Consider the following 72,089-nt stretch of genomic DNA (forward strand, 5'->3'; position numbering starts at 1 on the left):
TTTTATTGACTGAGCTACAGGTGCTTCCTGCTTTAGTTTTTGCTTGTAAGCAGAAATCAGGAGGATAGAATTATGGACAGATTTGCCAAATGGAAGGTGAGGGAGAGCATTTTACGCGTCTCTGTGTGTGGAGTAAAGGTGGTCTAGAGTTTTTTTCCCTCTGGTTGCACATTTAACATGCTGGTAGAAATGAGGTCAAATGTATTTAAGTTTCCCTTCATTAAGGCCCCGGCCACTAGGAGCGTCACCTCTGGATGAGAGTTTTCCTGTTTGCTTATGGCTGTATACAGCTCATTGAGTTTGTTCTTAGTGCCAGCATCGGTTTGTGGTGGTAAATAGAAAGCTACGAAGAATATAGATGAAAACTCTCTTGGTAAATAGTGTGCTCCACAACTTATCATGAGATACTCTACCTCAGGCGAGCAAAACCTTGAGAATTCATTAGATTTCGTGCACCAGCTGTTGTTTACAAAAATACATAGACGACCACCCCTTGTCTTACCAGAGGCGGCTGTTCTATCCTGCCGATACAGCTGTATGTTATTCATGTCGTCGTTCAGCCACGACTCGGTGAAACATAAAATATTACAGTTTGTAATGTCCTGTGTTTTTGTTTGACTCGGATGTGACCAAAGACATGACTGAAACAGGAACAACTTTGCCACTGTTCAGGCTACAGTGGATATATACAAATGAATGTGATATTTGAGGCTGTCTCTCTCATGAATTGATTTTACAAGGTATACACACATATACGGTATTTATGTTTGTGAGTTTTTGATATGGTGGTCGGAGACATGTTTATTTACACAAACTTTTATAAACCATGGCAACACCACGTTAGTGTCTGACTTTCGGCTGTCACAATTGCACCTCCCCTGACTTCACTCCTCGACTTTGGGCTACAGTTGATTGCTTTAGCCTAACCACTCATACACGACCAATGTCTATGGTGTGTGCTCAGTGGGACGAGACACTTTGGTCTCATTCATGTCACCTTTACAATAGCGGTGTGTTTGGCACAATAGCAAAGAAAACAGAAACACAAAGCGAGTGACACCTTCGTGTAATGTGGGGAATTATAACATTTGAGGAGGTGCACAAAGCAAATATAAAAGGATGAGGAAAATGAAAGGAATTAACACATTATTGGTTGGCTTGAATAGTTAGTATTGTACAAAATTATATTTAAATAAACGCAAAAGCTTTTACTGAAGTGTATCTTTGTCAGTCTAAAATGTCCCTTTCAGTAAAGCCTCTGGTAGACAGTAGGCCTAAATATAGGACAATTACGAATAGCTGGAATAAAAGCCCTAATCTGATGTTTGTCAATATGAAGGAAAAAAGTTTTGGCATTTTTACATTACTAACGACTGAAAAAAAATCTATAGGCCTTATATTGTTTCTAAATTCTAAATTAGAAAACTCCATAACATTCATTGCTTTTTAAGGCCTGTTGCTATGGCTCTCATTCATTGTATGATGATCTATTCAATATCATATGCATCAGCAATATAAATCTATTTGCATGTTGCACTTTTTGGTAGCAGCCAATAGGCCCTATCTGAAATTAGCTTTTGCTGTAAACAAATGGTCCTATTCTATGCCACAGCAGCATTGTTAAATTGTCTAGATTTAATTTCCAAAACATCTTGTTACTGGAAATTATAGTGGAAAACGAAATGGAAACAGCACCTGCTCTAACCAAGTGTCACACTTAAAACATCTCATTAGATCATCTTTTCTTGTTCGGTTCATTTCAAATAGCAGACAATAGTGAAATGATATAGTTTCTTCGGGGGTGTGCCTTTCAGAACGCAAAGAGCAGTGTCCCCTAGAGTCATAAAGTAGAACTGCATATTATGTTACAATGTAAAGGCTACATTAATGCTACAGTAATAGGCTCTTGACTTGTAAGGCCAACAATAAGTGGCACAGAGCCAAATTCAGCCCATGCCATTTTTTTTGATTGGCTCATATCCAATATCCAATGTTAATTGATCGTTTCAAATGAATAGAACATCAGCAAATATGGGGAACCCCCACTGCTGATTAATTGTAGACAGTGGTATATGTTGTTTCTGTGCAATTGTGATTTCGAGAAACTTAACTCGTTTTCTCATAAATATAAATTAAATAAATATGATTTATATCCAAACAGCTCTAGTTTATTATGTCTACGAAGCAAAAAATAGAAATATTTTCTCTAAACTAAGCAATTCTAATCAATAGGCTGCTGTAACTCGGATGGACTGATGCACATAGACATTATTTTTCCAAAACAGATTTACGCTCGTGAAGGGAAGCATCATGAATTCATTTTTCACGTACGACATGTCTTCATTTTCTTGCCCACGAGATCTATTCTGACTCGTCATTTCTGGCTCATATTCTGCATTTCTTCCCATATCCAAATCAAATCTCTTTCGTGTTATGGTTTGTCAAGCCTCACATTTATTGAACTAAAACAAGGAGGTCAGCGCGCGCCTGGAGGGCTGAAGGGGCAGCTGCTCTCGCGCTGACCAGCTTCCCGTCACACCTCGCGCTATTTCCAAGGGCATTCTTTAGTGAGTAATTAATAGGAAATAATGGCGTTGCCAGAGGTGTCACACCACTTTCCAGAATGCCACGGTGTAAGGAATGACAACTCTATCTTCACTACATTATTATTTGTTTGTTATTGTAAATGGCACATTAGCTGCTGAAACGTGCTATTGGAATTGACATCAGCCACGCTTGCCTGGTTCATAGCAGTCAGTTTGCAGAACATATTTCACCGAGGGAAGAGGACGATTTTGTCAACACCACACTATATTATCTGGCGTGTAAATTTGCCTTTCTTATAATGCAACTAACAATATTGCACTTACTCAACCTTTTCATTCAATATTCGGTGAAGTTTCTCTCTGGATAATAGCCTAAACAAAGATATACTGTTGAAGTATCCACCTAACATAATGTATAAGGCAGTGTCGGCCTATAAAAGGCTATCTAAATAGCTCAGGAAAATCACTGATGTTTGAAAATATCACATTTATATAATTAAGAACAAATGTATAATTCTTGCATAGTCCTATAATTGCACCATAACGCACTTGTCCGCCCAATTAGCAGAAACAATTATTATAACTCTGGCCCTAATTATGTCTCAATTTAACGCTGGTGAGCTCGAGCTAGTCTATAATTCAGTAATTAAAATGCTCCATGGCCCTGTGCCTTTAGGGCAGCGCGTGATTAGGACCTGTCAGCCGCTGAACTGAACGGAACCAGTGGAGCGTGTTCAGCAACATGACCCGCTATTGTTAAACCTTGTCAACATATTAACCTGACTATTCCCTACAGTCATCATGCACTGAATTGGTATATTAGATAAAGATGGATGGAGAGAAAAAGGGAAGAGAAAAGAGGATGTTCTAATTGAAAAAGAGTTGGCATTTTATTATCCAAGAATAGAGCGTTAATGAGGGAGTCTTTTTTTTTACCGGATGTCAGTTGACGTCCCAAGTCCCGCGTTCACATCTCCAGATTAAAACTGTCCAGTTTAAAGTCATTTACTGTAAAATAATAACAATAATTCCTCGTTAACCTTCATTGATGTGTCAAATATACAAATAATAGTTACTTTATTTTAATAAATCGATATTTCCTACACCAAACTACAAGGGAATTTAAACAACTATCACATGTAATTCATGATGGCACATAGGCTATATGTACTTTTATCATACAATTGAATTTGAGAGAATTGAAGCCTGGTTCTATTTTGTATGTGTACATGATAGGGCATTGCAAAACAGCATGGTCCATTGAATATTGTCTTCATTTAATCTTTGTCAGCAGGGAAGACATAATGGCATTTGACAAAAGATCAAGCATATTTTTGGAGGACCAAAATGGTGCAAACAAAGCAGTTTTTATCCTTGTCAAAATGTATTGATTTCTGTGCTTTTGTATGGTGGTTGATGTCTTCCTTAGGCCTTAGCTGGTCAGTGGGAGAAGCTGACCATTCACATAACAAATGTGTGTGTGGGGGGGGGGGGGGTCCACCCGTTATACACCAATGACTGGTCCCATGGGTCACATTGAAAACACTGTATTTTCGAAGTGTTTTAATTTAGTTCTAGGTCAATTATACACTGTGGTATGTTCAGCTATAGTCTCAATAAAACATACAATTCTACTCCTAACTATTATTGAAATGTATATCAGCACTTAGTCTATTAAATAATTAATAGTATAGGCTACTAATGCCTTTGCAACACTTCATGTGTGTTCTCAATACCACCAGGCCTGTCCTCAATACTAAAACGTTCCCATAATTTGTATATTTTCATAAATAATAATAAGAACCATTCAAATATATTTAAAAAAACGAATTTCCTATACTATTTAACCCACTGGTGTATGCTGACCATTCCAGCGGTAAATGTAGCTTTAGTAAAGTGTCAGGACAAGCCAGGGGTATAGAGAGGAGCTGAGGTGTTTCTATGATTTGAAGACATTGGGGACTTAGCCAAAAGCTAGGGGGGGGGGGGGGGGGGGGCATCTTCCCCCAGCAATAAATAAATAAAAACTCAACATCTAAATGATTGAATTTGGTGCACTTTGAGATTAACATTGAGAGATTAGAACATGCGAGATTAAATATTTTTCAGATAACTTGCACCTTCCCACCTGCCACAGCAGACACTGTCAGTACTCAATTACATGCAACTCACATGCACATACTGTAGAGTAGTTGGAATCCATTGAGATATAGTCTACTGTGTGCTCACCCCTCCTCTGCCTCTCCATCGCTTTCTATGTGTCTCTTTTGTCTGCCCTCTTCTGTTTCTGTCTCTTAGTCTATGTTGCTGTTTCTTTTGTCTACCCTCATCTCTTATCCTGTCCTGGTTGGAAAAAGTGTAAAGTTAAGCAATTGTTTAATAGTAATTTCATAGGCCTTTTCACATCACCTGCAAATTCTTTGTAAACCATGTTTTACTTTTTCACTGTGTTTGACCTGTTATAATTTGTGCAAATACATACAGCTAATTATAATCTATAGAGCAGCTTGAAGTGACAAAGTCTACTGTGTGCTCAACCCACCTCTGTTTTTCTCCATCTGGCCTCTTCTGTCACTTTCTCTATGTTTTGTCTGTTGCTGTCTGACTTGTCTGTTGCAGTCTCGGGTTTTTGATTGTTAGTGTCTCCTTTGTCTATCCCCTCTGTTATGGTCTGTACTGTTGTTCTTGTGTCTCTCTCCATCATATCCTATTTTTTATGTTGCTCTCTCTTGTCTGCAGTGGTGTGTGTTCATGGATGCCAAGGGAAGCCAGGCTTCCCCAAATATTTGACCAATAAAAACATTTCAATTATGAAATAATTTATCTTTCGTCTCTCTGTGTTTTCATAATATCAGTCAATTTGCAAATGGCTGAATCTCACCAGAGAAATCATCCGAGCGAGGGAAACAGCACCCCTCTGACTCTGTATGTGTAGCCCATGTATCTGATGCTGTCTGGAACAAAAGAGTATGACATGTTGCTGTCACAAGTGTAGAGAGGAGTAGGCAGGAGGCAGTCGCAGGTTTAGAACCTCTGAGTTTATTAAAGCACTATATATATATATAAAAGCGGGACAAAACCCAAAGTGGAAAATAATAAAGAACTCAGGAAATAGTAGGACAAATTCCTCTCAGGAAAACAAACAACATTTACAATGACCGACAAAGACAAATGACAGAGGGAGTATATATACAGTGATTGAGTGGGGATTGGAACCAGGCTTGTATAATGATGATGAAAGTAGTCCGGGGTTGATGAGTGAAGGGCATTTGCCAGAAGCAGGTTGGGCACCAGCTAGAAGGCCGGTGATGCTGAACGCCTGAGCTGGACAGGAAGTTGCCACCGTAGCATTTGATTGATTGATGCCAGCAAGCATTTGCGCTCAACTGTGGGTTGTCCTGGTGCTGAAAAACACCCCCAAAGGGAGGCCAGTTTGGATTTGGCTTCACACCAATCAAATCCCATCCTAAGCTAAACGAATCGTCATTGTCAGCAAAACGTGTCTGTTTCTGGTCTGCTTGTGTTGATGTCCTGCAGTAGCTAGCTTGTTAAGCCACGGATGGAGATGTCGATATGGACTTGTGGTTTTGACTTAATTCTCTGTACAAACCAATGATTATGATGGCAATTCTGATCTACCCATAAATGCATATATTGTGCCACTGGCCCGAGATGATTAAAGTTCAATATGTAGCATAGATGTAGCCTAGTAGGCTCACGTTAACTAGCTAGCTAACTTAGCTGGTTCATTGTTGCCCATGCAAGACCAGCTTTGATGCACCTGTACTAACCTCGCCTTCTGGATGGTAGTGGGGTGAACAGACAGGTGGTTGTTGTCCTTGATAATCTTTCTGGCCTTCCTGTGACATCGGGTGCTGTAGGTGTCCTGGAGGGCAAGTAGTTTGCCCCCGGTGTTGCATTGTGGAGACCGCACCACCCTGTGGAGAGCCCTGCGGTTGTGGGCTGTGCAGTTGTCGTACCAGGCGGTGATACAGCCCGACAGGATGCTCTCAATTGTGCATCTGTAAAAGTTCTGTAAGGGTTTTAGGTGACAAGGCAAATTTCTTCAGCCTCCTGAGGTTGAAGAGGCGCTATTACACCTTCTCCACCACACTGTCTGTGTGGGTGGACCCTTTCAGTTTGTCCGTGATGTGTATGCCGAGGAACTAAAAAATGTCCACCTTCTCCACTGCTGTCCTGTCGATGTGGATAGGGGGGTGCTCCTTCTGCTGTTTCCTGAAGACCACGATCATCTCCTTTGTTTTGTTGACGTTGAGTGAAAGGTTATTTTCCTGACATCACACTCCGAGAACCCTTGCCTCCTCCCTGTAGGTTGTCTTGTCGTTGTTGGTAATCAAGCCTACTACTGTTGTGTCGTCTACAAACTTGATGATTGAGTTGGAGGAGTGCAAGACCACGCAGTCATGGGTGAACAGGGAGAACAGAAAGGGGCTGAGCACACACCCTTGTGGGGCCCCAGTGTTGAGGATCAGTGAAGTGGAGATGTTGTTTCCTACCTTCACCACCTGGGGGCGGCCCGTCAAAGTCCAGGACCCAATTGCACAGGGTTGGGTTGAGACCCAGGGCCTCAAGCTTAAGATGAGCTAGGAGGGTACTATGGTGTTCTTACATAGGTATTCCTCTTGTTCAGATGGGATAGGACAGTTTGATGGCAATTGCATCGTCTGTGGACCTATTGGGGTGGTAAGAAAATTGAAGTAGGTCTAGTAAACAAAAAAGTGTTAAACAAATCAAAATATATTTTATATTTGAGATTCTTCAAAGTAGCCACCCTTTGCTTTGATGACAGCTTTGCACACTCTTGCCTCTCAACCAGCTTCATGAGGTAGTCACCTGCAATGCATTTCAATTAACAGGTGTGCCTTCTTAAAAGTGCATTTGTGGAATGTATTTCTTTCTTAATGAGTTTGAGCCAATCAGTTGTGTTGAGACAAGGTAGGGGTGGTATAAAGACAATAGCCGTATTTGGTAAAAGACCAAGTCCATATTATGGCAAGAATAGCTCAAATAAGCAAAGAGAAATGACAGTCCATCATTACTTTAAGATATGAAGGTTAATCAATCCGGAAAATTTCAAGAACTTTGAAAGTTTCTTCCAAGTGCAGTCGCAAAAACCATCAAGCGCTATGATGAAAATGGCTCTCATGAGGACCGCCACATGAAAGGAAGACCCAGAGTTACCTCTGCTGCAGAGGATACGTTCATTAGAGTTACCAGCCTCAGAAATTGCAACCCAAATAAATTCTTCACATATTTCAAATAACAGACACATCTCAACATCAACTGTTCAGAGGACACCTTCATGGTCGAATTGCTGCAAAGAAACCACTACTAAAGGACACCAATAATAAGAAGAGACTTGCTTGGGCCAAGAAACACGAACAATGGATATTCGACCAGTGGAAATCTGTTCTTTGGTCAGATGAGTCCAAATTTGAGATTTTTGGTTCCAGAATGCTGTGGCCAGGCCAGGCCAACCCACTGGGGAGCCAGGCCCAGCCAATTAGAATGAATTTTTCAACACAAAAGAGCTTTATCATGCTGTTTAATTAGCTTATTGATATGTCACACCTGTCAGGTGGATGAATTATCTTGGCAAAGTTTTAGAACACCTACTCATTCAAGGGTTTTTCTTTCTTTAGACTATTTTCTACATTTTAGAATAATAGTGAAGACATCAAAACATTTCATAGTTTTGATGTCTTCACTATTATTCTAAAATGTAGAAAAAAGTCTAAATAAATAAAAACCCTTGAATGCGTAGGTGTTCTAAAACTTTTGACCGGTAGTGTATATATTATTATTGTAATTATTATTAATAATTTATTTTTCCATCAAAAGGTTTGGGGCTGGACCAAAAACATCCGTGGCTGAAGCTCTGGAAGCCCAGGCCTATTGACGCCACTGAGGACACCAGGGTCAATGGAGTTGATGCATTTCCTTCAGCCACAATCAGTGCACCTGGGTTTCCTTTCCTTTGGTGTATCCAGAAGTAAATTATTAAAGGGAGGATAAAAGCGTGAGTGGTGTGGAAACGAGACAGTCAGACACAGACAAACAGACAGATGACAGTGGTTGAGGCAGACAGGCTGGGAATCCAACCCCTCCCACCCTCACTGCCCATCCTGTCCCTCCTCCCTCCCTGACTACCCCCCATCACCCCTCCATCCTCACTCACTTCCCCCTTCACTGCCCCTCTCCCCATCAGCTTGCCCCCTTGCCCGTGTGGTGGGCTCTCACTCCAGGCCTTCTCGGACGACCGCTTGAAGTGCAAATCTGTTTTCACAGAACTTCCAACTTATTCCTCTTGTCAGCGGAGCAGGAAATGGGAAGCCTCCCAAATGGCACCCTATTCCCTATATAGTGCACTACTTTTGGACCATAGGAATTTGGAATAGCGTGCCATTTGGGACAGACATGGAGTGGGGGCCCCTCGCCCAGCCGCCTCACCCCTGTACCGCCCCAGTAACGGGATCATTGACAGGCCAGTGACACTGCCCAAACAGATAATGGAAAGCTATTGATTTTTACTCCTTTTTTTGTATACAGGAAGCGTCGGACAGCGGTCCCCGGGTTGGCACTTCAGAATAACCAGCCAGAACAGAAAGAGAAAGAAGGACGTGATCAATGGATTTGAACTCTGGATCTCCGCTGCTGCCACAGACGATAAGGTGGGGGGAAAAAGCCAGGCCGACAGATAAGTGCCATCAGTCAATCACCCAGTTTCTCATGGTGCAGTGATAGGCTGCTTCTCAAATGACACCCTATTCCCTCCACCCCTAGGGCTCCGGCTCTGGTCAGAGTTAGTGCACTATATAGGTAATAGGGTCCCACTGGGCACACACTGGTTGAATCAACATTGTTTCCATGTCATTTAAATGAAATTACATTGAACCAACGTGGAATAGATGTTGAATTGACATCTGTGCTCAGTGGAGTGCCAGTTGCGACGTAGACATAGTCTACTGGTCCACCTGAAACACCTTAACACACACTATTTTTTATTTAACCGTTATTTAACTAATAGGAACTAACCTTCTTAGAGTGGCTGGGAGCTTCCCTTTAGTCTCCCCTACTGCAGTATCACACAGTAACACAGACACTCCTAATGTGCCAGTGTTTTAAAAATGACCTCCTAAGGCTCTCCTATTAAAATTAAACAACTTGTCTCGTTGCTTATACTTTCTGGAGAGACTAAAATGAACAAATAAAATACTGTGATGATTCAAGGCAAATGCTGTTGCTATTCTCTCATTTTACCACGCTAACTCATTACTATTCACTGGTTCTGGTTAAATGCAGCTAGCCCCTCTCTCTCTACTCCATGTGGTACAGGTGAATCAGACGTTTATATACAGTTTTAATAGAGAAGTAATCTCCAGAGAGGGGTGTCTTTGATTCTCAGGCCCTAATAATAACCATGCTTTGGTCTACTACTAGCTACCACTGGACCACTACTGCAGATGGCCAATGTGGCTCCTACCATGTAACACATTTCTTTATGTCTCTCTCTCGCTCTCTCTCCAGGCTGCCAGTGAAATAATAAAACCCCCACTCCTGGTCATGGCTGGCTCAATCTCATTATAATCTCTCTTTGGTTTTTATTCATGGTGCCCTTTGGGACGGTGTCTGCCCCGTGACGTGGCTCCCAACCTCCGCAGAGAACATCTTTTGAAACAGCCAGGAGACCTAATGAAGTCACAGAGTAGCACAATTATTTCCCTGAGAAGGAGCATTAATGTACTTGAGAATCCCCTCCGGAGGAACATGATGACAATTGGTTTGTACAGCTTTGATCATCCTGTTTTAAATACGGACCAGGATAAACTGCAGGGTCGGCCCCCTGTGCCACGGGTTGGGTTTCTAGCAGACGTCGGGTGTGTCAAATGGCACCTTATTCCCTATATAGTGCACTACTTTTTCATTGGTGAAATTTAATAGGAACTCTATCGTCCCACCATCCAAACATACTTACAAAAGCTAAAAACAAAAGGCGAGAATGGCGGGTTATATAAAATCAGTGTATATATATTTTGTACAAACACAATGTTATAGACCGAGTTACCAGGACTTGTAGGGGGTGAGAAACGAATAATTGTAAAAAAAGTAAAAAGGCCATGAAGGCCATTTCATTTCAGTATTTTATTTCAGAAAGTTCTTGATATATTTACCACAGAAAGCTGAACGAATACATGGTATATAGAGCCTGCTTTCTTTAATCATCCAAAATGAAGTATGATGTTAAACCAACTAGACATTATTACAGTACATTCACATCTCTCAGACATTCCCTAGTGTTGTCTAGATGAATAAAACATTAAACTTGTGTATTTTACTTAGCATAATACAATATCTAACTGGAAGTTTCAGCACCATGGAAATGTGATTTAAGTTGTAACTTGACTTGGATTAAAAAGCTCCTAGTCTTTTTATTGGACTGTGAAATCCATTTCAGAAGGGATAGGTAAGTTATCCATAATAATATTAGAAATAGTGCTTGGCGGTGGTGAATCATCAAAGAGCAGTACAGAACAATGTGCTTCATTAACTAGGACTAATAAACGCCTTAAACCAATAATTCACCACTATCTCAGCCTTTCTTCATCTTTTGTCTTACCTCTAAATGTTATTGAAAGAAAACTAGCCTCAATCCACTGCTTCTGCATGTTTATTTGGCAAGGTTAGCAAATTGGCAAAGGTTGATAGTCAAACCAACTAACAAGCAGTGGATTGAAGCACCTCCTTCTCCATAAAACCACTTTTGAGGTAAATGTGTATATTGCATGATATTGATGAGCTCCTCAGCTTACACTACAAGAATCCAGTGACACAAAGTTTAAACTTGTTGAATATTTCAGGAAATACATTATAGTATTGGTCTTATAGATAAATCACAAGAAAACATGTTTTCTTTTCTTGATTAACATAAAATGAGAACATATCGCAATTCCAATTACATCAGAACAAGACAAATAGGAAATAATTAACATGACAGTTAGGGAGAAAGCAGATATTGTGTCCATTCATACAGTATGGACAGTTCTAGCAATACATATAATTTGTGATATAAAGTACCAGTCAAAAGTTTGGACACAGAAAACTCATTCTAGGGTTTTTCTTTATTTTCACTATTTTCTACATTGTAGAATAATACTGAAGACATCAAAACAATGAAATAACACACATGGAATCATGTAATAACCAAAAAAGTGTTAAACAAATCAAAATATATTTTAGATTCTTCAAAGTCGCCACCCTTTACCTTGATGACAGCTTTGCACACTCTTGGCTATTATCTCAATCAGCTTCACCTGGAATGCTTTTCCAACAGTCTTGAAGGAGTTCCCACATATGCTGAGCACTTGTTGGCTGCTTTTCCTTCACTCTGGGGTCCAACTCATCCCAAACCATCTCAATTAAGGGGAGGATAAGGTCATCTGATGCAGCACTCCGTCACTCTCCTTCTTGGTCAAATAGCCCTTACACAACCACGCGGAGATCATCAGTTCACCTACTCTGCGTCTCACAAAGACATGACGGGTGGAACCAAAAATCTCAAATTTGGACTCATCAGTCCAAAGGACAGATTTCCACTGGTCTAATGTCCATTGCTCTTGTTTCTTGGCCAAACCAAGTCTCTTCTTATTATTGGTGTCCTTTAGTAGTGGTTTATTTGCAGCAATTGACCATGAAGGCCTGAGTCTCTGAACAGTTGATTTTGAGATGTGTCTGTTACTTGAACTCTGTGAAACATTTATTTGGGCTGCAATTTCTGAGGCTGGTAACTCTAATGAACTTATCCTCTAAAGCAGAGGTAACTCTAGGTCTTCCTTTCGTGTAGTGGTCCTCGTGAGAGACAGTTTCATCATAGCGCTTGATGGTTTTTGCGACTGCAGTTGAAGAAACTTTCAAAGTTCTTGACATTTTCCAAATTGACTGACCATCATGTCTTAAAGTATTGATGGACTGGCGTTTCTCTTTACTTATTTGAGTTGTTCTTGCCATAAAATGGACTTGGTATTTTACCAAATAGGCTATCTTCTGTATACCAACCATACCTTGTCACAGCACAACTGATTGGCTTAAACACATTAAGGAAAGAAATTCCACAAATTTACTTTTAACAAGGCACACCTGTTAATTGAAATGCATTCCAGGTGACTACCTCATGAAGCTGGTTTAGAGAATGCCAAGAGTGTGCAAAGCTGTGATCAAGGCAAAGGGTGGCTATTGTGTTATTTCATAGTTTGATGTCTTTACTATTATTCTACAATGTAGAAAATAGTCAAAAGAAAAGAATAACCCTGGAATGAGTAGGTGTCTCCAAACTTTTGACTGGTACTATTTATGATTGACCCTGTATTCTGATTATGGCTTCTATAGGCTACAGTTAAAAGTAACGGACAAAGCATTTATCATTTACACAATGCTGAGGTGTCAGTTGTCTCATTTGGTAATGGGTTCAACGTTCTGACTGACTGCTAAACAGTGCAAAGAAGGAAGCAAGAAGTCACATTTAACATGTGTACCTGTTGCAAGATGGCAAGATTACCTGTAGGTAAAACTTCACCTAAACATAGTAGAGTAGAAGCGGTTACAGACTGCAAACGTTCGGTTAGAAAAGTTGAGATACAAGGTTCTGAACTGACTACTATTCTAGCTTCAGCGATTGTTGGCATTTTTGCATCTCAAGCACAAGTCTTTGTTTCTGTACATATAAGTAACAAGATCCATCATATACAGTATAGAGACAGGTCTTATAAAATAGAGGGACGGGCTGGTATTGTGCGTATTAAGAAAAACATATAGCTTTAGAATTGTTCTATCTATCTATATTTCTATGTATCTATCCATATTTACATGTAGAGGATAAAGATATAAAGTGAAAATGTGTAAACAACCCTCTAGTTCAGGACGCCACTGGAAGAAGCTCTGGAAAGGACGTGTCCGTGTGCTGCTCCAGGCTTGGGTGCTCATTGGACGAGGGGTGTGCATGGTGCAAGGGATGCTCATCATGGAGCTCAGGGTGCTCGTGGGTTTCGGGGTGCTCATTGGGCAATGGGGGCTCCTGCTGGGGCAAGGGGTGATCATGAGGAGAGGGGTGTTCCAAGCAGGAGTGCTCATGGTGTGTCTGGGGCTCATGAGCCGTTGGAGGCTCATTGGATGTTGGGTGCTCCCGATAGGGGTGCTGCTGGGGGGGCAAGGAGGGCGTCTCTTTGTGTAGTCGCAGGACCTCCACCATGCCAGCTCCTGTGCGAGGGACACTGGTATGCATGAGGTGCCTCTGTAAGTGCCTGAGCCAATCCTCCTGGATAGACAGAGGACCCTGGAAGACGAGGTCACAGAATCTGCATAGGAGAGAGAGAGAGTTAAGTTAGGCTAGGTTATGTTAGCCTAGGTTAGGTTAGCATACATATGGATACTATTTAGCATCTGAAGTGGCAATCATTTCCCTGTACAGGTGAACAATAAGCATGACCATTTCACAATATTAAAGGGGCACTCCGTAATGTCTTTGTGCCTTGTGGCCAAAGGGTGGAATGCACAACAAATCAATACGCACACAAAAACAGGGAGGGGACAGAGAAGCTTGTTGTGGTCCTACATACCTGCAGGTGAGTCTATACATCTCCTCAACAGCACATGGGAGAGCTGAGAACAGGGTGTTCTTTGGTCCAGCCCTCAACCTAGGCTTCTTCAGTATACAGGAATAGGCTGAAAGACACAAATCATCTCATTACAGACCAACTTACTATAGACCACTCCATGCAACTTAGCAGACTGATTGACACCAGGAATGAGAGAGTCACAGGCTGTGTCCCAATGGGGGCCCTGGTCAAAAGTAGTGCACTATACAGTACTGTACATTTGGAAAGTATTCAGAACCCTTGGACTTTTTCCGCATTTTGTTACGTTTATAGCCTTGTTTAATTGTTTTACATTTTTTTATCATCCTCATCAATCTATACACAATACCCCATACATTTTTGCAAATGTATACAAAAATTAAAAACAGAAATACCTTATTTACATAAGTATTCAGACCCTTGGCTATGAGACTCGAAATTGAGCTCAGGTGCATCCTGTTTCCATTGATCATCCTTGAGATATTTCTACAACCTGATTGGAGTCCACTTGTGGTAAATTCCATTGATTGGAGATGATTTGGAAAGGCACACACCTGTCTATATAAGGTCCCACTGTTGACAGTGCATGTCAGAGCAAAAACCAAGCCATGAGGTCGAAGGAATTGTTCGTATAGATCAGAGACAGGATTATGTTGAGGCACAGATCTGGGGACGGGTACCAAAACATTTCTGCAGCATTGAAGGTCCCCAGGAACACAGTGGCCTCCATCATTATTCAATGGAAGAAGTTTAGAACCACCAAGACTCTTCCTGGAGCTTTCCGCCCGGCCAAACTAAGCAATCGGGGGAGAAGGGCCTTGGTCTGGGAGGTGACCAAGAACCCGATGGTCACTCTGACAGAGCTCCAGAGTTCCTCTGTGGAGATGGGAGAACCTTCCGGAAGGACAACCATCTCTGCAGCACTCCACTAATCAGGCCTTTATGATAGAGTGGTCAGATGGAAGCCACTCCTCAGTAAAAGCCACATGACAGCCCGCTGAGAGTTTGCCAAAAGGCACTTAAAGAACTTTCAAACCATGAGAAACAAGATTCTCTGGTCTGATAAAACCAAGATTGAACGCTTTGGCCTGAATGCCAAGTGTCACGTCTGGAGGAAACCTGGCACCATCCCTACTATTGAAGCATGGAGGTGGCAGCATCATGCTGTGGGGATGTTTTTCAGCTGCAGGGACTGGGAGAGTAATAAGGATCGAGGGAAAGATGAACAGAGCAAAGTACAGAGAGATCCTTGATGAAAACCTGCTACAGAGCACTCAGGACCTCAGACTGGGGCAAAGGTTCACCTTCCAACAGGAGAACGACCCTAAGCACACAGCCAAGACAACACAGATCTGGCTTTCGGGACAAGTCTCTGAATGGCCTTGAGTGGCCCAGCCAGAGCCCGGACTTGAATCCGATCTAACATCTCTGGAGAGACCTGAAAATAGCTGTGCAGCAACGCTCCCTATCCAACCTGACAGAGCTTGAGAGGATCTGCAGAGAAGAATGGGAGAAACTCCCCAAATACAGGTGTGCCAAGCTTGTAGCGTCATACCCAAGAAGACTTGAGGCTGTAATCGCTGCCAAAGGTGCTTCAACAAAGTACTGAGTAAAGGGTCTTAATACTTATGTAAATGTGACATTTCTAAAAACCTGTTTTTGCTTGGTAATCATGGGGTATTGTGTGTAAATTGATGAGGGGGGAAAAATGTCATCCATTTTGGAATAAGGCTGTAATGTAACAAAATGTGGAAAAAGTAAAGGGATCTGAATATTTTCCGAATGCACTATATAGGGAATAGGGCACCATTTTGGATGCAATGTTCTGTACATGTTCAATAGGGTACATTCAACACTGTCATTTCAGAAAGGTGCCTTTATGTTCTTGACTTTTGTGACCAGGCTTAGTGAACTTACTTGTTCCTTCTAACAAGGCAACCCTCTTCCTGCGTGCGTAAGCGCGAAGATGATTGGACAGGCTAACAGCACTGGGAAATGTTGTGTTACAGTGAATGCAAATCTTCTTATTAGATGCATTTCTCTCTGTAAAGTGAGAGAGACATTGAAAGAGAGAAAAATCAAAAGAAAGCAAAGCACACAGTTGAGTTCAAAACTTTAAACATGTTCCAGAAGCTCATTGACAACACTTTTCTTGCAAGGAGAACGTCTTTGAACAAGTGTCAAGATTGTAGCATCTAATCAAAATGCCTCCGGATAACCATGCTCTGTTTGTTTTTAACTTCATTAACAGTTGCCTTCCATTAGAGACCCTTTGTTTGGATGCTGCCCACTTTTTCAAATAGTTCAACTTCTACACGCATTACATCTAAATTAATTGCTGCTTGGGTTTCAGGGTCTTTGACAAGCGTCTTTGAGAATTAAAATCTGGAGGTGAGTTGAGGTGACTTTAGGGGAAGAATCTGAAGAAATATAAGAAATATGACTACAGAGCACATAGATGAACATGAAGTAAAACTGCTATTCCCTGTGTGCCATCACCTCTCCCTCCATCTGTTTTCATATTTTAAAGATCTGTTTTGCACTTAGCAGTTGGAGACGTGTTGTTGAGAGTAATGTTTATCACAATCTAAGGACTCCAGGGTGCCTATTTTCACCTGTAGCACAAGATTCACGCAGGGGTTGGAACAATTTGGGGCTTTAAAATGTTATTTCGGCGATGACAAGAAATTCGTACTGTGCTGATTGTGTCAATATTGCACATTAATTACAATGGTTTGGCATGGCACTGCAGGCTACATCTAGAGCATGTTAAATCGTAAAAGCGTTAGATTATGAAAGGTCTCTTCGAACACCTGTTAAAACAGATTTGATTGGGTAACAAGCCCACACCGAGTTTCTATGCAGGCTGTCCTGAAGCTACTGGCAGTTGTGTGAAAACAATAGCGACATCTTCCCATTCATTTCACACCTAATAGGTGAAAAAACATCTGCTACAGAGGTGTTTTTTAACCATGACAAGCTACTAAAGGTTATTTAAATTACCAGCAAAAATGTGTGTTAAATCTCCATTTAACATAACACTGATTACAGCAATATGGTGTAGAAGCCATTGTTAGATGGTTAAAACCAAATGCGTGACTCGGTCTATTCTACCTTTAAGGTTTCAGCTTTCAGCTATAATGTAAAAAGTAACTTTGACATTCAACACTGTCAGCCACAAAACGGGCAATCACTAGAATTCTGACAGACCCCAAAAAATTGCTATCTGATTTAAAATCTTTATTAATCATTCTGCAAAATGGACGGGAACTCTTATTTGGACAGACATTAAACAAAGGTGTGTAAACACAGCTGATGTGCTTCCAGAGCCACATCAAAAGAACGTGACAGTTGTTTTATTTCAATTTCAAAGCCCCTTTGGTGACATTCATTATTTTTTGTGTGCGTTACAATAATTACATTGACTGTGAACTTTTCTTTTTTTTCTTGTTTCTTTTTTAAAATCCAAGTCCGTTTGATTGACATGTTGTGATTTAACATGGGCTCCTGTAAGTAATGAAAAGCTGTAGAGTTAGTAAAACATACAAAAACAGCTGTGGAACAAGACAAGTTTGTGTTTCATTAAAGCAAGCTAATACTGTAATTGGTGTGCACAAGTCACATATTATCTTAATCTGTATCATCGCACTCTATAAAACTATTACGAAGAACACCTAAAAGAATCATACTTATCTGCAAAGGACTAAACTGAATAATCTTATGAATGAAGATAGAACACTGTGAAAAGAACAGACCGCCGATACAGTTTAGCTAATAAAGCTGTCTGTCACTTCTATCCACCATCTATCTGCCTTAACTGGATTTTTTGTCTTATTTGATTCTAGTTGAAACAGACTGTTTCATATATGTCATATATGTTTTGCCATCACAAAGAGGGGCCTTGTTGCACTACAATAATAATTACCATCAAATAAAATATACTTGGCAGACAAAGTAACTGCAGTTTGTAACTCTATAGTTTTTAACTCCGTTACTTGGCAGAAAACAAAAAAAATGCACATTTTGTTTAACTGGGTTGTTTAAAACACTGTTGAGTCTCATCACAATAAAATAATGTTTTTTTGGGGGGGGGGGGGAGGGGCAAAAAATACATGTAAAAAGTCCTTTTCAACTTTACCATGTCACCAATTTTGAAATTGTACAATCTCAATGTCTTTTTCAGTTCTGAAAGTGCTCTAAAATGCTGATATTCTGATGTGTATAGAAATTATTTGTGAGGCTTCTTACCATGGGCCCAGTGTGTTTCCAGGTTGCTGGCCTGTTGGTTCTGTCTCCCCTCAACCCTCTCTTTGGTCACAGTAAAGTGGTTCTTATCTGCATCATCCTTGTCTAACTTCCTCTTCCTCAAAAGCTCGCCTAAAGTGCTCCGGGAAGGTTCAATGACACCTCGTATCTGTAATAATAATAATACATAATACATTTTACTTGCATCTTTCAAGATACCAAAAGACACTTACAGAGTAAAATAAAATAAAGATATTGAACATAAGCAAATCAAATCGTATTTGTCACATGCGCCAAATACAACTGGTGTAGACTTTACCGTGAAATGCTTGCTTATGAGCCCTTCCTAACAATAAAGAGTAATATATTACTATATATAACCTAAGTGTATGTAAACTTCCGACTTCAACTGTATGTATAAAAAAATATATATATATATACATACAGTTGAAGTCGGAAGTTTACATACACTTAGGTTGGAGTCATTAAAACTCGTTTTTCAAACACTGATTATTAGAAAACCCTTTTGCAATTATGTTAGCAAAAGTAATTATGTTAGCATAATTGCAAAAGGGTTTTCTAATGAATAATTAACCTTTTAAAATTATAAACTTGGATTAAATAACACAATGTGCCATTGGAACACAGGAGTGATGGTTGCTGATAATTGGCCTCTGTGCACCTATGTAAATATTCCATTAAAAATCTGCCATTTCCAGCTTCAATATCATTTCGAACATTTACAATGTCTACACTGTATTTCTGATCAATTTGATGTTATTTTAATGGACAAAAAATGTGCTTTTCTTTAAAAAACAAGGACATTTCTAAATGACCCCAAACTTTTGAATGGTAGCATATATAAGTAAAAGTTAATCACACAAAATAGCATGGTACCAATACAGCACAACAACAGTACCTCTATACTCTTCCTCTCAGGAAAGAAATCCTTTCTCTCAACTCCCTCCTGCCTGGGTGTATTTGCACTGGGATCCCATGGAGTGGGAGTGCCATTCTGGCCCAGCTGGCAGCCATGTTGGATCTTCACTGGGATCCCCATCGGTGTTAGGAAAAGCCCGTCGCTGCCAATGAACTTCTGGGAGATGATTGGTCGAGAGATGAACTGCTTCCTGTTCAGGTTTCAAATAAAACACAACAATGATATAGCCAGAGAGATACATGAAAAAGTACAATAAAATAAAAGTCACCAAAATAAAAAATAAAAATAAAAATGAAGACAAAATTCAAAAAAATAAATCATATCTACAGTACCAGTCAAAGGTTTGGACACACCTTCTCATTCAAGGGTTTTTATTTATTGTTACAATTTTCCACATTGTAGAATAATAGTGAAGACATCAAAACAATTAAATAACACATATGGAATCATGTAGTAAGCAAAAAAGTGTTAAACAAAACAAAATATATTTTAGATTTAATCTTCTTCAAAGTCACCATCTTTTGCCTTGACGACAGCTTTGCACACTCTTGGCATTCTCTCAACCAGCTTCACGTGGAATGCTTTTTCAACAATCTTGAAGGAGTTCCCGCATTTTCTGAGAACTTGTTGGCTGCTTTTCCTTCACTCTGCGGTCCAACTCATCCCAAACCATATCAATTGGAATGAAGTCGGGTGATTATGGAGGCCAGGTCATCTGATGCAGCACTCCATCACTCTCCTTTTTGGTCTAATAGCCCTTACAAAGCCTGGTGGTGTTGGGTCATTGTCTTGTTAAAAAACAAATGATAGTCCCACTAAGCTCAAACCAGCTGTGGTAGTCATGAATTCTAAATAAATCACAGACAGTGTTACCAGCAAAGCACCCCCACACCTCCTCCTCCATGCTTCGCGGTGGGAACCACACATGCAGAGATCATACGTTCACCTACTCCGTGTCTCAAAAAGACACAGCAGTTGGAACCAAAAATCTCAAATTTGGACTCATCAGGCCAAAGGACAGATATCCACCGGTCTAATGTCCATTGCTCGTGTTTCTTGGCCCAAGCAAGTCTCTTCTTATTATTGGTGTCCTTTAGTAGTTGTTTCTTTGCAGCAATTTGACCATGAAGGCCTGATTCACGCAGTCTCCTCTGAACAGTTGATTTTGAGATGTGTCTGTTACATGAACTCTGTGAAACATTTATTTGGGCTGCATTATGAGGCTGGTAACTCTAAGGAACTTAACCTCTGCAGCAGAGGTAACTGTGTGTCTTCTTTTACTGTGGCGGTCCTTATGAGAGCCAGTTTCATCATAGTGCCTGATGGTTTTTGCGACTGAACTTGAAGAAACGTTCAAAGATCTAGAAATGTTCCGCATTGACCGACTTTCATGTCTTAAAGTAATGATGGACTGTTGTTTGCCTTTGTTAATTTGAGCTGTTTCTTCCATCATATGGACTTGGTCTTTTACCAAATAGGGCTATCTTCTGTATACCAAACATACCTTATCACAATACAACTGATTGGCTCAAACGCATTAAGAATGAAATAAATTCCTCTAATTACATTTTAATTTCATGAAGCTGGTTGAGAGAATGCCAAGAGTGTATAAAGCTGTCATCAAGGCAAAGGGTGGCTACTTTTCTCACCTCATCTATTTTGATCTCTTTAATACTTTTTTGGTTACTACATGATTCCATGTGTTATTTCATAAATTTGATGTCTTCACTATTATTCTACAATGTAGAAAATAGTAAAAATCAAGAAAAACCCTTGAATGAGTAGGTGTGTCCAAACCTTTGACTGGTAATGTATACATACAGTGGGGAGAACAAGTATTTGATACACTGCCGATTTTGCAGGTTTTCCTACATACAAAGCATGCAGAGGTCTATAATTTTTATCATAGGTACACTTCAATTGTGAGAGACGGAATTTAAAACAAAATCCAGAAAATCCCATTGTATGATTTTTAAGTAATTAATATGCATTTTATTGCATGACATAAGTATTTGATCACCTACCAACCAGTAAGAATTCCGACTCTCACAGACCTGTTAGTTTTTCTTTAAGAAGCCCTCCTGTTCTCCACTCATTACCTGTATTAACTAATTGTGGGACGCTTTGGGAAGGCTACCCGAAACGTTTGACCGAAGTTAAACAATTTAAAGGCAATGCTACCAGATACAAATTGAGTGTATGTAAACTTCTGACCCACTGGGAATGTGATGAAAGAAATAAAAGCTGAAATAAATAATTCTCTGTACTATTATTCTGACATTTCACATTCTTAAAGAATCTTGTTTCTCATGGTCTAAGAGTCCTTTAGGTGCCTTTTGGCAAACTCCAAGTAGCCAGTCATGTGCCTTTTACTGAGGAGTGGCTTCCATTTGGCCACTCTACCATAAAGGCCTGATTGGTGGAGTGCTGCAGAGATGGTTGACCGTTTGGAAGGTTCTCCCATCTCCACAGAGGAACTCTGGAGCTCTGTCAGAATGAACAACAGGTTCTTGGTCACCTTCCAGATCAAGGCCCTTCTCCCCCGATTGCTCAGTTTGGTTGGGCGGCGCACTCAAGGAAGAGTCTTGGTGGTTAAAAAACTTCTTCCATTTAAGAATGTTGGAGACCACTGTGTTCTTGGGGACCGTCAATGCTGCAGACATTTTTTGGTCCCCTTCCCCTTCCCCAAAACTGTACGGACAATTCCTTCGACCTCATGGCTTGGTTTTTGCTCTGACATGCACTGTCAACTGTGGGACCTTATACAGAAAGGTGTATGCCTTTCCAAATGATGTCCAATCAATTGAATTTACTACAGGTGTACTCCAATTAAGTTGTAGAAACATCTCAAGGATGATCCATGGTAACAGGATGCACCTGAGCTCAATATCAAGTCTCATAGCAAAGGGCCTGACTACTTAAGTAAATAAGTTTTTTTGTTTTTAATAAATTAGTAAAAATGTCTATATACCTGTTTTCACTTCGTCATTATGGGGTATTGGGTGTAGATTGCTGAGGATTTTCTTTTTATTTAATACATTTTAGAATAAGGCTGTAACGTAACAAAATGTGGAAAAAGTCAAGGGTTTCGAATACTTTCTGAAGGCACTGTATATATGATATACAAACTACATGGCTACAAAAGTATGCGGACACCTATTCATCGAACATCTCATTCCAAACTCTTGGAATTAAAAAATGCGGAAGACACCCCTTTTGCTGGTACTATAGCCTCCACTCTTCTGGGAAGGCTTTCCACTAGATGTTGGAACATTTCTGTGGGGACTTGCTTCCATTCAGCCACAAGAGTATTAGTGAGGTCGGGCTCTGATGATGCGCGTTTATGCCTGGCTCGCAGTCAGCGTTCCAATTCATCCCAAAGGTGTTCGCAGGGGTTGAGGTCAGGAACCTGAGCAGACAAGTCAAGTTCTTACACACCGATCTCGACAAACCATTTTCTGTGTGGACCTTGCGTTGTGGACGGGGGCATTGTCATGTTGAAACAGGAAAGGACCTTCCCGAAATTATTGCCACAACGTTGGAAGAAAAGAATTGTCTTGAATTTCATTGTATGCTGTAGCATTAAGATTTCCCTTTACTGGAACTAATGGGCCTAGGCCGAACCATGAAAAACAGCCCCAGACCATTATTACTCCTCCACCAAACTTTACAGTTGGCACTATGCATTGGGGCAGGTGGCGTTCTGCTGGCATCCGCCAAACCCAGATTAGTCTGTTGGACTGCCAGATGGTGAAGCATGATTCATCACTCTAGAGAACGCGTTTCCACTGCTCCTGAGTCCAATGGCAGCGAGCTTTACACAACTCTAGCCAATGCTCGGCATAGCGAATGGTGATCTTAGGCTTGTGTGTGGCTGCTCGGCCATGGAAACCCATTTCATGAAACTCCAGACGAGCAGTTCTTGTGATGAAGTTGCTTCAAGAGGTAGTTTGGAACTCGATAGGGAGTGTTGCAACCGAGGACAGACGATTTGTACGTGCTATGCAGTTCAGCATCTGGCGGTTCCGTTCTGTGAGCTTGTGTAGCCTACCACTCTGCGGCTGAGTCGTCGTTGCTCCTAGACGTTTCCACTAAACAATAACCACACTTACAGTTGACCAGGGCAGCTCTAGCAGGGCAGAAATTTGACGAACTGACTTGTTGGAAAGGTGGCAACCTATGACAGTGCCACGTTGAAAGTCACTGAGCTCTTCAGTACTGGCCATTCTACTGCCAGTGTTTGTCTATGGAGATTGCATGGTTGTGTGCTTGGCCATGTAGTATATATACAAATTATACTAATTTTGTGTCACTGATTTACACACAATACCCCATAATGTCAAAGTGGAATTTAGCTTGAAGAACATTTTAGAAATCCATCCAAAATTAAAAGCTGAAATGTCTTGAGTTAATAAGCATTCAACCCCTTTGTTATCTGGAAATTCCCCCAACCGAGCAGTCAATTTCAAACACAGATTCAACCACAAAGACCAGGGAGGTTTTCCAATAACCCGCAAAGAAGGGCACCTATTGGTCGATGGCAAAAAAACTAAAAACAGACATTGAATATCCCTTTGAGCATTGTGATGTTATTAATTACAATTTGGATGGTGTATCAATACACCCAGTCACTAAAAAGATAAAGGCGTCCTTCCTAACTCAGTTGCCGGAGAGGAATGAAACCGCTCAGGGATTTCACCATGAGGCTAATGGTGACTTTAAAACAGTTACAGAGTTTAATAGCTGCGATAGGAGAAACTTGAGGATGGATCAACAACATTGTAATTACTCCACAATAGTAACCTAATTCACAGAGTGAAAAGAAGGAAGCCTGTACAGACATCCTGTTTGCAATAAGGCACTAAAGAAACTACAATTTGGCAAAGAAATTAACTTTATGTCCTGAACACAAAGCGTTATGTTTGGGGCAAATCTAACACAACACATCACACATCACATTTTTTTCAAGCACAGTGGTGGCTGCATCATGTTATGGGTATGCTTGTAATCGTTAAGGACTGGGGAGTTTTTCCAGGATAAAAAGTACTGGAATGTAGCTAAGCACAGGCAAAATCGTAGAGGAAAACCTGGTTAGTCTGCTTTCCACCAGACACTGGGAAATTAATGTACCTTTCAGGGCAAATCTACACTTGAGTTGCTTATCAAGAAGACAGTGAATGTTCCCGAGTGGCCGAGTTACAGTTTTGACTTAAATCTGCTTGAAAATCTATGGCAAGACCTGAAATGGCTGTCTAGCAATGATCAACAACCAATTTGAGCTTGAAGAACTTTGAAAATAATAATGCACAATCCAGGTGTGGAGACTTGCCATAAAGACTCACAGCTGTAATCACTGCCAAAGATGATTCTACAAAGTACTGACTCAGGGGTGTGAATATGTATGTAAATTAGATATGTCTGTAGTTCATTTTCAATAAATTAGCAAACATTTCTAAAAACATATTCACTTTGCCATTATGGTTTATTGTGTGTAGATGGTGAGAAAAAATGGATTTAATACATTTTGGAATCAGGCACAATAAAATGTGGAATAAGTCAAAGGGTATGAATACTTTCTGAAGGCACTGTATACATGATATAGGATATAATATTGTATTACATCTCTTAAAGGTGTGAACAGTAACTTTTTCGAGGAAATGTTTAGAGTACCTGTTGAGAATCTGGAGGATGTTCTGGTGTTCCTGCTCGTCCTTTAGCAGCTCATTGAGAATACACACTGGACTCTTACTGGTGCTGGTGCTGGTCTTCCCTATTCGCTTCAGGTGGCCCCTCACGTGGTTGGAGAGGCCTGTCTTGGTGTCGAACCAGCCCCAGCACAGGGGACAGGTGTGCTCCGCCTGAGACTCCGGCTTCTCAGCTAAAACATGGAGATTATAAAAAAGGTTCCGTATTAACTATCTACATTTACATGTAATGCTCTTATCGCTCTTATCCAGAGCAATCTAGGTAAATTACTAGCTAACTTTGGGGTAACTTTGAACACTACACTATCTATAGAAAAATAACATGACACACTTGACTGGGAAAAACTGTAATAAGTATAGTTACTGTGTAATTACAGATAACTTTAACCCTATTACAATGCAATAGTGCAGAAAACAATAAGTTACTGAATATAAATACGTTGCTCACCTTTTTTAATCCTCCGCACCACAGATGGGACCTTTCTGCGTATGCGTGGCTGTCGGTCCTGTGAGGCTACCCGCTCAGGTGACACCACATGGCGAGCGTCATAACTCAGCCCCAACCTGTACAGGTGCCCTCGCACGTGATTGGATAAGCCCACCCCAGACTCAAACACAGCAGGACAGTAGGGGCAGGACTTCCTTTCTGTTCCAAAAGAAGGGGAGAAGTCATAGTCATAGGAGAGACTCTGGTTGTGTGTGCTGGTGGTGGTGGGTGACTCTGGAGAATCGTCACACACTGAGCTTTCTATACACTCCTCTTTGATGATAAGCTTCTGTATGTCATCGCTGTCATACTCCCCATCCTTATCTTCAGTCTTATTAAAATGGTGGTCAACCTGAACGGCGTTCTTTTCAAAACGGCCGATGTCAGCAGCAGGTGCAGGATTCTCTTTGATAGAAGAACCCCTCTGTCTGCGTATGAAGTAGCTACGGGCGTAGGGGTTCCTCTCGTTCTCACTACTATCCAGGAAGTTGGCTGTAGCCTCACTGGTGTAAGCACTAAAGTCATACGTGTCCTCGTAATCATCGTCTCCCTCTGTGTCCTCAGGAGTGGTAGTCTCTTTTAACTTTGGGTTCAGTTTTGGCAAAACATTATCAACCACCTTGTCCACACTGTTGTGGAAGGGAGTGGACATTTTTCTTTTGGATGGAGTCTTTTGGGTAACAGCTTGTGCCTCTGACTTCCTGCCGGTCAAGTCGTTGCTACCTCCCTGACTCTTGTCAGAGTTGTAGCTATGATACAGCATCTGGCCTGGTTTAACCATCTTGGATGTAAGCAACACATCAACATTTGAGGGATATTTTGTCCTTTCGGAGATTCCTGAAACCACATGGTCGTATAGTTGATTGTCTTCCTCAACATAAGGGAGACCTGTTGTCACGTCTATTTTCTCTGTTGGTTTAGGAGATAATTTGCTTGGCTTGTCACTCCTCCACAGGGATGGCGACAGCTTGTTTGCTGAGCTGACAATGCTGCACTTGAACTGAGAGGAGGTAAGACCTTTGTAAGACTTCTGTGTGTCTGCTGTGTCTCTCATGTAAAAGTCAGCTACACTACCGGACCAAAAGCGAAAATCCGCTCTTTTCCAGAAAGCAGGCTTTTTAATACAGAACTTTGGCTTAAGCTGCAGTAGTTTCAAATCTGCTGCTTTTTTGGACGGGTCAGCTAGGCTATATTGATCTGGATGGTTAAGTGCTTTTTTAAATGGCGGATTTTCATATTCATCATCAGAATCAGACTGTTGGTGTATCAGCTCACAATGCCTTTTAAGGCCATCTTCATTCTGGGTGCTGAAAGGGCACACTTTACAGTGAAACAGAACATGACTGGATTCATCATTGTTATCTGTAAGAAACTCTGGCTCCTCATCTTTGATCACGTTCTTGTACTTGGACTTCAGTGTGTCACAGTGCATCGCGTACAGGTGTGCTTCAAGCTCCCGTTCCGTCAATGCCACGTGGTTGCACTCCGCGCAGAGGTAATAACGTTTATCCTTGTTGTGTGTCTTGGCGTGCTGGACGAACGTCTTGGGGCAATTGGTCCCGAACACACACTGCGGGCACTGGAGCTTGGCGTTCCTGCCTTCGTCTCGGAGTTTGTTGAGTCCCTGGATCTCCTCCATGAGTTTCTCCCGTCTCTCCTGGTGGATAATCATGTGCTTGAGGAGGGAGCTGCGATCGCGGAACGAACGCCCACATTCCCTGCATATAAAAGGCCGGGGAACTTTCTCGTGGTGGCGTACCTGATGATTTTGCCCATCTAAATGATACATCACATGTCTATGCAAATGCCTTTTCTCCTTGAAATTAACATTGCACATTGTGCATGGGAAGAATGATGGTTCTTGTTCGGATTGCTCGGTCTTAAGCTGTTTGGGCTTTCCACTAAAGAGGGAGACGGAGTGATTGTCCTCTTGGCAATCTGCTCTTACAATCAGTTTCTTAATGATTACAGGGCTGTCACTGGGATGCTCTTGACATGAATTCACAGAAGATTGTACATCAGCCTTTTTACAGGAGGAATCATCTTCATTTATGTTGGAGATGTCAAAATCCTCATCATCCTCCTCCTCTTCAATATGCCACTTTTTGTAAGTGTGATTTGTGCTGCAGTTGTAAACTTTTTCAGGAGAGCCTGCCGTACCCACCAGGTGTATTTTACGCTTCCTCTGTCTTTGGTTGGTAAGCTGAGACATCCCTCCCACTCCTGCAGCGTTTGTCTCTAAGCTGCTGTCAACTGTGCGATTCTTCCACAACGCCAGTATGAGCTCTTTCTGTGAATCCCAGTGTAGTGCATCAGTCCCGTCAGAACCGTCCGACGAGCTCTCAGAGGACTCTGTGGTGTTTAAGTCCCATATAGATCTAGCTCTAGCCTTGACTCCCTCGGCCGTCCATATTTGGTTAATTGGCGTTTGGTGTGACTGTGGACTGTGGCCTGACAAGGTGGTGTCAGGGGCCTGGTAGGGCAGTTCAGCCTCACTAGCCTCAGAGTCTGATGGTGACGTGTTGTTGGCCCCTGGCTGCGTGGTGGCTAGTGTTTTCAGAACGAGCCCTGCTGGGTTCTTCAGGGCGTCTGATTGAAGCTCACTGGGTGGTGGTAACACCTGAGGGCTTGTGTCCCTCCCAAATTGTCGTAGTTGGGCGTCCTGGGCCTCCACCAGGACATTGTTGGACATTGTGCTGTTTTTGTTCAGGCCACAGCTCTCCTCTGAGGCGGGGTGTGAACCAGGTCCATTAACAAGTGCTCCTGAAGGCAGTGAATGGGCTGCTTGGGCTGTGTGGGGAACAGCAGGGACACTGTTGGGTACAAATGAACTGGGCTGTGCTCCATTTAAAGGGTTTGGGAGTCCATCAGAAGACAGCTGCTCTGACAGACCTGCAGCATTGTTCTTCAGGGAAGACGTGTGACGCTGTAATGGCTCCTGAGTGGCACCGGAGCTGTCACACACTGGTTCCACCACATCTCCTTCTTTGTTCTCTTGTGCATTTGGCTTTATATCAGCCATCTCACCAGTATGTTCTGAGAAGAGAGAAACAGAGAAAAATAACCAAATCAGCTTTAAACATGCTCAATAATTTATGTCATGTTTTGAGAGCTAAAGGCGGTGAAAAATGCATTATTAAAATGTGTCAAATTGAAAAATGTACAGCCCAACCCACAACAATTATCATATCACTACATTGTATATCGTTTCAAAATCAAATGCAGGCTAATACTATGTTGAATAACAAATCCAAACAATGACTATTTTATTCACAGTGTTAAGTTTCAGCTCTGCCTACTTTCTCCCCAACTGTTCCACACAATGAGAGTTTTATCCGCATTACTTCAGCGCTCCTCTCTGGTGCTGCATTATGATTTTCCTCACACCCTCGTCCGCCACTTCTCTTCACAACAAACCCTGCTGTTAGCCCCAGATACCCCGGTGAGGGCTCTTAATTACCAGAGCACACCTCTGGGATACAACCTTCCTGTTCCTCCCCAGAAAGCTCCCAGACGCCTGCTAAAATTGACCAATTTCCATGGGAACAAAGTAGACTTCCAATGAGATCATACTCAGTCTTAGCACTCTGTGATGGTGCCAACACGGGTCCCAGCACGACGCTGTTGTTGCTCCAATCCTGACAAATTGGCATGCGTCGGGCTACACAATCAGTCTGTCTCACACAAACACACGCATGAACAGACACACACACACAAACACGGGCACACACACACACACACACACACACACACACACACACACACACACACACACACACACACACACACACACACACACACACACACACACAGATATATAAAACACACACAGCTATAAAAACACAAATATATAAACAGAAATCAATAGTCGTCAGGACAGATTGCTGAATGTAATAGAGACTCAACTGTTTAAACAAGCCACTTAAAAGAGTGAAAATACATGAATAAAATCTTCTAACATTTAACACTCTTCCTAGCCTTGTAATAGTCAAGCTGTGAGACTAAGAGACGAGGTGATGTATTTTACAGCTTGGTACAATGTGAAGTGTCCAGGCAGGGTTGTTGTAGCCCTAGCTGATAGACATAGGCTAAATCCCAAATGGCACCCTATTCCCTATTTAGTGCACTACTTTTGACCAGGACCCATAGGGGCTCTGGTCAAAAGCTGTGCACTATAAGGAATAGGGTGCCATTTGGAATAAACCGTAGTGTAGTTCACAATGTATGCTCAGTGGATTTGACATGATCCAGTGTTGGCTGCTCTCTACAGGAAGCTACGTCGCTAACGAAGTGGTAAATTCAGTGTTAATGAGTGGCTTCACTGTTACCACCTCTGAGGTAAAACCTTCCGAGCACCATATTCCCTCCATCTGCTGTAGTGTTACTGTAGGGGCTTGGGTTAGCAGGGAGGGAGAGGCAGAAAAGACGCTCTGCATTTAAAGCTAACGTCACTGCTACCCCCCTTGAACAGCAGGGTGGCAAATCCATCAGAATATGATTACAGCTTTACATTTAGAGGCTCATTAGCAGCAGTACTAGCCAGGGGTGAAAGTAAGGCGGTTTCGGTCCGGTACGGTGTCCCAGCAAAATAATTGTGGGGGTATGCCGTACCGGTAAATCATGAGCCTATCACAATAATGCAACCAAAATATCAAGATAACTGTTGGCTATTACACCATTATTTATCAGTAGGCTATCACATGTCAGAGGCATGACAAATGAGCGAATGGACTTGAAAACGGGTGGTATAGCCTGCATTCCGGTGTGGTTCAACGAGAACACCGACATTTTGCCAAGGTACAGATGAATGGCCGACACTGAGCTGTGCATGGACAGCAGTGGAAGCATACATTCTGGACTAATGACTATCGCCTAAATGTCATTAGACTTTGTGGTGTTTTGTGTAACGGAGGCCTCTTTCCATTCATCACTGTAGGTTGTGAGTGGATGACGTGCGCGGGTAGCCTAGTAAAGGAGCCCTTTGAATTGACTGGTTGTGTTAACGCCACAATCAATCACATTTATTTATAAAGCCCTTCTTACATCATCTGATGTCACAAAGTGCTGTACAGAAACACAACCTAAAACCCCAAACAGTAAGCAATGCAGGTGTAGAAGCACGGTGGCTAGGAAAAACTCCCTAGAAAGGCCGGAACCTAGGAAGAAACCTAGAGAGGATAAAATAAGTCATACATTTTAAAAGTTAAATGACACATCTTTACAACTAGGCCCACAGAGATCCTATTAAATTATTATGGATTCTAGATGTAATTCTTGGATTAAGCGCGTGCATACATAAGAGGTCACCTACCGGGAAGAAATGAAATCTACTTTCACCCCTGGTACTAGCGTACAATATGACTCTCCCTCTTTCTGTTCCACATATCACAACCACAAGCAAGCAGCTAGGGTTCAACAGCAATGCCATTTTAGAAAATGGATTTTCTTTTATTTACTTCATTTAGTTCATGTGAAAAAGGCTGACTTTGCATTGCCAGAAGCTATTTACAATGATTATAGGCTTAAGTACATGTACGTCGTATGCGTAGATCGACCTCTATCTTTTCTATTACCATTAATCCAGCTCTACATCTTTCCCCAAGACATCTTACAGTATATGCGAGAATGTTCCGTAATCATTATGTTCCGTAATCATTATGTTCTAGAACATTCTTAAATAAAACCTTTGTGTTCAGCCAAATTCTACTGAATGCATAAAAAAAGTAAAAATTTTTTTGATGAAAAACCTCCCAGATATGTATAATATGTCACTGGGATTTTTCTTTCTTTGACTCCTTTTGGTTCTGGGTGTATCAGCACTTGCAGTAACACTCGTATAGCACCTCATCTTGAGGTTACTGCAGGAAAAACAGTGAGGCGATAATTGCATATTATCATAATTTTTCTGTATTCCCTGAAGGTACATAAACCTTTCTGAGATATTTTATAATCAGCTTGTCTCAGCGACCCAATGTCTTTAAAAGCATCGTAGAAAAGCATTTCAAACTTTAGAACTTGAAACATCTTACTCTTGACCTTACAAGAACCCAAAACCTGTCGACAAAATACACTGAGTGAAGAAAACATTAAGAACACCTTCCTAATATTGAGTTGCACCCCCCCCCCCCCCCTTTTGCCTTTGGAACAGACTCAATTCGTCGGGGCATGTACTCTGCAAGGTGTCAAAAGCGTTCCACAGGGATGCTGGCCCATGTTGACTCCAATGCCTCCCATTGACTGGATGTCCTTTGGGTGGTGGACCATTCTTGATACACACAGGAAACTTTTGAAACTGTTGAGCGTGAAAAACCCACCAGCGTTTCAGTTCTTGACACAAACCGGTGCGCCTGGCTCCTACTACCCTACCCCGATCAAAGGAACTTAAAAATGTTGATCCATGTCTCAATTCTCTCAAGGCTTAAAAATCCTTCTTTAACCAGTCTCCTCCCCTTCATTGACACTGATTGAAGTGGAGTGACATTAATAAGGGATCATAGCTTTCACCTGGTCAGTCTATGTCATGGAAAGAGCAGGTGTTCTTAATGTTTTGTATATTCAGTGTATATCACATTTATTACAGTGATGAAACATTTTTATTTCAATTTTGTGTCAAAATGAAAGAAAACATATATTTCTGTCGCTCCATTCAGACACATCAATCATATTGTGTCCCTGAAATGGCTAAAATCTCACGGGAACAGCCTGAAAACATCATTAAACAAAGAAAGAGCCAGGCTTAACATCAGCAGAGAATCAGTGTTAAAGGCTTTGAGTTTTGGGTGTCTAAGGGAATTCCCTCTCCCCAACTGGGACCAGTCAACCAGACCAGTTCAACCGCTGGAGCTGTCTGGATGGATCAACAGACAGCCACCCATCCCCATGCAGTATATCTATGCCTCCACCTTCACCGGGAGAGAAAACGCACAACTAAACCAGGCGGGGCCGCTGCCCCGCAAGTGCTGCAGCAGCTCCACAACTTCCTCAGCTAATGGGAACTATTGATTTACTTGACACAATGGGAATTTATGAAGCCGCCTCTCAAGTGTGAGAAGAGTATCAAAGCCCACGGCTCAAAACAAACAGGCAGAGATTCAGCCTGACACAGTCCCAGCGAGAGGAGAGCATAGTGTTGTTCAGCCACAATTCCACAGCGAGGAGGAAAGGCTTGGTTCAGTTCATATTCTGGAGAGTCGTCTAAAGTCTACTGTACCACATAGACCAAGATACACCAGAACACCTTACATTTTGGCAAAGGATGGGGTAAGCTTTTGAGGACTTTAGAAGTTATATACTTCAAAAATCAATAGTTAATACCACAGATTGCACCTTTACCCACACAGACCCATGCAGAGACACCAGAGAAAGGCCCAAAACGTTTAGTGTAGCCTACAACCTTCATAATAGTCCATGGTAATAATTCACTAGTTTCAAGTTTTATTACTCCTATGTACAGGTGGTATACATTACACAGTCCAGAGAAATGCTTACTTGCAGGTTCCTTCTCATCAATGCAACAACAATAGTAAATAATAAAAAATAAGAATACAAACATAAAGTAAATGGCTCAGTAAAACAGAATAAACTTTTAGCATAAGTATAATACAGGAAGGCACAATTTATAGTCCAGTATTTACACGTATTTTGGGGAAGTGGGGATATGGGGGCAGTGTATTTATTATCCAGATAGTTTGTCACCAAAAGGTCATTTCCATCATAATGGCATCCACTCTCTCTTTTGGTGTGTGATTATGTATGCCTGTATCCTAAACAGACACACTCAGTCCTGTCAGCCTGAATCGTGATAATGTGTTTACAGAATGCCTTTGTTAACCAAACAATGTCATCCACTGCTAGAGTAACAAAACATATATATGTATTTGACTCAAATGGTTCTAATTAGAAGATATGCATGAGTCACTGGCTACATCCCAAATGGCACCCTATTCCCTACATAGTGCACTAGTTTTAATCAGAGCCCTATACTATTTAGGAAATAGCAAGTCATTTGGGAATCAACCACCGTTATGGATAAAAAATGATCTATTAATAACTGAAAGGACTATGATCTAAAATGGGTTCTGGTGTTTATTATTTGGACGCAGTAATCAAAGGTTCAGAAGGATGTATGAATTAAGTGATACTGCACTTTAAGCCGGTGTTTTGAGGATATATTGTCACGGGTGTTGTTAGACTCGAGACGAAGTCCATTCGGAAAGTATTCAGAGCCCTTGACTTTTTCAAAAAAAATTACATTACAGCCTTATTCTAAAATGGATTAAAATGTTTCTTTTTTCCCTCATCAACCTACACACAATACACCATAATGAAACGCAAAAACACGTTTTTATACATTTTTGCAAATGTATGAAAAATAAAAAAGTATTAAGACCCTTTACTCAGTACTTTGTTGAGGCACATTTGGCAGCAATTACAACCTTGAGTCTTGGGTATGACGTTACAAGCTTGGCACACTTTCACGTTCTGACCTTAGTTTCTTTTTATGTCTTCGTGTTAGGTTGGTCAGGGCGTGAGTTGGGGTGGGTAGTCTATGTTCTGTTTTCTATGTTGTTGTATTTCTATGTCTGGCCTGATATGGTTCTCAATCAGAGGCAGCTGTCGATCGTTGTCTGATTGAGAATCATATTTAGGTAGCCTGTTTCCCCATTTTGGTTGTGGGTGGTTGTTTCCTGTTTCAGTGTTTGCACCATACGGGACTGTTTCGGTTGTTTGTTCGTGGTTTGTTATTTTTGTTCTGTGTTCATTTTGATTTATTAAAAATCTATTATGGACACTTAGCACGCTGCATATTGGTCCGATCCTTGCTACTCCTCCTCAGACGAAGAGGAAAGCCGTTACAGACACCTGTATTTGGGGAGTTTCTCTAATTCTTCTCTGCAGATCCTCTCAAGCTTTGTCAGGTTGGATGGGGAGCGTCGCAGCACAGCTATTTTCAGTTCTTTCCAGAGCTGTTTGATTGGGTTCAAGTCCGGGCTCTGTCCTGAAGCCACTCCTGCATTGTATTGGCTGTGTGCTTAGGACCGTTGTCCTGTTGGAAGGTCCTGAGCGCTCTGGACCAGGTTTTCATTAAGGATCTCTCTGTACTTTGTTCCGTTCATGTTTCCCTCGATCCTGCCTAGTCTCCCAGTCCCTGCCGCTGAAAAACATCCCCACAGCATTATGCTGCCACCACCATGCTTCACCGTAAGGATGGTGCCAGGTTTCTTTTAGACTTGACGCTTGGCATTCAGGCCAAAGGGTTCAATCTTGGTTTTCATCAGACCAAAGAATCTTGTTTCTCATGGTCTGAGAGTGCTTTAGGTACGTTTTGGCAAACTCCAAGTGGGTTGTCATGTGCTATTTACTGAGGAGTGGCTACCGTCTGGCCACTCTCCCATAAAGGCCTGATTGGTGGAGTGCTGCAGAGATGGGTGTCCTCCTGGAAGGCTGTCCCATCTCCACAGAGGAACTCTGGAGCTCTGTCAGAGTGACCATTTGGGTTTTTGGTCACCTCCCTGACCAAGGCCCTTCTCCCCCGATTGCTCAGTTTGGTTGGGCGGTCAGCTCCAGTAAGTCTTGGTGGTTCCAAACGTCTTCAATTTAAGAATGATGGAGGCCACTGTGTTCTTGGGGACCTTTAATGCTGCAGAACTGTTTTGGTACCCGTCGACAGATCTGTGCCTTGACACAATCCTGCCTCTGAGCTCTACGGACAATTCCTTCGACCTCATGGCTTGGTTTTGCTCTGACATGCACTGTCAACTGTGGAACCATATATATTGACAGGTGTGCAGTTTCCAAATCATGTCCAATCAATTGAACTGACCACAGGTGGACTCCAATCAAGATGTAGAAACATCTCAAGGATGATCAATAGAAACAGGATGCACCTGAGCTCAATTTCGAGTCTCATAGCAAAGGGTCTGAAAATGTATGTAAATTGCTTTGTCATTATGGGGTATTGTGTATACTGCATTTTTAAAATGCAGTTTAGAAAAAGGCTGTAATGTAACAAAATGTGGAAAAAGTCAACGGGTTTGAATACTTTCTGAATGCACTGTATATCCTACAAACACCAGCTTCGAGGGCATTATCACTTTTATACAAAGGGTTACCAACATATTCAAATAGCAATTTACCTATTTTCATTAGAAACTCTATTTTGATGAAATTATTCATACTATTTCATTCTTCCACAAGATATAGTCCCGACACAAATCTAGGGTTGCTACCAAGCCAGCTGGTCGTTTGTTCTATCGGTTTGGTTGCTTGAGAAGCGACCCAGTCGTTTGTTCTGAATGTTCCATTGCCATACTGGCTGGCAACGTTCTTATCATTTGCTTGCTAGCTAGCCAACTACGATGTACAGGGATGTACGCTACAGAGGGTAGTGCGTACAGCCCAGTACATCACTGGGGCCAAGCTTCCTGCCATCCAGTACCTACAATACCAGTCAAAAGTTTGGACACACCTACTCATTCAAGGGTTCTTTATTTGTACTATTTTCTACATTGTAGAATAATGCTGAAGACATCAAAACTATGAAATAACACATATGGAATCATGTAGTAACCAAAACAGTGTTAAACAAAATATATTTTAGCTTCTTCAAAGTAGCCACCCTTTGCCTTGATGACAGCTTTGCACACCCTTGGCATTCTCTCAACCAGCTTCACCTGGAATGCTTTTCCAACAGTCTTGAAGGAGTTCCCACATATGCTGAGCACTTGTTAATTGCTTTTCCTTCACTCTGCAGTCTAACTCATCCCAAACCATCTCAATTGGGTTGAGGTCGGGTGATTGTGGAGGCCAGGTCATCTGATGTAGCACTTCATCAATCTCCTTCTTCGTAAAATAGCCCTTACACAGCCTGGAGGTGTGTTGGCTCATTGTCCTGTTGAAAAACAATTGATTGTCCCACTAAGCTCAAACCAGATGGGATGGCGTATTGCTGCAGAATGCTGTGGTAGCCATGCTGGTTAAGTGTGCCTTGAATTCTAAATAAATCACTGACAGTGTCACCAGCAAAGCACCCCCACACCATCACACCTCCTCCTCCATGGTTTACAGTGGGAACTACTCCTAATCGCTACTCCTAATCCATGCTTCTTAGTGGGAACCACTCATCCGTTCACTTACTCTGGGTCTCACAAAGACACAGCAGTTGGAACCAAAAATCTCAAATTTGGACTAATCAGACCAAAGGACTGATTTCCACTGGTCTAATGTCCATCGTATTTCTTTGCCCAAGCAAGTCTCTTCTTATTATTGGTGTTCTTTAGTAGTGGTTTCTTTGCAGCAATTTCAACCATGAAGGCCTGATTCCCTCAGTCTTCTCTGAACAGTTGATGTTGAAATGTGTCTGTTACTTGAACTCTGTGAAGCATTTATTTGGGCTTTAATTTCTGAGGCTGGTAACTCTAATGAACTTATCCTCTAAAGCAGAGGTAACTCTGGGTCTTCCTTTCCTGTGGCGATCCTCATGAGAACCAGTTTCATCATAGCGCTTAATGGTTTTTGCGACAGCACTTGAAGAAACATTCAAAGTTTCCGGATTGACTGACCTTCGTGTCTTAAAGTAATGATGGTCTGTCGTTTCTCTTTGCTTATTTGAGCTGTTCTTGCCATAATATGGACTTGGTCTTTTACCATATAGGGCTATCTTCTGTATGCCACCCCTACCTTGTCACAACACAACTGATTGTCTCAAATGCATTAAGAAGGAAAGAAATTCCACAAATGTACTTTTAACAAGGCACACCTGTTAATTGAATTGCATCCAAGATGACTACCTCATGAAGCTGGTTGAGAGAATGCCAAGAGTGTGCAAAGCTGTCATCAAGGCAATGGGTGGCAACTTTGAAGAATCTCAGAATTTGTTTAATACTGTTTTAGTTACTACATGATTCCATGTATTATTTCATAGTTTTGATGTCTTCACTATTATTCTACAATGTAGAAATGTACAATAAAGAAAAACCTTTGAATGAGTAGGTGTGTCCAAACTTTTGACTGGTACTGTATATACTAGGCGGTGTCAGAGGAAGGCCCAAAAAATAATCAAAGACTCGAGTCACCCAAGTCTTAGACTGTTCTCTCTGCTACCGCACGGCAAGCGGTACCGGAGCACTAAGTCTAGGTCCAAAAGGCTCCTTAACAGCTTCTACCCTTATTCCATAAGACTGCTGAACAATTAATCAAATGGCCACCTGGACTATATACTTTGACACCACCCCCCCTCTTTATTTTTACACTGCTGCTACTCGCTGTTATTATCTATGCCTAGTCACTTTACCCCTACCTACATGTAAAAATGACTAACCTTTACCCCCGTAAACTAACCTTTACCCCCGTAAACTAACCTTTACCCCCGTAAACTAACCTTTACCCCCGCACATTGACTCGGTACCGGTACCCCCTGTTATTAGCCTCGTTATTGTTATTTTATTATGTTACTTTTTACTTTAGTTTATTTAGTAAATATTTTCTTAACTCTATTTTCTTAAAACTGCATTGTTGGTTAAGGGCTTGTAAGTAAGCATTTTACGGTACGGTCTACACCTGCTGTGTTCGGCGCATATGACAAATCAAATTTGATTTGAACTACGGCCAGAATAAAGTAGCAGCATTTGCATTTGTTTTAGCTGTTTTCTAGTGACATTGATTTGGATACATCCATAACAATGAGCTAATGAGGCGCGATTTCGCCTGGCATAGGACACTGTTGTTCAGAGAGGAGCTAGCCAAAAACACAGCTAACACAATCACTTCAAATTGAAGCTGGAAAGACTGAACTTGCTACACTTAATTTCATTTTACCTTTTTCAATTGACATTTTTTGTATAAATGATACCAAAATGATACCAGCTGATTCGTGATTTCGACTGGCTGAGAAACGCTGCCTGCCTGTCTGTCTCGTCCCGACTCCCAACACATTCATTACTATGGGACAGCTGAAGATTGAATTTGAATATTGAAACAATGTTGCAAATATCAGAGACAGACAGCAAGGTTTATATAAATCTGCTGTTGAAAATGAAATGTTAATCTAAAAGAAATGTGAGATAATGTCTAGATGCTTTTTGTAGTGGAGATCACGTTTATAAAGTGCCTGGCTGGGCTGATGAGACAGTGGATTGCGCAGTCAAATGGAACTGAGTAAATAGATATTTTAACATCATAGATTTAGCTGGTGGTAACTTGTGGAATAGACACCGGCTGGAATGCGGTTTTAACCAATCAACACTCAGGATTAGACCCACCCGTTGTATAACAGAATATTAGAACATGCCTTGAGCTTTCTTTCTCATCTATGGAAAAATAACAAAAACAGCTAGAAAGAAACACTGATTACACACACAACGACGGCAATAGTGACGTAAAGTTGTAGCAATGTACTCAAATTTGACTAGCCAGATACATGCTCTGGGAGCAAGCCCCGAATTTCACTTACCAAAATAATAAAAGTCCTGTCAGTCCAAACCGAGTGGACAAGTATCCTCTCAACGAGTTTAGACTAAGAAGCATGACTAAAAAAACACACAACCATCTCACCTCTCACCCCAAACCTTCCCATGCCCACTATCCAAAAAACAGACGAGAATAAATGAAACGGCTGTGATGGGTAGATTTACTGATGAAAAAAAAGGTGTAGAGAGAACATTGGGAGTGATAAAAGAGGAGAGGGAGCGAGTGACAGTTGGGTTAAGACAGAAGTCATGTTCAATAGCAGGTAGCAACATCAAACGCTTGAGTTCACAGGGAACCTATGCAACCTTGTCTAGCAGGAGGATTTTCTGTTGTGTGGAGGAGATTATATCTGTTCAAACCGCTGACACGGCCTCATTTGCTGCCCGTAGTGTTAGAGGGGGATTAAACGATATAAACTTTGAAGCTTTAAACAATACCTTTCAAAATTAAATGGATTAAGGGAGGGATGTCTGATGGGGATTTCCCTGGGCTTTGTTAGTTTTAAACTTCTCTCCTTTTTAAGGAGAAAGGAGAAGGGGAAAAAAAGAGGTCTGAGGTTTCTCAGGCATTCATGTGACGGTTTTAATGAGTTCTCTCTCTCACGTTGAGGAGGAGGCCAGGGCCAGTGGCCACAGAGGAGCTGTTTCTGTGTACGTCCCAAATGGCACCCTATTCCCTACATAGTGCACTACTTTTGATCAGAGCGCGGGTCAAAAGTAGTGCGCTATATAGGGAATAGGGTGCCATTCGGGACCCACACAGTGAACACCACAGCGAACACCACAGCAGACAGATGGCCTCATAAACATCATATCTGCTCTGTTTAGATACACGCACACCAATCCACCCAATACTGAGAGGAAAGGACTCACTAACCAAAGCATTGCCGCCAGACTCATCTACTTGGCTGGTTCTGGCAAGCTGTGCAGTGCTGTTCATGCCTGTTGAAAATGGCACATTTCCATTTACTACTGTGTTTGTTGCCCCCTTCATGATAATATGCATGAGCTGTTCATTCACCTGTTTTGAATATGTGATGTACACCTAGATGTAGAGATTGCATTGGTAGCTATGCTATTTTTGTATTTTTATTAGTAGTATGGATGTTGGCTTTTATTAAATGTGATGATTACCATAGACTCTAGAGCTTACTATATATAAATACTTTGGGGGTATATGCATGATACAAGCAGTTGCTATGATCATGATTGGGCATGCTCAGATTGCACCCCATCACTTTTGGTTGAGATGGAATCCCCCAAAAATATAGGCCAATCAAACTTTGTCGCTAGCGCTTTGCTTTAGTCAGACACGTGACCAATCACATGAAAGAGAAGTCAGTGTCAAACTTCTCTCCAAACGGAGGACAGGCTCCTCTCTCTCTGCCGAGTGAGCAGACATCAGTACGCTTAAATCTGGAGAAATGTCAAGCGTCGCACACATCAGGATGAAACCCCTCTCATTACCTTTCTTTAAAAACATAATATGAATATCTGGCTCCGTAAGTCGTACAGAGTACATAGCAAGCATGGATCAGGCAGAACAGGGTATACCAAGGTCCTCTCACTAGCTAGCTACAGTACAAAGCAACCCAAACTCTATTGATTTATCATTATCAATTAAACAGAACATTGTCCTGATTTAAAGTACTTTTGACTTTTAAATATGTGTGTTCTCCGATATATATTCTGCCGTTTTAAAATACTTCCAGCAATTTGTGTGTTCTCCAGCTAAATAATGTGTAATCTAGCAGGGCGTTAGAGTGTTGCTACATTGCTACTGTTTTGCAGCTGAGCTAAACTATATGGCTGACCAGAAGTGGGGATGTGGTTCTTAGTCCTAGCTAGGCCCATAACCAATAAGCAAATTCTCTGCAACGTCTAACAACATTAATAACAACTGGGCCTGAAGTGTTCCACTGGCTAGAAGAAAGGGATATAGCTTTCCCATTCCAAAGCAAGCAATATCATAATAAAATACACCTAGATATAGCCAGGGATACAAAGTAAGCAAACAGAAACCTGTCTAATCAAACCAAATGGGTGGTCAGAGACACTGAGCAACTTGAACGCACTGACCCTGACAGCACTGGTATTCCCTCTTGTCATTTCTCAAGGTCCACCTATCTAAGCTGTGCATACACACACACACACACACACACACACACACACACACCACACACACACACACACACACACACACACACACACACACACACACACACACACACACACACACACACACACACACACACACACACACACACACACACACACACACACACCGAGAGACAAACACACAAACGTAACATGAATATTCAGTCATGGTTGTCAATTGCACCTTTCCTGCGTGGATCAAGGAGTGGCCTTGCACCAGGGGTCCTACACCAGGACCAGTCATTAACATGGGACTGCCACTCCATCAGCCCAGCCTCCAAATAAATCAAAGGGTCGGCCGGGGAAGAAAAGAGGCTAATATTTCCTCAATAACCCCAGAGAGGCTCCATGGAGAGATGCAAATTGCCTCCCAGGAGACCCCAGGGGGATGTGGAGGAGAAGGGAAGCTGGCTGGGAGGCACCGCACTGGGGAAGCTAATGAGTATAATGGTAAATGTATACAAGGAGAGGTGGAGGAGAGTAGAAGAAAGCCCTCTATTCATACCAATTAATATAATCTTATCAATGAAGGTACACCGTGGAGAGGTGGGGTGGGCTGGCGTCTATGGTCTAACCCTTAGCCACTGATCACAGGCGAGGGTTCGACACAGACACACTCCCCATATCCACCTCCTGAGCATGTGTATTATTCAACACAGCCTGTCAGGCCTGGGGGGGGGGGGGGGGGGGGGGTTAAGGAGATTTTTCTTTTTAACTCCCCTCTCCTCTCCAGATCAAAACAAATCAGATCAAATCAAAGAGGTTCACAAATGTTCCTTTTTTTAGGAGTGAATGATCCCCCATTGTTCTGAGATGTTATCTTTTATAGTACGGGATGTGGCAACGTTACAACTGTACTAAATACCACTGTAAGTGGTCTTCTTACACCTGTAATCTGTGCTTTTGAATGTAGATGAATGAATTATATACAGGGGCTTATGGCATCTATTGCTAATACATGATATGACGATATAACTTCATGTATTATTATTCTGCTTTAAGAGTGATTGCATCAGTGTGTACACATGCAGAAAACAACTATCCACAGAATAAGGATTTTGTGAAGAATGATTTGATCTTCCATTCCTTTTATTTATTTCATTCGTTTGTTTGTTATTTTCTTCTCACTAACTTTCTCTTTTATTAACCGATGCCGCAGGATTCATTTCAAGTTGACTTTTCAAAGACTCCCACTCTGCTGTTCCCCAGGCAATGTTTTCATCAACAACATTAGGTTTACACACAATGCACACCTGATCTTGAAGCCCTTCAAAATATTTTCATCTCTGACGTTTCAGCTTATTAGTTTATTACTATTAAATCACTACCAAAGTCAAACATGAGTGAGTCTTCGAAACTGTAACATATTGCTTGTTCAAAATATTTTCCTCTCTAACGATTCAGTTTATTACTATCAATCATTAATATCAACCAGTTGAACATGCGTATCTGTAAGAGGCACTCCCTTCATCAGTTTCTGTTTACATACTATATGTATTTTTATATCTATGCATCTTTACTTCAATAGAGCAAGCTATGAGTAATAAAATTGTCAATTACCTCAAGTTATCAGATAACTGAGTACTGGTATTAACTAACATTAATCAATGACTGTTATACTCACATGGGCATACTAGTCAGATTTGTATCATGAGAGGTATATTACTGTAACCTGATCACATGTATGTGGACCTCTTCCAATACCAACAGAGACCAACAGATGGCGCTGCTGCAGCCTTCCTGTCCTGTACACACCGGTGGACTGGACACAACACTCACCGGCAGAGACTCCACACCCTATGAAACACTAGAAGACTGAACTGTGAGTCAGCAAGGTACTGTGTACTTCATTCTATATAAGCGATAAAGAATAACTGTACCAATGGAGAAAAAACATCTATTTTTACTCCTATCTTCATACTATCACACATGTAGTCCAAAGATCTGAGTAGGATGCTGTCATTTACCAGATAACAGTCCTTCAATGCAATTTTATTAGAATGTATAATAGAACCTCCTGCATTCAGAATAATGAGGTTTCCAGCCATTTAGTACAGCAGCATTAGTATGGACAGCTGACTGTGTGGACGTCTTACCCCTCTTAAGAAGTGAATACTCCAATCAGAACAGGACTTAGTTTAAGGGAGCATTTGCACTGCCCTAAAAAGGGCAAAAAAATCCTTCAAAAACATAATATGAAATAAAGTCCCTGATCTATCCTTTTGAAGGTCATTTATAAATATAGATGAACAGAACGTGTCCAGAAGGAGCTGATTGGACGAGGATTTGTCTCCCTGAGATGGTTGAGAGGAGAGAAAGGAAGGTTAATCACGATGAAACTACCCATAGGTATAACGGGAGGCTTAGAATGCCATACTTCATTCAGTGTACCCATATAAACCTTAGCATCAGCATAAATGTAGCTAACCTGTGTACCCCTACACTCAAATCTCTAAAATATCACATCAAACTAAAGAATAAATTGTCCATTTAATGAGGAGGACCACAACCTTGATAGATATCACAGAATGGTCCAGCTGCCTTGTTACTAATGTAGTGGCAAACTTCTGCCTTCATCCTTTCAATCAATACAGACAGAGGATTTACATTTTTGGTTAATTGGCGCTCAATGAGTGAATAGCTTCTACATCAATAGAATATTCTTGCGGCCTTGGTCGTATCGATCCTGGAATCTGCCCAAGCATTTACAAACATGTATTTTCCAACTGGGCCTTCTTGTCTGTGGTCTAGCATGTGGTTACGTTTGGATTACATTTTGTGGTCACATCATTTTGTGGATTATATTATTGCTACAGAATGGAAATACAAATCATTGAAAAATCACTAAATGTACCTGTAAATATTATGTGCATTCAACATACTGTAGATGTATCTATTTCAGTCATAAGTAAAACATTGTATACAGTTAACATCTTAGAAATAGTTTAATTTAGTATGGAACACAAGGAAGTTTCCATCAGTTTTCTCTGAAATATTGAGAAGAAACTAAATGGATCGTCTTGAAAGGACTGCCTTCACTGTTGTCAGACAAATACCTGTCTTAAAATGATAGACTGCAATGACAAATCAAAAATAGTAATGAATCACTTATTATTAGGTGCTTTCTATAATGCTTGCTTATTGCTATGGGCCATTGTTCATCTAGGCTTGTAATTCAACTCCTCTGAATAAGGGGTTCAAGCATTAGCGATCATAGTGTGCCCCTTAGTGGTGGGAATGCTCTGTAACCTGACAGAGCTGTTGGAGGAGAACAGACAGAGAGGTTGGATATGTAGAAACACTTCAACATGCCTGTGTTAATGGAGTGGCCAGTGAGGTTAGGGGTCAAAACCCCAGCAGACCTTCTAGGGGCCAGGGCCCTCTCTCTACACATGATGCACTATATAGTCCCGGTAAGGGACCAACAGGGAACATTGTGAATGTCATGAGGACATCACGTTACCTGCGATATAGATCAAACATACCATAAAATAAAATATAATATTAATTTCAATATTACTTCAATATTACTAGATCACACACAGAGCCTTCAGAAAGTATTCATACCCCTTGACCTATTCCACATGTTGTTGCGATACAGCCTGAATTTAAAATGGATTAACCTTTTACTGCAGCGTGCTAAATCAGAGTGTTTCTTGGTAGTCTTTAACAAATCTATTTTGAAACAAAAGTATACACCTTACACATATGGTTATGGGCTTAAAAAAAAGAAGACACCTGTACTATGTCAGATATAGAGATGAAATGTATTCAATTTTGAGTTTGCATCCCAATATTACACTTTATATACATTACAGAAGACTGAAATATAACAAGGAGGTTTAAAAATAATAATCTTTACTAATTTGGAAATTATGAAAAATATTTTTAACATTCCACCACTAGAGAGCGATTTGGTAATTTGACTCCAGGAAATGGATACAGATTTTTTTTCTCTCACCCATTTATAAACAATACCATAATGACAAAGTGAGAAAACATGTTTTTAGAAATCTTTGCAAATTGTTTGAAACTGAAATACCTCATTTACATAAGTATTCACACCCTGAGTCAATACATGTTAGAATCACTTTTGGCAGTGACTACAGCTGTGAGTCTTTATGGGTAAGTCTCTAAGAGCTTTCCACACCTGGATTGTACACTATTTGCCCATTATTCTTTTCAAAATTCTGAAGTTCTGTCAAATTGGCTGTTGATCATTGCTAGACAACCATTTTCAGGTTTTGCCACAGATTTTCAAGACGATTTAAGTCAAAACTGTAACTAGGCCACTCAGGAACATTCAATGTCATCTTGGTAAGCAACTCCAGTGTATATTTGGCCTTGTGTTCTAGGTTATTGTCCTTCTGAAAGGTGAATTTGTCTCCCAGTGTCTGTTAGAAAGCAGACTGAACCAGGTTTTCCTTTAGGATTTTACCTGTGCTTAGCTCTATTCCATTTATTTTAATCCTAAAAAAACTCCCTACTCCTTCCCGATGACAAGCATACCCATAACATGATGCAGGCACCACCATACTTGATGTGTTGTGTTGGATTTGCCACAAACATAACACTTTGTATTCAGGACATAAAGTCAATTTCTTTGCCAAATGTTTTGCAGTTTTACTTTAGTGCTTTATTGCAGACATGACACATGTTTTGGAATATTTTTATTCTGTACACGCTTCCTTCTTTTCACTCTCTCATTTAGATTAGTATTGTGGAGTAACTACAATGTTGTTGATCCATCCTCAGTTTACTCCTATCACAACCATTCAACTCTGTAACTGTTTTAAATCCCTGAGTGGTTCCCTTCCTCTCTAGCAACTGAGTTAGGAAGGACACCTGTATCTTTGTAGTGACTGGGTGTATTGATACACCATCTAAAGTGTAATTAATAACAGCACCATGCTCAAATGGATATTCAATGTCTGCTTTTTGTTTTGTGCCATTGGAAAACCTCCCTGGTCTTTGTGGTTGAATCTGTGTTTGATATTCACTGCCCGACTGAGGGACCTTAAAGATAATTATATTTGTGGGGTACAGAGACGAGGTAGTCATTCAATAATCATGTTAAACACTATTATTGCACACACAGTGAGTCCACGCAACTTATTGTGTGACTTTTTAAGCACAGTTTTACTCCTGAATTTATTAAGGCTTGCAATAGACTCGAGACATTGAGACATTTCATCTTTTCATTTTTAATTAGTTTGTAAACATTTCTAAAAACATAATTCCACTTTGACATTATGGGGTATTATTGTGTGTAGGCCAGTTTTTCTTCAATTTAATAAATGTTAAATTCAGGCTGTAATAAATCGAATCACACCCAGCTATATTATAAGAACTGTTCATACATCTGAGCTACAGCTTCAGGTATTATGGCAGTATGTTTGGAGACATAGAACTGTGCCTCATAATTATCACATCTCGACAAAACGCATTCACATTATTGTGTGTTCAAATCCCTTTCCTTCATAGAAATATTACCTGAAAATATTATCAATCATGCATAACTTGTTCAATTTTAAAATGAATCTACATTTATACAGGTATGCAAAGTTATGGTTAATACTTAGTTCAGCACAAAATACAATCATATACAGTACCAGTCAAAAGTCTGACCACAACAACTCATACAAGGGTTTTTCTTTATTTGTACTATTTTCTAGATTGTAGAATAATACTGAAGACATCAAAACAATGAAATAACACATATGGAATCATGTAGTAACCAAAGAAGTGTTAAACAAATCAAAATATTTGAGATTATTCAAAGTAGCCACCCTTTGCCTTGATGACAGATTTGCACACTTGGCAATCAAATCAACCAGCTTCACCTGGAATGCTTTTCCAACAGTCTTGAAGGAGTTCCCACATATACTGAGCACATGTTGGCTGCTTTTCCTTCACTCTGCGGTCCAACTCATCCCAACACATCTCAATTGGGTTGAGATCAGGTGATTGTGGAGGCCAGGTCATCTGATGTAGCACTCCATCAATCTCCTTCTTAGTCAAAAAGCCCTTACACAGCCTGGAGGTGTGTTGGCTCATTGTCCTGTTGAAAAACAAATGATTGTCCCACTAAGCGCAAACCAGATGGGATGGCATATTGCTGCAGAACGCTGTGGTAGCCATTAAGTGTGCCTTGAATTCTAAATAAATCACAGACAGTGTCACAAGCAAAGCACCCCCACACCATCACACCTCCTCCTCCATGCTTCACGGTGGGAACCACACCCGGAGATCATCCGTTCACCTACTCTGCGTCTCACAAAGACACGGCGGTTGGAACCAAAAATCTCAAATTTGGACTCATCAGACCAAAGGACAGATTTCCACCGGTCTAATGTCTATTACTCGTGTTTCTTGGACCAAGCAAATCTCTTCTTCTTATTGGTGTCCTTTAGTAATGGTTTCTTTGCAGCAATTCGACCATGAAAGCCTAATTCACGCAATCCCCTCTGAACAGTTGATTTTGAGATGTGTCTGTTACTTGAACTCTGTGAAGCATTTATTGGGGCTGCAATTTTTGCGGCTGGTAACTCTAATGAACTTATCCTCTGCAGCAGGCAGTCCTCATGAGAGCCAGTTTCATCACAGCACTTGATGGTTTTTGAGACTGCACTTGAAGAAACTTTCACAGTTCTTGACATTTTCCGGATTGACTGACCATGTCTTAAAGTAATGATGGACTGTCATTTCTCTTCGCTTATTTGAGCTGTTCTTGCCATAATATGGACTTGGTCTTTTACCAAAACGGCTATCTTCTGTATACCAACCCTACCATGTCACAACACAACTGACCGGCTGAAACGCATTAAGAAGGAAATAAATTCCACAATTAACTTTTAACAAGGCACAACTGTTAATTGAAATGCATTCCGGGTGACTACCTCATGAAGCTGGTTGAGAGAATGCCAAGAGTGTGCAAAGCTGTCATCAAGGCAAAGGGTAGTAATTGAAGAATCTCAAATATAAAATATATTTTAATTTGTTTAACACTTTTTTGGTTACTACATGATTCTATATTTGTTATTTCATAGTTTTGATGTCTTCACTATTAATCTACAATGTAGAAAAGAGTAAAAATAAAGAAAAACCCCTGGAATTGGTAGGTGTGTCCAAACTTTTGACTGGTACTGTAAATTTTATTAATGGGCAATTCCATGCCAGCAGGAGCAGAAAATATTTATGGTATCGCAGATTGTTCAGGCAATTCTCACATTGAAACTTCATTGGGAGGAAGTATGATTGACATGCTTTTTACATTAGTATCACAATCTATTTTATAGAAAATTATGATGACAATCATGGACGGTAGATAGCCTAGCGGTTAAAGAGGCCAGCCAGAAATCGGAGGGTTGTAAGTTCAAATCCCGGATCTGGTGGGAAGTGAGCTGGCAACCCAAGGGTTGCTGGTATCAAATCCTAGATGCCAGTCCCTGACATTGTGCCCTTGAGCAAGGACCTTAACCCCACCACAACAACAACTCCCAAGGCGCCCAGCGTGGCATCACCACTCCAAAAACCTGTATATGTATGTGTCATTCAGAGAGGTTGAGTTAAGAGAGGAAGTCATTTGTGTGCAATTGATTAATAAAAGTTAGTTTGATGTTCATCATGATGAAAGTGGCCATTTTAGGCCCTTTTTAGACCTATACATGCCTCCTGTGGTACCTTATGATCCGTGAACCGTAGATGATACAAACAATATCTTGTTGTCATTATAGTCATTATAGTGTGCTCTCAGTGGTGTCATGCACCCATTAATTTAGAGGGGGTATGAAGTACATTAGGATGGAATGGGGGTGGTGTGCCCCCTTCTGGATGTTAGAGAATTTTGCATTGTTCAAACGCCTGAAACAGCTTTTCCTGCAATCTAAACCCAAAATCATTATCTCTAATTCTATATACAAAAATATGTATATTTTTCTGCATAGGTAATCTTAGTTAAGATAGTTAAACAAGCTACTCTAACTTGATTGATAGTCTGAAATGGCTTGGTAGCTAGTGATGAGGTTGGAAGATTGGGAACCTATATAGCTGGCTAGCTAAAGTCAACTTTATAAAATTGATTGGTGGCTAGTATTACAGAGAAACAATCCACACATGTTTTATTTACTCATCAAGAAGGAATCAATAGGCTACACAGCTTGACCAAATGAATTTACAAACTTACCTCCGGCAGCTAAAATACATTACTGGCAGCTAAAATCAAATCAAATGCTGTGTACGTCACTATACGCTGTGTGTGTTCTCTTTCACCACCGACGATACTGCACACACTAGAGTAGCCTTGTCCAGTCAGTGTGCCAGGGGGCATATGCCTGTGTGCCCCATGTGGGCATGACGCCACTGTCTGCTCTAACATGTGGAGTATGTCTAGATTCTGAAATACACATTTCACATGAATTTATTCAACATTAAAAATATTAATATGAATATCTCAAACCAGCCCTTTTAGATTGTGTTCATTTTAAGAAATATTGCTTGGAACAATAAAAAAAAGTTAAATCAAATAGTAAATAAGATAAAATAAATAAAATAGTAAAATTAAATAAAAAAGTTCTGGGAAACTGTAAAGTCCATGGAGAATAAGAACACCTCCTCCCAGCTGCTCACTGCACTGAGGCTAGGAAACACTGTCACCACCGATAAATCCAATATAATTGAGAATTTCAATAAACATTTTTCTACGGCTGGCCATGCTTTCCACCTGGCTACCCCTACCCCGATCAACAGCCCACCACCCCCCACAGCAACTCGCCCAAGCCTCCCCCATTTCTCCTTCACCCAAATCCAGATAGCTGATGTTCTGAAAGAGCGGCAAAATCTGGACCACTACAAATCAGCCGGGCTAGACAATCTGGACCCTCTCTTTCTAAAATTATCTGCCGAAATTGTTGCAATCCCTATTACTAACCTGTTCAACCTCTCTTTCGTATCATCTGAGATTTCCATAGATTGGAAAGCAGCCGTGGTCATCCACCTCTTCAAAGGGGGAGACACTCTAGACGCAAACTGCTACAGACCTATATCTATCCTACCCTGCCTTTCTAAGGTCTTCGAAAAGCCAAGTTAACCAACCGATTACCGACCATTTTGAATCCCATTGTACCTTCTCCGCTATGCAATCTGGTTTCAGAGCTGGTCATGGGTGCACCTCAGGCACGCTCAATGTCCTAAACGATATCATAACCGCCATCGATAAGAGACATTACTGTGCAGCCGTATTCATCGACCTGGCTAAGGCTTTCGACTCTGTCAATCACAACATTCTTATTGGCAGACTCAACAGCCTTGGTTTCTCAAATGATTGCCTCGCCTGGTTCACCAACTACTTCTCTGATAGAGTTCAGTGTGTCAAATCGGAGGGCCTGTTGTCCGGACCTCTGGCAGTCTCTATGGGGGTGCCACAGGGTTCAATTCTCGGGCCGACTCTCCTCTGTATACATCAATGATGTCGCTCTTGCTGCTGGTGATTCTTTGATCCACCTCTACGTAGACGACACCATTCTGTATACCTCTGGCCTTTCTTTGGACACGAGCTCCAAACGAGCTTCAATGCCATACAACTCTCCTTCCGTGGCCTCCAACTGCTCTTAAATGCAAGTAAAACTAAATGCATGCTCTTCAACCGATCGCTGCCCGTACCTGCCCGCCCGTCCAGCATCACTACTCTGGACGGTTCTGACTTAGAATATGTGGACAACTACATATACCTAGGTGTCTGGTTAGACTGTAAACTCTCCTTCCAGACTCACATTAAGCATCTCCAATACAAAATTAAACCTAGAATCGGCTTCCTATTTCGCAACAAAGCATCCTTCACTCATGCTGCCAAACATACCCTTGTAAAACTGACCATCCTACCGATCCCCGACTTTGGCGATGTCATTTACAAAATAGCCTCCAACACTCTACTCAACAAATTGGATGCAGTCTATCACAGTGCCATCCGTTTTGTCTCCAAAACCCCATATACTACCCACCACTGCGACCTGTATGCTCTTGTTGGCTGGCCCTCGCTTCATACTCGTCGCCAAACCTACTGGCTCCAGGTCATCTACAAGTCTCTGTTAGGTAAAGCCCCGCCTTATCTCAGCTCACTGGTCACCATAGCAGCACCCACCCATAGCACGCGCTCCAGCAGGTATATCTCACTGGTCACCCCCAAAGCCAATTCTTCCTTTGGCCGCCTCTCCTTCCAGTTCTCTGCTGCCAGTGACTGGAACGAGCTGCAAAAATCACTAAAGCTGGAGACTCTTATCTGCCTCACAAGGTTTAAGCACCAGCTGTCAGAGCCGCTCACAGATCACTGCACCTGTACTTAGCCCATCTGTAATTAGCCCATCCAACTACCTCATCCCCATACTGTATTTATTTATTTATTTATCGTGCTCCTTTGCAACCCAGTATCTCTACTTGCACATTCATCTTCTGCACATTCTACCATTCCAGTGTTTAATTGCTATATTGTAATTACTTCGCCACCATGGCCTATTTATAGCCTTACCTCCCTTATCCTACCTCATTTTCACATGCTGTATATAGACTTTCTCTACTGTATTATTGATTGTATGTTTTCTTATTCCATGTGTAACTCCGTGTTGTTGTATGTGTCGAACTGCTTTGCATTTTCTTGACCAGGTCGCAGTTGCAAATGAGAATTTGTTCTCAACTAGCCTACCTGGTTAAATAAAGGTGAAATATATATATATATTATTTTTTTGAATAGTCTACAAGTACATACAATTTCCAGAGTGGGCTCTCTTCTAATTCTGAAGTTCTGACGATACATTTTATGAGCAACACCAACACAGTGAATGGTAAATGGTTTCAAAGGGAACTCGCTCTACTGGTGAGTTTCTGAACGTGCAATCCTAAAGGACGGATGTGATTGGTTAAATGACCTATAATGTACATTTCTATGTATAAAATGGGTAATTTAGTTGTAAGTACCAGAGAGCCCACTCTGGAAATGTTATGTGTTTAAATAGTATATTGTTCCAAACAATACGTGTAAAAATAAGCTAAATCAAAAAAGGTTGTTTTGATATATTCATATTAATTTTTGTAATGTTTAATAAATTAATGCGAAAATGTGTATTTCAGAATCCAGACATATTCCACGTGTTGTAGCACACTATAAGGAGTATATTGACTGTCACACCCTTATCTGTTTCACCTGTCCTTGTGATTGTCCCCCGCCCAGGTGTCGCTTATTTTCCCTGGTGTATTTATCCCTGTGTTTCCTGTCTCTCTGTGCCAGTTCATCTTGTATGTCTTTCAAGGCAACCAGCGTGTTTTCCCATACTCCTGTTTCTATTCTATTTTTGCTAGTCCTCCCGGTTTTGACCCTTGCCTGTTTTCTGGACTCAGTACCCGCCTGCCTGACCATTCTGCCTGCCCTGACCTCGAGCCTGCCTGTCCCTCTGTACCTCCTGGACTCTGAACTGGTTTATAGCTTTTGCCTGTCCACGACTATTCCCTTGCCTACCCCTTTTGGAGTGATTAATAAATATCAAAGACTCAAACCATCTGCCTCCCGTGTCTGCATCTGGGTCTCGCCTTGTGTCCTTATAATTGACACCAAGATGTTGTCTGTATCATATACGGTTCACGGATCATAAGATCTTACAGGAGGCATGTATAGGTCTAAAATGGCCCCTTTCATCAAGATTTTCTCAAAAATGGTTTGTGATACAAATGTAAAAAGCATTGTGGAATACCCTAATGTTATGGTTTACTAATAGATGATTCCAAAGCAGTCATTACTTACCAGTCTATTACAAACCATTGGTTCCACCCTACGGTCTTCTGAAAACCCACCTGTAATAAAGAAATAAACATTTTCTTTATGTATTCATACACTAATATAACACAGTATCATAACTTGCATGATAAAAGTGATACAGAAATGTTTCCTCAATGGCAATGGTCAATGGCAGTGTTGGCTACTTAAGTAGCTTCAATAGTACATTTCCTAGATTCAATGGTTTATACTAAGAAAATATTGTCAATGTGTGCCACATCATTCAATCCTTCTGCCCTTATTTCCTTTTGCCACTAATAGTTTTGTTCTATATGTAATGTTCTTAGTACTATATCCTTCCTAAAGATTACACAAATCGTATCTCTCTCTGCAGCTACTAAATCAGGGCAGTGTCCTCCCATTAAAGTAGTCCCTGGCCTCTTCATTTATAGCAGTATGAGTGCCTACAGACTCAGAATGTGTTCCAGATGGCACCCTATTCCCTATATAGTGCACTACTTTTGACCATAACCCTATGGGCCCTGGCTAAGAGTAGTGCACTATATAGGGAATAGCATGCCATTTGTGATGCTGCCTCTGTAAACATGACTGTTTTGCTATGCCGTGCATTCTGGGAATTCTGGCGGCTTGGTTAAAATATTTGACCTTGTCAAGTAACATTTAATCATTTTGCGGTTAACTTGCCTAGTCAATCTAATTTATTGAGTCAAACTGTGAAATCAGTTTACAAGGAATTTGCTGTGTGTGTTTTAAGACAGAATCTAGATCAAGTTTCATATAGAGTAAATATAATTTGATTTATGTCATAATCATAGCTTATTCTAATATATTATAAATGCTTTGGCATTTGCATGTATTTCAGGTATAGTGTAATTGGGGTAAGTTACTCCCATACCTACCAACTGAAAGGTGTTATTAATGTGGGCCTAATTCATTATATCCTAGCAGTTGCTGTGGCAGATGCCCTTCAAAGTGAAAAGATATCAGTGTCCTTAAAGTAGGCTACTGCAGGAATCTGTTTCTAGAAAATCTGTCAATAAACAATGGTTTAGTTAACAGCAGGGCATTCAGAGACATGCTCCTCATATGATGGATATCAGATATTGGAATGTAATGGACACAGTGGAGCAAAGTGACATGTATAGGACTACATGCAAATAGGACTTGATTTCTATGATATTCTATCATTAGTATTCAAGGAATGTAGGCTATTACATGACAGCAGAACAAAATAATGTTTTAGAATAGAACAGAACTTTAAAGTGGAACTGACAGCGTTTTCATTACTCTGCCGGTATGAAACAAACAGACAGTCATAATTTTAGTCCAAGATATCAAATCCCCAGTTTATGCTACAAAATCTATTTCATGAGAGGTTTTAAAAATAGGTTATATTTGACAAAGAAGTCCATAATGTACAGTAAGACATTGTTGGCTGAATAAATGGATGCAGTTCAATGCATGATTAATATAAGTAGTCCAACAAAAATTGCTATCAGGTTGTAAATCACAGTTGGCCTGGTACATTGTTTGCTGCCTCCACCCATTCGGGACGCAATGTAACTAAGGCTGGGAATGTCAATACTGTAATGAAAGAGGCAGGGAGCAGGTCTCGAACCCTCAACCTTCTAGCCCGAGGTCCGGCGCGCTATCGACTGTGCCGCAAAAGCATGCTCAAGCGGCAGAGACGATTTCCGAGCTTATAAACCCAGGGTCATTACACTACTGCCTCTTTTCAAAGAGCGCGTCCTCGCGCTAGCTTGCGACTCTACGTCTTACAGGAACGCACTCACTGGCCAAGCACACGCACTGTCGTGGATGCAAGGTCCGATCACTTCTGACACCAATGTAATGAAACAGCAGGGAGCAGAGGGTCTTGAACCCTCAACCTTCTAGCCCGAGGTCCAGCGCGCTATCGACTGTGCCGCAAAAGCATGCTCGTGCGGCGGAGTCGATTTCCGTGCTTATAAACCCAGGGTCGTTACACTACAATCAAACTAGTAAGGGCAATGATCACAAGTCGGTCATAATGTGGCTAATAGCCTAGTGTATCTGTTTATTTAACAAGCTAAAAACAAATAGCCTAACGTTAGCTAACTAGCTAGCTACTGGGAGGATGTCATGTCATTGGAGGAGTGGATGAGTGAGAGACTTATTCCCTCATTTAGTTTCAGTGGCTACAGCTAGAGATACAGGTGTCATTTGGTTAGCTGGCAAGAAATTTGAATTGCTATGCTAGCTAGCTAGCTAGATATGCTGAACTTGAACGACTGTTATCCAGTTAGTATATCTCTTGCGTTCGTAAATTTACTCCGGCTATCTAGTCTGATTTCAGAGCACTCTCGTCTTGAGTGTGCCAGAGCGCAGAATAACGGCTGAATTTATGAACGCTCAACACCTGCTGAATATGACCTGTGTCAGTAAACGTCAGCAAAAAAAGTTATTAAATTACTCCCTGCAGCAGTTAGTCACTAACGCTCTAGATAACATGTAAACGGTCTAACCAGCTCTGCTAGGGCGAGTAAAATGGTCAGAGTGAGGTGTTCTCTCATTTGTGTCTGGAAGTCGCCAGCAAGCTAACCACCTTTAGCCAGTTAGCTTGGGTGATTGACTGCCGTTGTGAGGAACACTCCGATCAACTCTACTCCTCGGGCTTGAGCATCCAGTGTCAATAGTGCAGTGTGCGCTCGGGAAAGCGAAACTCTCTCAATTTACCAGCAGACAATCTGACAACGCTCTGAATTTACGAAAACACAGAACCCACTCTAACACACTGGAGGCAATTTACGAGCGCACCCTTAGTTGTCAATCAAATGTATTTGGTATCGATCAAATGGGCATGCAGGCAAATTCCCATTCAGTTGTCAAAACGTGGGTTGGGATAAGCATGCATTGGCAGGCAAGCTGCAAAAACACACTATTCCCGATTGTTTATAAGTGCAATTTTGACGGCCAACTGGCTGAAAAAGTTTCAGAGTGTTCATCTAATGTTCCCTCGTTAGAGTTTAGCTAATCTCACTCTTGTTAGTATTAGTTGTTGATCTTGTTTTTGTTGATGTGCATAACTGAGGGAGAGCGAGCCTACCTTTTCATGGTTGTTTGATCAATACGTTTCCAAATGTGAGAAGACTCCAGTGCTACATATTTCAAATCAAATCAAATGTATTTATATAGCCCTTCTTACATCAGCCGATATCTCAAAGTGCTGTACAGAAACCCAGCCTAAAATCCCAAACAGGAAGCAATGCAGGTATAGAAGCACCTGCATTGCAGAAATTTGCAGAAATACATTCTGGTTCATGTTGTTGCTATTGGCGAATGCATTCTAATGATCTAAAGTTACGCTGTTGCAACTGTCTGTAAACAAACACAGTCCAGTTCAAAGTGAAATATGGCAGGCCAGTATGGCAAATGGCTTATTTGCATAAAGGCCTACTGTAGCTTTGATTGGCTATGGCTCACTGGTCTGGGTAGCCTCTGGTACTGGACAAGACAGGTGTTTTTATTAGGTTTTATTTTCTGCAGTGTCTATTAATTGTCTAAATGCACGGACGCTTTCCCAATCTGTATTGCTATAGAATTTTCACAAATGCCTTTACTTCATTCCCAAACATTTTTTATGGAAATTTCCAATTTATGGAAATGTGAAATGGCTACATTCCCATTGAGTAGGCTACAGAAACAAGAACGAATGTATTGAGTAAAAGAAAGCTAAAAACTTTTGGAATGGTGCTCAACTACTGTAGCGGGCGGCAGGTAGCCTAGTGGTTAGAGCGTTGGGCCAGTCACCGAAGAATTGATGGATTAAATCCCCGAATTGACTTGGTAAAAATCTGTCGTTCTGCCCCTGAACAAGGCAGTTAACCCACTGTTCCCCGGTAGGCCGTCATTGTAAATAAGAATGTAATAATTTGTTGTTAATAAAGGTTAAATTTTTAAAAAACTTTTTAGAAAAAACTACAATACAGTCAGGACTTAAACAATGGAGTGCATACATTTGTGAATGGCAGTCAAATACATCAGATACTGTCCATTATGAATGTCGAGCCCAGCGTCTTGCGTTAAATCATCTCTATGCCAGTATGGTGCCAGTGTGTCCCCGCTATGTTCCCTGCGCAATAAAACCAAGAGCTACCACGAACCTATCAACATGACAACACCCGATACGTCAATATACTAATCAATTGCCTATAGACGTGTGTATAGAAGCACGAGACCTACCTTCCCAATGCAGAAAACAATAACAATTGGAACGTTTGTCATTACACTTGACATTACGTTTTTCGTCCTCCATCCGCTACACTGTCGCCATTTTGCTTAAAATTCTGCAGGTTAAACTATAATCTGAGAGGTATTTTCGCAGCGGAGATATTTTTGTTTAATGTCAGTTGAATAGCACAGCGCATGGGACTTCTCTATCGTTGATACTGCAAAATGCCATGAACATGTCATAGAATCTGTATTTTATTCCACTCCTGCTCAATTTAATTATGGCAATGATCTCAACAAAACGAACCTTCCCCTATTCAAAATATGGATCATCCCAGACCCAGATCACTGTAGAAAAATCGTTGGGTTAAATTGAGTTTGGAAGATGGTCAAACTGTGGGGTGTAGTAGAGTGACACAGTTAACCAACACACACCGTCAAATATTATCATAACACAGTAGAACATTACATTGTAGCCTGACACTATCAAATGTTACATATTACTGTACATAGATTTCACTCAACATTGCATTGGACAGGTAGCCTCTTACAAACCATCCTGATCTCGCGAGTTTACATTCTATTTGGACAGAATGTAAGCCTACGTTCTATTGTGGGCACGAACTATCTTGATCTCGCGGTGGTTCGTACGAGGCTATTGGACAGGTGGGAGTGGGGGGAAAGGACATAATAGCGAAGGTACATAAAGACATTACGTAATCGTTTGAGCACTACCCACAAGAGGTTTTTATTGCAGCTGTCTTGTGGCTAGAATTGGGATCATGCACACTGATGGAGATTTCCAGTCTTTTCGGTGAACCACATAATTTGGCTCCGTTCACGTAAAATAACCGCATCATTTGCAGGAGTGTAAAGTACTGTAATGACTTTAAAGTAATACTTAAGTATTTTGGGGGGATATATGTACTTTACTTAACTATTTATATTTTTGACAACTTTTACTTCACTACATTCCTAAAGAAAATAATATACTTTTTACTCAATACATTTTACTCAATACATCCCTGACACCCAAAAGTATTTGTTACATTTTGAATGCTTAGCAGGACAGGACAATTGTCAAATTCGCACACTTATCAAGAAAACATCACAGGTCATCCCTACTGCCTCTGATCAGGAGGACTCACTAAACACACATGCTTCCTTTGTAAAATATGTCTAGTGTTGAAGTGCCCCTGGCTATCAGTACATAAATAAAAACAAGAAAATGGTTTGCTTAATATACTTAAGTATATTTTAGCAATTATATTTACTTTTGATACTTGAGTATATTTAAAACCAAATACTTTTAGACTTTTACTCAAGTAGTATTTTATGGGGTGGCTTTCACTTTTGCTTGAGTGATTTTCTATTAAGGTATCTTTACTTTTACTCAAGTAGTATTTTACTGGGTGACCCTACTTTTACTTGAGTGATTTTCTATTAAGGTATCTTTACTTTTACTCAAGTACATGTATGACAATTGAGTACTTTTCCCACCATTGATCATTTGGCCCCAAATCAACCTACAATTGCAAATGTCCAATGTAATGCCAAAAAAGTAAGCTACCATTATGTCAGAATGTGATATGCATGTTCAAATAAATGTTTACTTGGCCAAATTATTGGATCGTACTGCTAAAATGAGCGTGGACCAGAATGACATGATCTCCCTACTATTAATGTTTTTCTGCACTGAGGATTCACCATCTTCAGATAATGATTTTGTAACTTATTTATAAAAAAGCAGCAGTAGCAGTATGCATATCCGGGAGCCAAATGAACGGCTCTTTCATCGATGCGATTTGGTTCCCAACGTTCACCAAACACGACCCATCACTAATCCTGTACAGTATAATGAGCTAATGCTAATACAAAAAAAGTAGTAACCCTTCTCCGTAACCACAAATTGAAATATTTTTTCTTTGTAGTTTATTATACCCTACAGTTTCTTTGTGCATTACTTTACATGTGGCTGAACTGTGCTGAAATCAATTACATTATATTACTGTATGTCAGGAATGGAAAAATTAAAATCTATTGTTGACAAAGTTGATATGTAACTGGTCTCTCACTCGCTTTATCATTGTTGAACTCATCACTCCTAAGAACTGATAACCCTGTGGGGGGTTGCTATTAGAACTTCACAAATGTCTAATAATACCACTCACATATCATGTATCATATGTCCAGACTCTGTTTGTGACTAAATAAATCAGGAAAACACATAGTAACATGTACTTTATACAGTCATTGGTAACAAGGCTACTGCACATTTTCAAAGCAGTGTATTCATTACAGTTGCATAAAATATTCAGCAGAGTCTGCAATTTAGCAGACTATTTCTCGACAAAGCACAGGTAGGCCTACTGTAGTCTATCTTGACCAATCTATCAAGTTCAAGAGGAACGGCGAAAAGACAGGAAGGATAGGTGCCAGCCAGCAAAGCATTATAGTGTATAACATCCTCTTCTACGGGTCTAAGGCAGATGATATGTAGCCAACAGTACAGTATATCGTTATATCCCCTGATTGTGACTATGCTGTCAAGGTCAGCTGTTGGACAGAATAGGAATTACAGTTAATTTGCCTAATGAGCTGGTCATTCTAGAAACTAAGTGAATTCTAGAATGTTCCATATTAAATATTTTACTGATGAAAATATGCTACTATTGTATTTTTAATGCCTCGCTGCTCTCACACAAGTAAACCAGTCAGCTTTAACCCTAATTTAAATTTTATAATGATGATAACACACGGATTATACATTATTGATGTGATTACATTATTTGCCCAAACAGATGGCCCCAACCATCCATCGCGTTATCGTTGCTGTTGCTATGTTTAAGTAAACAGCATATTGAATGTTTCTACAATTACATTTTTTTATATTTTCCAAACCTCTTGTGTCTGAAAGGGAGTGTGTTTTCAACAGGCTAATTACTCTGAAATAATGATGCACATTCTTTAACAGCAATATTATAAGTGTTGATCATTATTATCTGCAACATTATAGTGTACCCGCACAAATGATATTGGGGGCAGAGTTGCAGAGTGGATGTGTAGACTGTTACTGTTCTATTGTTCAAGTTAAGTGTGGCAAGCTACAAATGAGAGTCATAATATACTGTTTTACTACATAATGTCAAGCATGCACTCTAAAAATGTATTGGTTTAAAACAACCCAATTTGGGTTTTTTGGTAATCCAGTGCTGGGTAAATATTGAACAGAACACACACTGGTGTACGTTGACCCAGCCCGTTGGGTTGTTTGGATCACCCAATTAGGAGTTAATTTAACCATCAGTTGGGTTTGCATGTAGGTTATATACAGTGGGTGTTGCCTATGAGGGGCATGGATTTGAGTGAATAATTTGCATGCTACATATTTTGATGTTTGATAGTTACATATCCCAACATTGGGATTTGGTATAGGCTCTATCAAAATTGTCAGCAGTCAGCCTTACCATTTTTATAATAATTCAACCCAACTGATGAACCAGAATGACATTTACTCTCACAGGTAGCAAAAAAATAACTATCTGAAAGCCACGCCCCTACTAAGCCACGCCTCTAGTCTTCTGAGCTGACCTGCTGGGTCATATCTCAATAACCCAGGATCAATAAACCAGCAACAGGCATCAATAACCCAGCAGTTTTAAAGAGAACAACCCAACTAAGTGACCCAAGGCCTGCAAAACAGTAGTTGGATCAACCAAACAACACAGAAGTTTTTATAATGTGTATAACACAACTTCCAATTGGCACCTGTATCCATATGGTTCATCCATCCATATAGATCATCCATATGGATTGCTACTATTTTGACCCAAATGTTTCTATTTCTTATCATGTAATCTGGATAATTTCATTTCCTGTTAAATTGTGTATCTTTAGTGTCTTGTTTACTCCATCATGAGACCTCATTTATATTTAATCAGAAGATAAATCCCAATATCAAGGACAAGCTGGCAATAAATGGTTTCATTTTAAAGACCTTGGTTGAATTTCTTCCAAATTATATTGCTGACAGAGCCTCAATTACATTTAAACTAAACCTTCTGAATAATAGCCTCAGCCATGAGCAATTATAGCAGTAATACCTAGGAAATTGCTTGTTTTATCCCCTTCTCCTCCTCCTTCTCTCAGGTCAGACTTGATTTAGCCAATCCCTGTTCTTCGTTCTAATCTAATCTAATCTGATAATACTAGTAATTTAAATGTATATCAAGGATTGGCTAACAGTGCCTTGGCAACAATACTTTGCAGCGACGAATCAGGGATTTGTTCTTCAGTAGTAATTATGTTTTTATCCCTAAAAGTTTGATGGCTGTCCTGTCTCACTACCAATGTGAATCTAACACTGGATCTTACATGTCCCATTTAAAACTAATTTAACTAACATATGATGAAAGCAAGGTCATTCTTAAATCACACTACTGTATACCTTGTGACTGACTATAAGGTGACCTTTTACACAAAAATACATAAAAAATATATATGTCATTGTCATCTATCATGCTGTCCACCTTGATAGACAATACCTTGATTTAAAATAAGTTATACCAAAATGTATCTCATAATATATCTTATCTAAGCTATTCTTAACTTAATATTGTGAAACATATGGAAACATATGCAACCTCTTGCACTGTGTACAGTATACCTTTAGGAGGGTATAGCAAGTTCTCTTAATCTCTCGCATTTGTTACATTATGAAATATTAATTAAATGAAGCAAATGTTTAGAGAAAAGTCTTTGTACTGTATGCACAGTATGGAGATAACGATATTGGGAGCAACAGCCATTATCTACAAGAAACAGTGTGTGGACACAGATTCTGAAATGTCTGAAGTATTTGGCCTATTGAATATTAATAGGAATTAAATTATTAAATGTGTGGATCATTAATCATTAATGTGTAAAATTTGGAATATTTGCAATGCAATACCAATTAATTTTTTTAGGCACAGTTCTTTATTTAACGGTGGTGGAGTTCAGAGATTCATTATATGTATTTAAAGAAAAATACACATAAGACGAGAGGTTATTTATGACTTAGTCTTTCTATTCCCTACATATACAGTATTATTGTATGCACTCAGATGGAAGAGAGAGCACAATGTAGTTAGTAAGCACTCCCAAAGAGTGTGCTGTCTCTTTGTGTGAGGTATCAGAATTGACACCAAGCCTCTGTTTTCAGAGCACAAACTAATTATTTTAATGGTCTGCCAAGTGTACGCGCATTCCTAAAGTTTGATTTTGGTCTGCAAAACGAGGAGCTCAAAAACCTTGGTCAATATATTATGCTGTTTGTGCCTCACACTACTAGTTATCATCTGCAATTTATTCCCTACCTTGGGGTACTTCGTGCCATTTTTCTCTATCATTCAGTGGCTCACTTCTTTCTGTGATCCTGTGTGCTGCAGACTAAACTCCTGCCTCCAGCCATGGTGTCAGAACATCACAGAAAACTACATCATTATACTGAAATCACTTAACAAAGAGAGAGGCAGAGATTCGGTCTAAATCATGAGGCACAAGAAAGAACACATACGATTACAGAGTTCAAGGGGGAGGTTTGCTTGTAACATGGAACAGATAGAGAAGAGAGGACAGACAAGACTCCTGCCTTTGTTTCATCCCTTGTACTGAAGGGCTGCCTCTAAATGTCACAGGTAGTATTGTTGCCATGGCACTGTTAGCCATTCGTTGATATGCATTTCAATTACTAGTATTATCAGATTAGATTACAACGAAAATGTTGAATCTATTTGACAAATCCCACCAGTCTCACCGTGTTTTCATGTATTTTTGTCCGTGTTTTATTCAGAAAGGCTGGCTATACTGTAGCAGCTTCAGTCAAGCTGGGGTACTCTAACCATTTTAGCATGCTCATTGGACAGTGACCTTCGGTGTGTTAAAGATGTGTTAGCCTGAATATCTCTGGCCTAAACAGATCATCTTTACTGTCCCCTTTCAACATTTAATGTATCTATACTTCCCTCTGACACTGCCAAAGGGACACACACACAGCAGACTTTTCTTGTTGATGAGGAGAGTTCATCCTCAAATCAGCTGGGCTGACCCACCATTGTTCATCACATACTTGAATATCTATCTTGATTCTCTCCTTCTGTTCTTAATTCATATCGTCAATTGTTTGTATCATGAGGGCATCACGTGTGAAATTACAATACATAAAAGTCTAAGAAATTATATTTCTACATATTTTATGGGAATTTGTCCTCTCAATGCAGTGGGGGCATATAGCCACAAGGTGGCAGATGATCTTGTTCTGTAGCCCTTTGAGGTGTGCCATTTCAAATTAGACCTATAAACCAATATTACATCAGCAATCTGAAAATCATATTGGATATGTAAAATGATTTTTAAAATGCATATTATATGCTGTTTTAATTCTTAATATCAGTAAATATGGCATATTAGAGTCTTTAATACTCTTCAGAGGTTAACCACCAGCCACTCGTTGCCTGTGTGCTTATGCAGGGATTCAGCTTTATCAAATATTAATTCTTCTTAACTTTCTCTTTTAAGAAGATTTCTTTGAAGTTGCTGTAATTTCTAACAGCCTAAGCAAAACTCTGCGGCTGGTGCTGGTATCTGTTGGAAAGCAGTCCAAGGGGCATGTTTCATTGATGAGTGGTGTAGATCCATAGACTCCCATGCGTTTTTTTATATGCTATAAAACTGTCATCAACACTATTCAGTTATAGTCAGGAAATCAGAAAACAGCTTGTTATTTTGCTTACTATCTCTGCTCCTCTTTCTTCCTGTGTCAGTGAGGATGTCTATGATCATTCCAGGGACAACTGTCTTCACAACGGGAGTGTAAACGTTTGTGTGCAGATAAACTACTACAAAATATATGTTATATCACAACTGTTGTGTCAAATGTGTTGTATATCAGTTGTACAACCTGAACGTGTACTAGGCCATTGTTGAGGTGAGCACAAACTGAGCAATACTGAAAGTTGATATACAGGCATTTGACAAGTCATCCTCACATATAATGGCACCCAATAACAGACAGGCTACAGTAGCCTACCACTGCATAATGTAGATCAACATTTAGTTTCACCGTGAAATCTGTGATTTCTCTCGTTTTACAGTTTTTCTCAATTGCTAAAGCAATTAGCAGGAGGGCAGTTGTATTTTTTTTGTCTCTATGGTATGTGTCTTGTATTCAACAGTACATATGTAATTTAGAAAGTTCTGCAAACATTGAGAGACATAGAATTGGCAAATAACTCTAGTTTGACAATGCTTCTTCTTTTGGCCAAGCCCAAGCAAAAGCACACAGATTCAGTGTTGATCTTCCCTGCATTGTTTGAGGAGACATATTAGAGAGGCAGGTATGGCAAAACAGAAAGTTTAAGGTTATCACACCAATTAAATTATTCATCACAAACAATATAGTGATGTTGGCCCATGGAGTTTGGGAATTGATCTTTCTGTTAAAGCAAGCAGGATTTAAGTAAATTGCAAAAAAAGAAGGAGCACTCTTTAAAGCTGATGAGCTCGTTCCCTTTCATGTTGCCTGACGGGGGGGGGGGGGGGGGGGGGGGGAACAATGTTAATCACATTGGGAAGACCTTGGGTGAGTAACGCAGGCAGCCTGTTTCGCTCACTTGAGATGAGGGCCGCTTTGGAAGTCTGCAATAATATTTGTTTTCTTCTTGGCTGGATATCTGAGGAAAATAAATAAACAGAATACGTTATATATCACCAATGTGTTTGTTCTCTTCCAAACAGAGAAACCTCTTGTGATTCTGTTATGTGGTGTTTTTTTTTAGAGTGGGTGTCAGAGCTTGGATGCACGTTCTCATTATTTCAAAAAGCCTATTTGTGCCTCTCAGTCTCATGCATTGCTCTCTATAAAGAGAATTGTGGATGACCCACCGTATTCTCCAGTTAATTCATCATGACAAAATAATACTAGACAGCTGTGGATAGATAGGACTGAGGCTACGGTGGGACGATGGAAACAGGGAGCGCACTGTCCCCAGTCAGTCTGAATTGCTAACAAGACTATTGCCCCAATGCCTGATGGAATTGCATGGTTACATCCAAAGAAATTGAGTCCTCTGGTAGATGGTGGAGTTAAAGGGGGTTGAAGTAATTATATTGTTTATATTTTATAGTTTATGTTTTATTTTATATTTTATTATGTTTTTGGGTCATCTTGAAAATGTTTTACTAAAAGGATGATTGATTGATAATCATAGCACAGGTTCAGTCGGCGTTAGTGCAGTTAGATTGTACTATTATGCCTGGTGAAAGCATTTGTTTTAACTGAAAAGCATTGGGGAATAAGTACCAGCATGGGGTTAACCAACCATGTGCCTGTTCGAATGACTTCCCAGTCATAAGAACTTAGACTACTGTTTCCTCAACAACACTACTGATATGACCTCAATTAAATAACAAAATACACAAAGAGAATACTCAATGTCATGTGTTTGGTTGTTAGGTGTAGTTTTCTCAGCTTAAAAGTCACAAGGTCATATGCAGGCCTATGGTCTGTCATAATGGACACCTCTATATTGACATAATTCAGGAAACTGGCCACAACAGTTTTGGTAATTGTCATACCTTATTTGTAAAATCAATCTATACTGTTGTCAACCCATTCATTTACTAAAGTTTGGTCTATTCTCTTCTTAATAACAACAAACACCTCTTGAGAAGTCTGCATAGTATGGCATAAATGTCTCTTGCAGAAGCATTTCACAGGAGTGTGTCAGCATACTTCCCCTGGCTCTGAGGAGAGGCCCCCAGTCCCATCCACCAATCTGGATGAGTCCCAAATAGCACCATATTCCCTACATAGTGCACTACTTTTGATCGGAGCAATATGGACCCTTGTGAAAAGTAGTGCACTATATAGGAAGAGGGTGCCTTTTCTGACACACATTTGTCCGTCCTCCCGGTCTCCTCTCACATTGCAAATAAATTACAGACAAAACCATATGAGCCATTTGAACAGAATTGAACCTCATTGACGCAGACTACACAACAGTTGAGTGAGGGGCATGCGTGTTGGGGAGTCCAGACGACTGCAGATTGCATCCACGGGCCAAAAGTCAGCATTCCAGCACAGCATAGCAGCATACTACAGTCCTGAGTAGGACAGCACAGTTACTCCTGCAGCTGGTTGTTCAGGAAGTTGCTTGGCTCACTATCTGTGTGGACCATGCCAGAGTCTACTTCCAAAATGACACCCTATTCTCTATATAGTGCACTACTTTTGACTATGGCACATTTGGGATGCATAAATACTGTAGCATTTAATGGACTGTAACCTCTAGGAAACAAATTGATCTGGGTAGTAAGTTGCTCCAAAGTACAGGTCTGCGTGTGGGCCACTTTATTAAAAACTGTTCTTTAGTCGTAGTGTTCTTAGTTTAAATGTGCTGATCCTGTCCATTAGGGCTCTGTATTATGTCATGTTCTATGTTTTGTGTGGACAAGAGAGACACTTATGTGTTTTAGTACTATATCTCTTGACACAATGATGAAAATAATCATTGCCTCTAAACCTTCAAGCTTCATACTGGACATATTCCAACGAAACTACTTAAAGAGCTGCTTCATGTGCTTGGCCCTCCTATGTTGAACATAATAAACGGCTCTCTATCCACCGGATGTGTACCAAACTCACTAAAAATGGCAGTAATAAAGCCTCTCTTGAGAAAGCCAAACCTTGACCCAGAAAATATAAAAAACTATAGGCCTATATCGAATCTTCCATTCCTCTCAAAAAAAATTGAAAAAGCTGTTGCGCAGCAACTCACTGCCTTCCTGAAGACAAACAATACATACGAAATGCTTCAGTCTGGTTTTAGACCCCATCATAGCACTGAGACTGCACTTGTGAAGGTGGTAAATTACCTTTTAATGGCATCAGACCGAGGCTCTGCATCTGTCCTCGTGCTACTAGACCTTAGTGCTGCCTTTGATACCATCGATCACCACATTCTTTTGGAGAGATATGAAACCCAAATTGGTCTACACGGACAAGTTCTTGCCTGGTTTAGATCTTATCTGTCGGAAAGATATCAGCTTGTCTCTGTGAATGGTTTGTCCCCTGACAAATCAACTGTACATTTCGGTGTTCCTCAAGGTTCCGTTTTAGGACCACTATTGTTTTCACTATATATTTTACCTCTTGGGGATGTCATTCGAAAACACAATGTTAACTTTCACTGCTATGCAGATGACACACAGCTGTACATTTCAATGAAACATGGTGAAGCCCCAAAATTGCACTCGCTAGAAGCCTGTGTTTCAGACATAAGGAAGTGGATGGCTGAAAACGTTCTACTTTTAAACTCGGACAAAACAGAGAAGTTTGTTCTAGGTCTCAAGAAACAAAGAGATCTTCTGTTAAATCTGACAATTAATCTTGATGGTTGTAAAGTCGTCTCAAATAAAACTGTGAAGGACCTCGGCGTTACTCTGGACCCTGATCTCTCTTTTGACGAACATATCAAGACTGTTTCAAGGACAGCTTTTTTCCATCTACGTAACATTGCAAAAATCAGACATTTTCTGTCCAAAAATGATGCAGAAAAATGAATCCATGCTTTTGTTGCTTCTAGGTTAGACTACTGCAATGCTCTACTTTCCGGCTACCCGGATAAAGGACTAAATAAACTTCAGTTAGTGCTAAATACGGCTGCTAGAATCCTGACTAGAACCCCCAAAAATTATCATATTACTCCAGTGCTAGCCTCCCTACACTGGCTTCCTGTTAAGGGAAGGGCTGATTTCAAGGTTTTACTGTTAACCTACAATGCATTACATGGGCTTGCTCCTACCTATCTTTCCGAGTTGGTCCTGCCGTACATACCTACACGTACGCTACGGTCACAAGACGCAGGCCTCCTAATTGTCCCTAGAATTTCTAAGCAAACAGCTGGAGGCAGGGCTTTCTTCTATAGAGCTCCATTTTTATGGAATGGTCTGCCTACCCATGTGAGAGACGCAGACTCTGTCTCAACCTTTAAGTCTTTATTGAAGACTCATCTCTTCAGTAGGTCCTATGATTGAGTGTAGTCTGGCCCAGGAGTGTGAAGGTGAACGGAAAGGCTCTGGAGCAACGAACCGCCCTTGCTGTCTCTGCCTGGCCGGTTCCCCTCTCTCCACTGGGATTCTCTGCCTCTAACCCTATTACAGGGGCTGAGTCACTGGCTTACTGGTGCTCTTTCATGCCGTCCCTAGGAGGTGTGCGTCACTTGAGTGGGTTGAGTCACTGACGTGATCTTCCTGTCTGGGTTGGCGCCCCCCCTTGGGTTGTGCTGTGGCGGAGATCTTTGTGGGCTATACCCGGCCTTGTCTCAGGATGGTAAGTTGGTGGTTGAAGACATCCCTCTAGTGGTGTGGGGGCCGTGCCTTGGCAAAGTGGGTGGGGTTATATCCTTCCTGTTTGGCCCTGTCCGGGGGTATCATCGGATGGGGCCACAGTGTCTCCTGACCCCTCCTGTCTCAGCCTCCAGTATTTATGCTGCATTAGTTTATGTGTCGGGGGGCTAGGGTCAGTTTGTTATATCTGGAGTACTTGTCCTGTCTTATCCGGTGTCTTGTGGGAATTTAAGTATGCTCTCTCTAATTCTCTCTTTCTCTCTTTCTTTCTCTCTCTCGGAGGACCTGAGCCCTAGGACCATGCCTCAGGACGACCTGACATGATGACTCCTTGCTGTCCCCAGTCCACCTGTCCCCAGTCCACCTGGCCAACTGTTCTGCCTGCGGCTATGGAACCCTGACCTGTTCACCGGACATGCTACCTGTCCCAGACCTGCTGTTTTCAACTCTCTAGAGACCGCAGGAGCGGTAGAGATACTCTTAATGATCGGCTATGAAAAGCCAACTGACATTTACTCCTGAGGTGCTGCACCCTTGACAACTACTGTGATTATTATTATTTGACCATGCTGGTCATTTATGAACATTTGAACATCTTGGCTATGTTCTGTTATAATCTCCATCCGGCACAGCCAGAAGAGGACTGGCCACCCCTCATAGCCTGGTTCCTCTGTAGGTTTCTTCCTAGGTTTTGGCCTTTCTAGGGAGTTTTTCCTAGCCACCGTGCTTCTACACCTGCATTGCTTGCTGTTTGGGGTTTTAGGCTGGGTTTCTGTACAGCACTTTGAGATATCAGCTGATGTACGAAGGGCTATATAAATACATTTGATTTGATTTGATTTGACCCCAGGAAAAATAGCTGCAGCTTCTTCACCAGCTAATGGAGATCCAAATAAAAATCTTCCCGCAAAGTGATTTACAGCACCTTGACTTTTTTTATTCACACCCCTTGACTTTTTTCACATTTTTCACATTTTTGTGTCACTAGCCTTAACACAATACCCCATAATGTCAAAGTGGAATAACCTTTTTATAAATTTGTACAAATTAATAAAAATTGAAAAGATTAAATGTTTTGAATCAATAAGTATTCAACCCCTTTGTTATGGCAAGCCTAATTAAGTCAAGCCCATTAACTCACTCTGTGTGCAATAATAGTGTATCAATACACCCAGTCACTACAAAGATAAAGGCCTCCATCCTAACTCAGTTGCCGGAGAGGAGGGGAACCACTCAGGGATTTCACCATGAGGTCAATGGTGACTTTAAAACTGTTACAGAGTATAATGGCGGTGTTAGGAGAAAACTGAGGATGGATAAACAACATTGTAGTTACTCCACAATACTAACCTAAATGACAGAAAAAAACAAGGAAGCCTGTACAGAATAAAAATATTCCGAAACATGCATCCTGTTTGCAAGGATCAACAACCAACTTCACAGAGTTTGAAGAATTTTGAAAGTAATATTGTGCAATCCAGGTGTGCAAAGCTCTTAGAGTTACCCAGAAAGACATGTATTGACATGTATTGACTCAGGGGGTTGACTACTTATGTAAATGAGATATATTTCATTTTAAATACATTTGCTAAAAGTGTTATAAACGTTTTCACTTTGTCATTATGGGGTATAGTGTGTAGATCGGTGAGAGAAAAACAACAATTTATTCCATTTTGAATTCAGGCTGTAACACAACAAAATTTGAAATAAGTCGAGGGGTATGACTACTTTCTGAAGGAAGTGTATAATGCCGTTTTACCTGCTATTGTCACTTAATCTTTCAATGTTGTAAGGTGAGAGACAGAAGCAGAGAGAAAGGGGAGGGAAGAGAGGTATCGAGAGGGGGAAGAAGAAAAGAAAGTGGGAGAGGGAGAGGAAGAGAATGAGAGAGAGAGAGAGTACAGAGATGTGATAGAGTAAACTTGGTGGCTCTGGGCAGACTAAACACAGCGAGGTTCTGCATCATGCTGATCACGGAATTCTGAAGGATAACAGAAAACATATTCATTCCATATGATACAGCATGGGAGGTCATTCATCTATGGCAGGAGAGAATTGGAGAATTCACATTGAAAAATAGTAGCCAATACCTTTTTGTGTTATACTATCTAGCACCTAATAACAGAACGATAATTAATCTTAGACACTACCTTATTTCCTTTCTTACTTACTTGTAGTGAAGTGTACATAAAGTTCCAATCATATGTTTTAGTGTAATAGGGGCGTTTTATCACCAATATCAACACTAGAGAGCGCTGTAGATGGTCAAATCTTTCAGAATGGATTCTCTCTCTACAGTGACTCCTAGCATAGTGCTGTTTTTTGGGGGAGGAAGTCTCAAGTGATTTTTATGACGAAAATAAGAGGCTGTGTTTAATATCGCCCCTAGCAATGGGTCCTGACAGGGCTGCAAATGAGCGCTGGGCCTTAACACACTCTCTCTCTCTCTCTCTCTCTCTCTCTCTCTCTCTCTCTCTCTCTCTCTCTCTCTCTCTCTTCTCTCTCCTCTCTCTCTCTCTCTCTCTCTCTCTCTCTCTCTCTCTCTCTCCTCTCTCTCTCTCTCTCTCCTCTCTCTCTCTCTTCTCTCTCCTCTCTCTCTCTCTCTCTCTCTCTCTCTCTCGCTCTCTCTCTCTCTCTCTCTCTCTCTCTCTCTCTCTCTCTCTCTCTCTCTCTCTCTCTCTCTCTCTCTCTCTCTCTCTCTGACCCCCATCCCATCCCTACATGCCAGCTATGTGTTGGAGTCAACAGGAATCAGACTAAACTCTGAAAAGAGGAATCAGACCATCCATTAAGCACATTACTTGCACTGCCATTTAGTTAGAGCCGTCCCTGGAGGAGAGAATAACAAAGTCGGACAAACAAGTCATTGGAAAAGAAGACCTGGTTAGCTGGGCAGTTGAAGAAGTCTATGTTTGCATCCCAAATGGCACCCTATTCCCTACTCTGGGAGTGTCTGGGTCTAGGAGGCTTATCATGACCAACCGTCAGTTTAACTCAGAGGATTTAGACTAGTCTTCCCCGAGACCTCTCTTTCCCTCTGGACTGTCTTCTTCTTAGACAAGGCCTGATGATCTGACTAAGCCTACACAGGCACACACACACACACACAAACCCCAGACGCGTACATACACACCTCCGATATTAAACACAGGGGTGAGCTCAGATAGAGGATTGCACAACCCTGAGTTGGCACAGGCCCATGACAAACCATTCCCTTCACAGAGTTTGACAGTGGCCCTGCACCGTGCCAATCAACACATCTCAGGCTGGGGGCAGTGGAGAGAACGTACAGGACAGTGCTGTACATTTTTCTAGCAAAACAAGGTCTGACACAAAGCTGTGTCTTCCTCAGTTCACTAATCTCTGTTACAGCAAAGGGGACGGGATGGAATCCCTACATGTGTTGTACTGGCAGGGAAGACGATTGGTCCATCCAAATATTTTTATGTTGTCACTTTTAAGTTTAACAGATTGGAATCGTGTCCTATTTGAGGAAGATTTGATTATCCACATCAG

At 40.9% G+C, this 72,089-nt stretch overlaps 1 protein-coding gene across 1 annotated transcript; it reads right to left on the minus strand.

Moving 5' to 3' along the window:
- Positions 1–10,690: 10,690 nt before the first annotated feature.
- LOC129855438 (zinc finger protein 644-like) lies at positions 10,691–57,506 on the minus strand. Its single transcript, XM_055923092.1, has 9 exons — positions 57,198–57,506; positions 52,983–53,032; positions 25,533–28,607; positions 25,050–25,257; positions 19,359–19,569; positions 18,443–18,608; positions 16,112–16,237; positions 14,177–14,282; positions 10,691–13,915 (listed from the first exon to the last, which is right to left on the minus strand). Exons 3-9 carry the CDS (start codon positions 28,591–28,593, stop codon positions 13,477–13,479), a joined length of 4,317 nt encoding a protein of 1,438 aa, XP_055779067.1. The 5' UTR covers positions 28,594–28,607; positions 52,983–53,032; positions 57,198–57,506; the 3' UTR covers positions 10,691–13,476.
- Positions 57,507–72,089: the final 14,583 nt, after the last annotated feature.

This window comes from Salvelinus fontinalis, chromosome 5 (genome assembly GCF_029448725.1).
Source record: "Salvelinus fontinalis isolate EN_2023a chromosome 5, ASM2944872v1, whole genome shotgun sequence".
In the NCBI taxonomy this organism is placed as follows: Eukaryota; Metazoa; Chordata; class Actinopteri; order Salmoniformes; family Salmonidae; genus Salvelinus; species Salvelinus fontinalis.

Bases quoted from the DNA above. Each gene is read 5' to 3' on its own strand.
- LOC129855438 (XM_055923092.1), bottom strand. From the start codon at position 28,593: ATGGCTGATATAAAGCCAAATGCACAAGAGAACAAAGAAGGAGATGTG. The intron at 14,283-16,111 runs GTAAGTTCACTA...TGTGTCTTTCAG, and splicing joins TGCCTTGTTAGAAGGAACAA to CCTATTCCTGTATACTGAAG. The intron at 13,916-14,176 runs GTATGTAGGACC...TCTCCTATGCAG, and splicing joins ATGTATAGACTCACCTGCAG to ATTCTGTGACCTCGTCTTCC.